Genomic DNA, 72,089 nt, shown 5'->3' with positions numbered 1-72,089 from the left:
GAAATGAGGTTCGTTAGTCCGAAAACGAAGTGAGGTTCGTAATTCCGAAGGTTCGTTAATCCGAAAACGAAATGAGGTTCGTTAGTCCGAAAACTAATGATTAACGAACCTTATTTCGTTTTCGGACTAACGAACCTTCGGAACAACGAACCTTATTTCGTTTTCGGATTGACGAACCTTCGGAACATCGAACCTTATTTCGTTTTCGGATTATCGAACCTTCGGAATAACGAACCTTCGGAATAACGCCACAAATGTTCGGATTAACGAGATTAACGAGCCCTTTTACGTCTCGGATTAACGAACATCGAGGTATATGCAATGTACGTGTTTCGGAATTACGAACCGTCGGAATAAAGAACCTTCGGAATTACGAACCTTCGGGATTACGAAGTGTAACCAACTTTGGTTGATCCATACAAGAAAAATGAGCATGTAACGGTGCAAGTACACACATGCATTTAAGTATATTTACTTACATCATTGCTGATAGATAGTGCAACCTTTCTGAGTATATTTTTTTACGAAAATCACATGTGCTGGCAACCAATAGGCCTTGATTGATTTTTTTTTTTCAAATCTATTTCTGCTAAATATTTAAGATTAGCGGCTATTGTTTTGAAGAGGCTGAGTAAATTAACCTTGAAGAGAAAAAGTGATATGTATTTTAGGTTCCATAAAGCAAGTTAACGTCAAAATACCATGATATTGTCCTTTATGTAAACATTTCGTGCATTATTAAATCACAAAGAATAAAATTTATATATTTTTATAAACTGCATGAATGCCTAAATAAAATCTAAGATTATGCAAAACGATGTAGGCTCATAAAATAATCATGTTTCGGACATTAATATTGTTGAAAATGATGATAATGATGATAATTATCATGGTGATGGTGATTATGATGATGGTGGTGGTGGATGTGTGGCGAAGGTCGTTCTGGTGGGTGGTGGTCGATGATGATGATGAAAAATGAAAGAGATGAATGAAAGAAACCAGAAGAAGAATGGTGATTGATATTTTCCGATATTATATATATTTCTGATATTATGATTTCGTCTTTACTGGAGTCGGCTGGTGGAGTAGTGATAATTCAAACCATTCAAAGTTGAAAAATGAAGGAAAGAAAAAAAGGTTAAAACGGGGATCGGGGAGAGAATACAGAGTGGAAAGATAGAGAGAGAGAGAGAGGGGGAGAGAGAAAGATAGTGATTGAAATAAAATGTTGAGTGGTATATAAAGAAGTCGTTTTTATATATTCATTTTTGTTTTCATTTCCAATCATAAATATTTTAACTATTTTTTTAATATGAACATTTTTTCCAGAATATTAACTATTTACACATTTTTGGTGAAAACTGAAGGAAACTGAAGTGACTCTACGTGGTCAATGACCATCAACTGACATTGCGAGAGAAAGAACGCTTATAATGCTAGGTGTAATCGAGCCTGCGTAATAGCATTGATTAACATAATATTTTCTACATATACATCAATTTATATGGAATAAAAGAATCTATATTTTCAAGAAAGATGAGGGAAAACAATGGAAAATCCAATCGAGAATGCACGCCATAATAAATTGCGTGCGGGTCCTAAGTCAGGGATACCATGCTCATACGGCGTAAACGTAGGGTTTCCATCACTTTTCGTCCTGCTCATAAAACCAATTGCATTTTGTCTGAAGATAGTGTCACGTATAACAATAAGACGGAGTGCGGTAGCTTCCGCTTTTCCACAGAAATGTTGAAGTGGACTTGCAGTGTTATCCGACTTACACTACAGTCATACGCCAGCTCCATTCTTACTGTTTTGAAGTGTTTCATTTTCAATGAATAATTTTTTTTGACAAAATGTACGCAAAAGGCAATTCCAATGTCCAGTAACTTGGCATGGATATAATTATAGCACCAATCTGTACAAAATGTCTATTTTCTTCAAAAAGCACATCGAATCTCGCTATCCATCATGACTACGGCAAAACCGAACAAAATCCACATGATCAGGAATGCTATGAAACCTGCAACGTACTATAGATATCATCACCTTCCTAAATATCGGCATGGTTCCTGCGTAGATAAAAGGGTTGATGCAGCTATGGACCATAAAGAGGAGGTGTCCCCATGGAACCACGGGATCGCTGGTAGGTACGATGACGCAGATCCCGAACGGTAGGAAACAAATGAAGAAACAAATCACCACCAAGGAAAGACGTTTTGTGACGTTGATGTGGTGGCGCGAAATCTTCGGCGAACTTCTCGAATCAACAGCAGGAGCAGGGGTTTTTGAAGACTTTTCAGGATTGGATGATGCCGAAATTTCTAGATTAATCTCGCTTAATTCGTTCACTGGTGCTCGATTCTCAACCCGAGATGTCGCCATTGACCCTTCTCTGTTACCAAGTAGATCTCCACTAAGCCTGATGGGAAGTTGCGATTCCTTTTGTCTTTTGGCAACATTTGTTTCTGCTAGCTCATGGTCCACTGAAATGTCCTGGTTAGTTGCTTCTCCTACATTGCTGATAGGCATATTCCGAAGTGTAGATCGAGTGGTGTATCCAGCAGTGATCGAGTTCTCTGAAGTTGATCTTGATCCAGACAGGTCTACGCTCTTCTGTTGACCCCGAGAGTCTGTCCAACTGCTGTCCACACCCATACAGGTACAAGTAAGGCAGGAAGTCCTAACGTCTCTCGAGTCGTCAGTCAACATTCTTCCCATTGCTTTACTGTGGCGCGAAACGAATTGGTAGACAAGTATGTAGATGATGACGATGGCAATAGCTGCTGGGATGATACAGCCTACCAAACCTATAATGCTGTAAAAAAGGGAGTTTGACAAGGTGGTGTCCTGAAGGCACGTCTTGTAGTTTTCTGAATATCCCCATTTCGCGAGCCCTGCCATTGATGGAATTATGACAAGCAACAATGGGTACATCCAAGAAACTATCGCCATGCCAATGAGGTTACGACTGGAATAGATACGGTAAAATGTATGTCTAGGCTTTGTGAGGAGAGTCCACCTGTTGTGAGCGATGAGTACAAGGGTGGTGATGCTAGCTCCAAGACAGGTCAACGTCACGACTCCAGTCATTGCGCAGATCCATTCTGCGATCGGCCATCCGTCTTTGCTCACCATCGCTACAACATTGAAAGGGAGGAATATGCAGATTAGGAGGTCAGCCATGCCGAGATTGACAATTAGCCAGTTAGTGGATGACCTCAGCTTTCGACAAAGCAGGACAGCGAGTAAAACGTGGATGTTCCCTACGATGCCGACGACTGTAATGAGACAGAGAACGAATGCGATGACGATCCGCTGTGGGTAACTTTCGAACATGAAATCATTGTTACCACTTGTCGTATTAGTGGCTCCCGATTTGAGTTCATCCATGATTTCGAGCTTGAAAAAAAGTTCTGACTTCTTATACATGTCATGTACGTGACAATTAAGGTTTCAGCGAGTCTCCGGCGAGTGGTACGTTCTTATAAAAACACAAAGCTTATCATAGGTTGAAATAACAATTTAGATACTTTTTCCTTCAACGCTTCTAATTTCATAATGTTCTTGAAACTGCACGGTTGCAAAAATATGCATTATTCGACAAGATTGATGGATGTCAGCAGGTAGCAATGATTCTATTTTATTCAATGATCTTCCGTGTGTAAAATCATCGGTTTTTAAGGCCAATGGCGCATTTGTAGCACCCCGTGAGCAGGCTGTTTGTCTGTCTGATCACCATGGATGGAATTATGACCAAGAGTACCCAGAAAAGAGGCTGGCGAAAATTCCTCGAATATACTTATAAGTATTAATGTACAATACTTTATACAAATGAATCAGGCCCAGGCCATTACCAAGGTTGTGAAGAGTCCAGCCTAGAGGTAGACCTCAACTCCAACCCCCTTATCCCAAATGACGTGAATGAAGAAAGCTGAATGGTTGAAGCTTTCTAAATTAATATATTACAATCAGAAGATTAATATAGACAGAAAGCGAAACTGACGAGCAAAGTTTGAATTATTGTCATAATTGAAATGTTTGTATGAGTAGGTGAATAACTCATTGTTTAAGGTAATTGTGATACTCGAAATAGATTAATTGGTAATCAAAAAGGCAATTTGATAATGTGGATAACACTTGAATTGACAACTATGGTGAAAATGTATATCTCAAGTCCTCTCTTTTACAATAATATAATTTAATCGTTACTGCTGCTAGATATGTGGATTCTGTCAGTAATAATTGGAATGATTTATCCTTTAATTCATTTCCTTGTTGGCTATACTGAAAACAATCAATACGTCGGATGAGTGTTGATTAGTTAAACATACTGGTAAAACATATAAATATAATCCTCAAAGTGCAATAACATAATCCATCATTACTGCTACTATCTCATGCCTATGTGGATTCTGTCAGTGACAATAAACGTCATCTTCATCGTCTTAATCGTCATCGTCTTTCGTCATCATCAGCATCGTCGTCGCCGTAACCATTATTTTCATCAACATTCGTCATCTTCAACCATATAAACGCCACTATCAGTTTCATAATCATCACCATTATCGTCCTCATTATAATCATAATCATCTTTATCTTTATCACCCACAGCATAATTACAATCATAAATAGGGCATCTTTGCAATCACTTTGCAGGCGCTTTCTATAACGCTGATAATCTTTTGTGAAAAACCCTTCATAACAAAGCAGTCTTTGTCAAAAAAAAATCGGTGAATCAAAACTGCAGTGTCGTCCTAGATTCTGGACAAACGGCATATTAGCAATTTTTCGTCCTGTCCGAAACTATGTGTTGTCCCTGTCCACCAACTTTCAACATTGACCTCTAATCTGCCCGTTGTGATTCGACGGACATTTTCAATAGGTTATCAACGTTCCAAAAAGCGTCTGCGGAGTGGATTCTAAAATAGGCTAGTACCATCTTTATCGTTATGATCGTCGTCATTCACCTTCTTATTATAGGAATGGCACACAAAATTGATATAGAAGCCTGAAAATCATCCGAAGTGAGTTATTTAGTACATAAAATATGTTTTATATAGCATGAAAATAAGTTGATTAAGCCAGATTAATTCTTAAGACTCATAAGTGGCATTTTCGTTATACCACCACCATTGTGTGCATAATAATGTATTATACACTGTTGGTCATAAAGGTGGAATATTTTTTTTCACCAAATTTTCACAGCGTAATTATTACAACATGATTTGAATATGGCATTTATGGTGCATGATAACCACTTTACTTTATTATTCTGCCTTTTACACACGTTTGACAGTGATATTTTACAAGTTTATGTCCTAAGCGATGGATGTCATGAGCATAGAACAACAATGACGACAATATACAGTAAATTAAAGGATCATGAGATATTTATTTTCAATCTCTCTCAGTTTTCCAGATGACTTCTTTTTTGTGATTTAATGGACAAATTTGCATCAAACTGGAGTCATTGTTCTTATTCAGTCACTAGTATCGGGTATGTCCACCCCTGGCACGAACCAGCGCATGCAGACGTCGTGGCATGCTGTCCACTAGCTTGTTGATGACGTCAACGGGCATAGCGTCCCATTCTTCCCTCAGAGCATCTGCCAACTCCTGCAGATTTTGAGAAATGACCTCTCTGTCGTTGATGGCTCGGCCTAGGGCATCCCATGCATGCTCTATGGGGTTCATATCCGGCGAACAAGCTGGCCATGGCAACTGTACGACGCCCTCTGCCTCCAGGAATTCCCTTACCTGACCACGTTCTTTTCTCTTCTCTACCAGGTATTATTATGCATTTTACATAGTTTGATTGAAGCTTCGATATGTCCTTTCCTCTATTTCTATTTCTTTCTTTTCCTTCTATTCTTCTCTTCGTGTTGTTATTGTTGTCGCCGTTTTTGCTGTTGTTCTTCTCCTTATTATTTTTCTTCCTCATCCTTTTCTTCCGTCTCCTCCTCCTCCTCCCCTTTCTTCTTCTATTCCTCCTCCTCCTCCTTCTCCTTATTTTCTTCTTCTTCTTCGTTATATTCTTGTATATATTATCTATATATCTTATTTATTGGTAATAGTAATTTCTGATTTTTTTCTTAATTTTTTAATATGTAAATAGTATGATTTTACCATTTTATTATCTTAATTCTGCATGTCGAGGACCCCACTGGAAATAAGCTTTCGAGCTTTCGTGGGTCATCCTGTGCAAGCCTGTTGTTTTAATGCTACTGTATATATGTTATGGTGACTTGCCAAATAAAATCAATCAATCAATCTATACTGCAGCGGCCCTGTGCGGTCTAGCGCTGTCATCCTGCAGTCGGAAATTGTGCCCATACGCTCGTCTTGCATATGGAAGACAGTGGAACTCCAAGATATCCCTGTAGGCGGCGGCGTTGATGTTTCCGTCCGCAACCACCAGTGGCGTTTTCCCTCCATAATGAATGCCGGCCCATATCATCACTGAGCAGCCTCCGCCTTGAGTCGTCTCGTTGATACATTCATCGCGAAGGTTTTCCCCGGCTAATCGACGAACTCGTTGTCTCCCATCTTTTCGGTCAAGGATGAACCGGCTCTCGTCGGTGAAGACCACATGTTGCCAATGTCCTGGATGAAGCCTTCTGTGCTCCCTAGCCCAAAAGAAGACGAGCTACTCTGTGGCGAACAGACAGGCGTGGACATTTGGTCAACCGTCGTGCTCGGTAACCATGTTGGAGCAATCTGCGATTAACGGTTGACCGGGAAACGTTGATCCCATGATATCTCCTCCACAAGCGACGAAGACGGCTCTTGGGCAATTTCCGGTTTCTGTGGCTGAAATTCAACAGTTGGCGATCATCTCTTCTTGTGATCAATCTGGGACGTCCTGGAGATTTCCGTGGCCGCACATTCCCCGCCTCACGTTGACGTTTCAGGATCTTAGATACTGCACTCTGTGATATCCCTAGGACTTCTGCGATATCAGTCTGCTTGTAGCCCTCCTGTCGCAGTGCTACCACTCTCTCGCGTGTTGCTGTTGCCGTTGGACCAGGCATAGTCAAGGGAACGTCTCTATGAGGCGCCGAATGTACCATTATTATATAGAACAATTATTTGTTATATAATCATTATTTATTAAATAATAACTATTATTTATATATAATTTACATTTTATTTGTAAATAACTACTATTATATAAAATATCATTTCTAATTATTTATATATAATTCCAAGTAATACTTCATTATTTGTAAATAATAATAGTTCGACATTCCATTATTTATAAATAATGATTATTTGTTTTTCATTATTTATAAATAATGATTATTTGTTTTTCATTATTTATAAATAATGATTATTTGTTTTTCATTATTTATAAATAATGATTATTTGTTTTTCATTATTTATAAATAATGATTATTTGTTTTTCATTATTTATAAATAATGATTATTTGTTTTTCATTATTTACAAATAATGATTATTTGTTTTTCATTATTTATAAATAATGATTATTTGTTTTTCATTATTTATAAATAATTTGTTGAGTTTTCCATTATTTATAAATAATGATTATTTGTTAAATAATGAAAACGTCTACTTCATTATTTATAAATAATTTTTTCGAGTGCACCATTATTCTCATTATTTATAAATAATCATTATTTAATGTTCGAGTTTTCCATTATTTATAAATAAAGATTATTTGTTAAATAATGAAATATCTACTTCATTATTTATAAATAATAATTTTGTTTCAATATCCCATTATTTATAAATAATCATTATTTATAAACAATTTTTACAGTTTGCCATTATATACAAATAATCATTATTTATATACAAATAACCATTATTTATTAAATAATGCCATTATTTATTAAATAATGCCATTATTTATTAAATAATGCCATTATTTATTAAATAATGGAAAACTCGCTATAACATGCAAATGTGGGACCGCCCATGATATGAATATTCATGATGCGATTTCCTTTTTCGTGATTTTTCTTCACAAATTTTTGTCCATTTCCTCTTCATAATGACATTTCTTGAAGCAATTTTCTAGGGATATGGTCTGATTGTAATATTCTTCATTTTCTATATAACTTCGTCTTCGTAGAAATATCAAAAAGTGTAATTTTATACGATTTTTCCTACAGTTCACAATCCCCATAGGCGCGCGTGTACGGTAGGGACAACCGGTGAATCGACGGAGTGCTCTTCATCGAAATACTACGTTGGTTGGTCCCCGGAAGTGGCGGGCGGAATTTAGCCCGAATCCTCGATGGAAGTCGATCAAGTGCATATGAGCTGAGAGAGTGAAATATCAGTGTACTTGTACAGGCCCTTCTACTTTTTATAAATATTTCTTGTTGCTTTTTTTGTTAAGTTAATTTTTCCTGGTGTAGAGATAAGTTTCAGTTCTAATAATGCACTTCAAATACATTTTGGAGTGTCTGTTTGAGGCGTTTGGGGCGATTTCACCCTGGCCCCAAAATGCTCGCAACGACAATACGGGGGCATGATGACCCCTAATTTTTTAAAAACTTATTTTTCTATTGAAAATTATCACAAAATTCACCAAAAGTGTGCACGAAAGCCTTCGTATTTCACTTTTAAAACTCCGAAAAGTGCCCAAATGACAAGCTTGGTCGCTTCGCTGTGTCGCTTTCAACTTGAGAACGTTTACGCGTCTGCTCCCCCCCCCCCCCTCCTCCGAAAGAAATTCTGTATACGGCCATGCTCTAAAGAGCCTGGCACATTGATTTATGTATACTTTCATTTTCATTATTTTTATCTCATTATCAACATGGCCTTACGCATAATTTTTTCCAGGGGGGCCGGGGCCGGAGCATGACGCGCGTAAACTTTCTCAAAAAAATCTTGAAAGCGAGACAGCCACGGGACCAAGCCCAAATGACAAGCTTTGTCGCTTCGCTGTCTCGCTTTCAACTTGAGAACGTTTACACGCGTCTGCCCCCACCCCCCGAAAGAAATTCTGTGAACAGCCATGCTCAAAAGAGCATATGGCACATTGATTTATATGTACTTTTCATTTTCATTATTTTTATCACATTATCATCATGGCCTTACACAGAATTTTTACCGGGGGGGGGGGGGGGGGGGGCAGCTAGGACGCGCGTAAAGTTTCTCAAAAAAATCTTGAAAGCGAGACAGCGACGCGACCAAGCTCAAATGACAAGCTTGGTCGCTTCGCTTTCTCAAGATTTTTATGAGAAAGTTTACGCGCGTCCTGCTCCCCCCACCCCCCCCCCCCCGGAAAAAATTCTGCGTAAGGCCATGATGATAATGAGATAAAAATAATGAAAATGAAGTATACATAAATCAATGTGCCAGGCTCTTTAGAGCATGGCCGTATACAGAATTTCTTTCGGAGGAGGGGGGGGGGGGGGGGAAGCAGACGCGTAAACGTTCTCAAGTTGAAAGCGACACAGCGAAGCGACCAAGCTTGTCATTTGGGCACTTTTTGGAGTTTTAAAAGTGAAATACGAAGGCTTTCGTGCACACTTTTGGTGAATTTTGTGATAATTTTCAATAGAAAAATAAGTTTTTAAAAAATTAGGGGTCATCATGCCCCCGTATTGTCGTTGCGAGCATTTTGGGGCCAGGGTGAAATCGCCCCAAACGTCTCAAACAGACACTCCAAAATGTATTTGAAGTGCATTATTAGAACTGAAACTTATCTCTACACCAGGAAAAATTAACTTAACAAAAAAAGCAACAAGAAATATTTATAAAAAGTAGAAGGGCCTGTACAAGTACACTGATATTTCACTCTCTCAGCTCATATGCACTTGATCGACTTCCATCGAGGATTCGGGCTAAATTCCGCCCGCCACTTCCGGGGACCAACCAACGTAGTATTTCGATGAAGAGCACTCCGTCGATTCACCGGTTGTCCCTACCGTACACGCGCGCCTATGGGGATTGTGAACTGTAGGAAAAATCGTATAAAATTACACTTTTTGATATTTCTACGAAGACGAAGTTATATAGAAAATGAAGAATATTACAATCAGACCATATCCCTAGAAAATTGCTTCAAGAAATGTCATTATGAAGAGGAAATGGACAAAAATTTGTGAAGAAAAATCACGAAAAAGGAAATCGCATCATGAATATTCATATCATGGGCGGTCCCACATTTGCATGTTATAGCGAGTTTTCCATTATTTAATAAATAATGGCATTATTTAATAAATAATGGCATTATTTAATAAATAATGGCATTATTTAATAAATAATGGCATTATTTAATAAATAATGGTTATTTGTATATAAATAATGATTATTTGTATATAATGGCAAACTGTAAAAATTGTTTATAAATAATGATTATTTATAAATAATGGGATATTGAAACAAAATTATTATTTATAAATAATGAAGTAGATATTTCATTATTTAACAAATAATCTTTATTTATAAATAATGGAAAACTCGAACATTAAATAATGATTATTTATAAATAATGAGAATAATGGTGCACTCGAAAAAATTATTTATAAATAATGAAGTAGACGTTTTCATTATTTAACAAATAATCATTATTTATAAATAATGGAAAACTCAACAAATTATTTATAAATAATGAAAAACAAATAATCATTATTTATAAATAATGAAAAACAAATAATCATTATTTGTAAATAATGAAAAACAAATAATCATTATTTATAAATAATGAAAAACAAATAATCATTATTTATAAATAATGAAAAACAAATAATCATTATTTATAAATAATGAAAAACAAATAATCATTATTTATAAATAATGAAAAACAAATAATCATTATTTATAAATAATGAAAAACAAATAATCATTATTTATAAATAATGGAATGTCGAACTATTATTATTTACAAATAATGAAGTATTACTTGGAATTATATATAAATAATTAGAAATGATATTTTATATAATAGTAGTTATTTACAAATAAAATGTAAATTATATATAAATAATAGTTATTATTTAATAAATAATGATTATATAACAAATAATTGTTCTATATAATATTGGTACATTCGGCGCCTCATACGTCTCTACCGATTTTTATTTCAAACGGTACAAGGAACTTGAAAAAATGCAACCTTCTTATACACAGTGCTAAATCAGGGAAAGGGACAGAATATCATATGCATATGCTTTTATAGTCTAGTACAACAAAATTTATTACGTAATCCAAATTTCTCATGTTATAATGTCACCTGTGTAATGGGGAAACATTATGTAATCACTCAATTACCATTTTGTCTACGCGTAGCCTTTCAAATACCAACAAAGCTGTTGATGTTTATTCAAAAATATTTTATTCCACCTTCATGACCAACAGTGTACATGTATGTAAATTGTTATTATTACCCAGGGGTCGCGGAAGCGGGGGGGGGGGGGGCTGGGGCGCTTCAGCCCCCCCCCCCCCCACTTTTTTCCCAAACCGTGTACAAAAACGTAAAAATGACCATATGATTGTGATTTTTTGCATGGTCAGCCCCCCCCCCCCCACTTTGAAAACCATTCCGCGGCCCCTGTATACCTGTCGATCAATGGGGACTTTTCGCAAGTGTAATGGGGCAGGCTAAGAACACTACAAATGCATTGAAGATACCCGTCAAAGAACAATAAAACAGCTGGGAGGTCTTTGTCGAAAATTGGTGAACAAGAGCAGCAGTTTCGTCGTGAGTTTCTGAGCTGACGAATAATTGCAAATATGTCGTTTGTCCAGAGTCACGGACGAAACTGATGCTCTAATTCACTAACTATCGACAAAGACTGCTTTGTTATAAAGGGCACTTGACAATAGATTCTCTGTGTTCCCGAAGGTGTCGTGCATTGTGACAGCTAAAACTCCCCAATATCACTATCATCATCTACCATATCGTCATCATCGTTGTCGTCGACGTCACCGTCGCGCCATCACCACCATGCAGTCGTATATCCATGGGGCCAAGGGTCCTTGCCAACGCCCCCCCCCCCCCGGCACACACAAAGGGAGAGGGGTGGACAGAGAAAAGAGAGAGAGAAAGATAAGAAAGAAAATGAAGGTGGAAAAGAGAAAGAAAAAGAGGATGAAAAGAAGGTAAAGGAAAAGGGGAGAAAAAAAAAGAAAAGATAAAGGGAAAGAGAGAGCAAAAGGGCAGAATAGAAAGTGAGAGAAGAAAAAGAAATAAAGGAAAGAGAAAGAGAAAGAGGGGGAGAGGCAATGGGAAAGGGAAAATAAATAAATGAAATAGAGAAAGATTTATAGACACACAAAAGAAGTGAAACTGAAAGGGGGAAGAAATAAAATGGGGGGGGGGAAAGAGATAGCCTCTGATCATGAGCATAGGTCAATGTAAAGGAAAGAGCTCTCTGAGATTGCCGGGGTAGGGCAAGAGAGCCTTCCCATCCCCCACGCAAACACAAGTCATGCATGAAAAGGAAAGAAAGAAGGAAATGGTTTGAAAGGGAAAGGAAAAGGAAAGGGAGAGATGAAAATGGGGAAGGAAAGGGGGTTTAAGGGAAAATTGAAATTGAGATAAATAGGCCGTGCAAAAACGGCCCTGCATCCATTTCTATCGAAAAAAAAAGTAAAGAAGTCCGGGACTGAAACAGCCTCGTCATCACGATGCCACCAAAAGTAATTAAGAACTCAACACAGATTATAAAGGAAAGTGTAATAAAACAAAGAAAATGGACAAGGAAAAGGATGAAAAGAAGAAAATAATATACGATAGAAAGAGAAAACAGGCGTGTAAAAGGAAAAGGAAAAATTAATTAATTTTATCAACAAGATCGTAAATATAGCAAGCAAATGAGTCTTCAAAACGTCACGTCTTTCATGTCAGTATTTCAAAAATTTCGGCTCACGCTTCGCTCCGCATACACACCCTGGTCGTGATTACACAAATGCCTAAAACGTCCCATTTTTTAATGTCTGAATACTAAAACTTTTACCTCGATCTGCTCGCTCGCATTCTGATTATCATGGGTGTCGATCGGTCTTTTTGGCTGGAGAGGGGAATGATCGACACAATTATTGATCTCTGTGAGGGATATTTTCGTTCGGAGGGGTCGGTAGCTTTACGAGTCAAACAAATTTTTGGGGGTCCAGCAAGCGCGGATCCAGAGTTAAAACTTTACATTTTTAAAACGATATGTTTTACATGATATTTTTTGAAAAATTTCTCCACTTATTTTACATCATGAACCTGAATAAAAGAAACTTACAGAAATGAAGTGATATACAGTGCGTATCAAAAAAAAGTTTACACTTTGAAAAAGCCCTGGGAATTAAAAAATATACAAGATGTGGGTATTTTTTTCACATATTATGTTTGGTTTGGGTCTCACCTATCCAATAAAAGTAAAAGTTTTGACAGAATGTTACACTTGAGTGAGCACTGTCCATTTTTTTTAAACTCGCAGAAATCTGTTTGCGCAGAAATGCTCGTTTTCACGCTGTGTCAAGGGGAAAGGGCGAAATCAAACTTACCCTGCAAAACATTTCTCATACATTTCCCTTGCACTTTTAGTCAATAGAAATAAAATGGATACATTCAAGCATTTTGTAACAATTTTGCCACCCAAATTGAAATTTCAACACTTAGTAAGCACAACCTTTACCCTTTTTGTGCCAGCTGGATCTGAGGACATAACTAAATCTGAATAAAAGTTTATATCAGACATCTCCAGCATTGTTTCACTATAAGTTTTTATCATTTAAAGTGGGTTTACATTTTATTTTTCCTTTAATACTTGTTTCTCCACACTTTTTCCAAGCTTGACAATGATTAACAAAATGAAAATCAAGCCTAAGCAATTTCATGTAAATGACAGCTCAGTCTAAAGCAAATATCGTCGAGATGGCCTCGGTGTGTGGGGGAGTGAGGTGGGGCGCAATGCACTCTTCGAAGTGTTTTGGGCAAGGAAACAAGTCAAAAAGGGTAAAAGATATCTTCAAATCAATTTTATTAGCTAAATTCCACGTGTTCTTCATGATAGAGGTCTACTTTTATTCGCATAACTATTTCAAAGTTCTGCGCAAATCATTTTTCATGAACTTTTAAAAAGTAAGTGGTGCTCACTCAAGCGGAAATATTTTTTCGACAGTTATATCGTCATTCGCTTAATTGGATCTGTACCAATGTTAAAAATGTGGAAAAATCTTCAGGATATTACAAATGTATAATTTTACAGGATTTTTTCTAAGTGTAAACTTTTTTTTTGATACGCACTGTATAGGACCTATTCAGAAGCCTTTTGATTATCACTTCATTTCTGTTAGGGTGGTGAATTAAATGGGGCACACGAATAGCGATTTGCTGCGGGGAGGGTTAAATTCAAAACGATAATGTAATGTATATAAACTATGGACGGAAATGGCAGGGGGAAAGGGGGTCAGCCGATGGGGGGGATGTGCCCCCCATGTCCCCCGTAGTTACGCCACTGTATGTCCATATGGCAAATACCCCTCCAATATTATTATCTTTTTTACCCCATGATGGTTTAAAGGAGAATGAAACCCTTGAAACCAGCTGAATCCATATCAAAGAGAAAAATCAAAGAAACATATTGTTGAAAGTGTGAGGAAGATTGAATGAATAATAAGAAAGTTATGAGCATTTGAATATTGAGATCACTAATGCCATGTAGATCCTCTTATTGGCAATGCGACCAAGATCTGTGATGTCACACACGTACAACTCCCTCATTACTTTAGTACTTATTTCACTTATATTCTCACTTTTATAGAGTCTATCACAAGGTGAGGTGTTCTCTTTATGAGAGGACAAGTACAGAGGTTTCACAACATTATATCATTGATGAACTATTTGTCATATGATTAGAATGAGCAAAAAGAGATGTTTTGGGGTATATTTTCAGTGTCGTAAAAGGGGAGAGTTGTTCATCTGTGACATCATAGATCATGGTCGCATTGCCAATGGGAGGATCTCCATAGCATTAGTGATCTCGACATTCAAATGCTCATAACTCTTATATTGCTAGTCCTATTTTACTCAAAATTTTGTTGATCTTATTCTTTGATTTTTCTGCTTTCACAAAAGCTAACTTGCTCCAAGAGTTTCATTCTCCTTTAATGGTTTATTAGAGATTACATTCAAAATTTTTTGACATTCCATCTTAATCCCTTCCCAAAGACCCCAACATTGATGAATTGGAAGTATTTCGTTTGGAAATGGTGAACTGGCTCTTTATTTGCATTTTATGATTCAATAATATTATTTTATTTGTTAAGCGGTATTTTTGGAAGAATTTTCACCAATAAAACAATTATCTCTTGTGATTTTTTTTTCATTTCTTTCGTAAAAAGTGGGGGGATGTTTGTACAGGCCACCCCCCCCCCCTCCTCAAAAAGTGGGGGGGGGGGATATATCCCCCCCCCCATCCCCCCCCCCCCCCGGATTTACGCCAGTGATTCAAAATCGTAATAAAGCATGTATTTTGGACGAGATGACCTTACTTTTTTGGAGATAAACTTTTTTTTATTTTGACAAGCAGCCTCTACCTTTTGGGAGAGATTTCCGCCCTTGATTATATATATAAACATGAACATGATTCTATTTCATCATGAATTTTGTTCTTTCTTCTTCCATCTGTTTTTAACAATTTCCGAAAGAATGTTTTCATTCAATATAGCAATAGACATACGAAAACTATTAATATATGAGAAAATCAATATCAATTAATGGTCAGCGCAAAGAGTCTCGCTCTAGTAGCTCTCTCGACGCCACGCCCACAATTTAATTCCTGATATTATCGATCCAGAGGCAGAGCGTGAGGAAGTTATGGATTCTGTGCAGAAAGAATTTACGTTTTCCTTCAAAACAAAGGAATATTTGACTAAATTAGCTGTACCAATTACTATACCTTTAAACATTTCAGCTGAAGAATTCGTTGGACGGTTGACGTGTGCACACAATCTTCCATGTTTCGTGGAAAAGGGTAAGCTACGTAAATAAACCTGTCTGTCAGAACTTGTTCACACTGCAGTCCCATTCACTTGTTCTTGCGTTTTCTGTGAATCTGAACCTGGCAGGCCTGCGTGTATTTAGTCGCTTCACTTTTTCTCTTTTTAAGATTTAGTTAAAGCTTGTAATTGTATATTTTCGTCATGTTGTTGGGCATGCCTGTTGCAGTCAGTAGATAGTATTTACCGAACTGTAGTGTAAACATTTTCATAAATTCAGTCATAGGTCGACATTCTGGAGCCGGGAGTTCGGCATGTTCGGTGACTTTTTTTTGTTTTTGAAATCTTGAATTTGAAGGAATCCCAACAAATTTGATATCATTGTGAAATAAGAAAAATAATGGTGCTTCAATCAACTCATTGTCTGATATATTGACGGAGATATTCCAATTTACAGGGGAAAATATGCAGATTTTGTTCTCAAAAAAGATATTAAAAGCCTGTTTGAGTGGGGGAGACAGTGCCAGTGGCTTCTTGAAATCTTGAAGGAATCTCAAAAAAATTTGGTACCAATGGAAAGCTTGTGAAATAAGGAAAAGAATGGTTCTTAAATCAACTCGTGATGTCGAATATTGACAGATATTCCTGCTTAAAGGTGAGAATGTGCAGATTTTTTTTACGGCAAAAGTAGATTTTCATAACTTACACAAAATGCAATGAATGGGACTGTGTAATCCTTTTTTATTTTTAGTGCAATGCGCTGCTATGTGAGGCAATTCATGCCCTTGAATAATTCATCATTTTATTCATAAAACTTCAAAGTTTCTCATGGTATAGGTTTTTATAGGGTTTTTCCTCCTCCTTTAATGGCTTCATACTTGTTTTATACATGGGTGCACAGACAGATACAAATTCTGAAAGTGCCATTTCACCGAACTCCCTAATCTAATATTGAAACTTTAAATAGATCTAACTAATTTTGTAACTTAGGCCAACATTAGAATAACAATAATACACAAATACCTCCAAAAATAAAAATGTACATCTTTTGCCAAGATCAGTTTTCTTTTTTAAGACATTAGTTTCTGTTCACTCTCATCACATGTTATATTATATATTTTGGTCGCTTAAAAGTGGTTTCGAATTACCAAAAGTGTGTTTTCTCTGCCGTGGGAAAAGTTGGAAGATACCCAAAATCACTGATTAAATAATGTTTCTGGGAATTTACATGTATTTAACAATTTCTTACATTTAACTCTCATCCCCATTCACCGACAGTAGCCCATTAGTGCGAGCGCCCATGGGTAATGACCGTCCACCAATTCGGTGTAATGTTTTGTCTAGATTTTTAGCATTTTACTAAGTCTATGTGAAATATTATTTTGAACGATGGCCCATGTTTTTCCTTAAATTATACGCTTTCTTGTGATATTCACATAATATAGACTGGCTTTAATTGAGGTGAACATCAAATATATTGCCCACAAAAGAATCATATTGGCCTGAGTCTTTTGACGAGGGCAATATTGTTGTTTTAAGGGCAATATAGTTTATGTTCCCTGAAAGAAGAGCCAGCCAATATTTTTATTATCATCCAAATCAGACATCTAGAGCAAAAATCATGAAAATGGTGATATTTCTTTCAAAGATATGGTTCTACTGTGTCATGCTTATACCAAGTGCCAGGCTCTGTACTTTACCATTACACCGTACTTGTAATTATAAGATCGCGTCCCTAGGGACGCATATCCAGCGCCTGGATCCAGTGTTGTCATTACTATGATGTAAATCGTTGCTGCGTGGATCATTATGAAGCGTATCTCTTTCTACTCATCCTCAAATGCCCGGATGTGAGACCAGGGAAAATACAAGGCATATTTTGTGTCGTCTCTGCATGCAAAGTCAATACGCGCATAGAGACCAAGCAAAATACAAACAATATACCTATCTCTTCTTGATATTCAGAAAATCTAGGGCAATACGGTTCTGTAAATTACCAGCTCAGATGTCTGATTTGGGTGATAATGCTGATTATCGGATCAAATACTGAAAAATTATGTTACCGATGTTTGTTCCTTGGTTTTGGAAATTGATTGTTAACTCCTGGCATTAACTATCCCCTAAAGACAAGTTGGCAACTATCTTTCAAATTTCAGAATTAACACAAGAACTGGACAAATTCATTGCCAAGGAAACAGAAGCATTCCACGATGCTAATGGTGGGGAAGCTATCAAAGTATTGCAGTCCAGCGGTGACGAGGAGATAGGAAATATTGCAGATAGATGGGCAAGAGCATTCACACAGGTAAATTTCTTTATGGAAATCTTTTTGTTAAGAAATTTTATATGCAAAGTGTGCACTAAGCTCAATGTGGTGACTTTGCAAGATAATGCATCCAAGACCAAACCCAAGGATGAAGCGGTCTTTGTGGGAGAGATTCCATACTCTGATAAACCTCCCTGTATTTAGAAACTATTATTATCAGAGCTACAAATAAAATACACTAACATGAACTTCAGTGTATTGTGTATTACACAACTGTTTCTTGTGTTTGTATTCTAACAGGAATGTGTAAGCCAAACACTAAACCCAATATACGGTTGAAGCAGTGTTTGGAGACGGAGAGAGGTTCCATGCACAATAATACTCTCTTCCTGTATTAAGCCTGGCGCACACAATGTGTGATTCATTACGATCAGAATTTCAAAGATATTGTAATAACATTTAATATGAACATTTTAACTAATAAAATCTTTGCGATTAGAGTTCAGAATAGTGGTAGGACTACTGAAATCGAAATTCGTTCTAGTTCGAGCCTCCCTATAGGAATAAAAGTAAATTCAAATCCTAATGACATCATCATCGGCTGCAAATTGAAGCCGATTTGGACTTTACCCCGACCACAGGGCTTGCCGCAAAGCAAAATTATGATTTTATTATGCCCAACATTATGCCAAACTTATAATGAAATAATCTTACTTCTTGGAACTTTCTTATTTACTGCAAAATGCCATTTATTAAAAAAATTGTGTCGCATCGGATCGAGTAGTGTGTGCTGGGCTTTACAAACTATCTTAATATTACACTGAAGTTCATGTCTATGAATTTCAGTGTATTGTGTATTAAACAGGGTTTTTTTTGTATTCTACTAGGAATGTGTAAGCCATGCACCAAACACCAAACCCAAGGATGAAGCGGTGTTTGGAGAGATGTTCCATACCCTGATACACTCTCCTGCATTAGAGACAATCTTCAAGTTAGAACACACCTATTCCATGGCTGTTGAAGATATTGTGAAACAAAGGGATGCTGCACTACGTAAACTTCAAGACAAGTAAGCCCACTTTCTTGCTGATTCTGACTTTGTCTATTTACATTGTAGCTTTCAATGTGATAGTGATTAGATTATGTAACTAGTAAATTTACAGTATTCGGTTAACAAAAGCACAGCATCCACAATTTCACAGCCACCTTACCATTTTCCCATCAATTTGAATTTGTCAAGGAATGGTATCATGAGCACTGAAAGAGCAGTGAAACTAAAATTGACTCAGATTTTGTTGCTAAGGTGCCTTTATATAGAGAAAATGGTAGGCCTATAATAGAAGAATTACTCTTAATGCCACATTATATACCGGTAGTTTCTATCAAATGATAGCCTTTTTTTTTTTTTAAGTTAAGGAACCTACATGTATGGAAAAGCCTTGTCTGGTGTAGAAGAATTAATCCAAATACACAACACAAGAGAGAAAATGAATTACATGTATCACAAATTGACAATAGCATAATACAGAAAAATTGCACAAAAATGTGTCCGTGGCACGTTAAGGGTTAAAAGTCATTTGTCAGGGAAGAAAAAAAAATTGATTAAATACATGGTATATGTGACTGCTGTTTTTTTTTTAATCCCTGATGATGTGGCTGCACAGTTTAGAGGGTGTTAGCCCAATGGAGCACACTCAAGGGTATTTTATCATGTGACAAGCAAGAGAATGAGGAACCAGCCCCGAGTGATTTTGCATGTTATCACAAATATCACAAACTTAAACCTGTTCATTATCTAATTTTTAAAATGAGCTGCCCATATGAATAATTTGAGAAAAATATATGAAAACCTAACAGTTTATGAGTGATGTCAAGAGAAGACTAAAGAGCAAAGAATGAAACTACTGGAAGTAGGAGAGAACATGTGGTCATGATCACATGGTGGCATACTATAATTTCATCCCCTCGTTCATTGTGATTGAAAAAGAAAAGAATGGTTTCATTATGGATTAGAACTGCATCATGATTGCCTTATACTCTGTAATATACATGATATGGTTATGATTATTATTATTTGTTTGGTGTCACCTGTGCCTGGGAGGCGAAAAGCGAACTGAATCACTATGACCCGCAGGTCTCTCCTCCCGATATAACTGATTAGGAATTGCAGGTGGACCACTACCGAGGTTTCCCCCTACTCTTACACGTATAGTGCTGTGGGTTCTTAACGTGCACAGGTGGCGACTCTCCTCTATATGGGGGCTCCATTTAACATCCTATCCGAGGGACAGACTGTTTTCCTCTGTAGCATAGCCTGCATCTATGGAACAGGGGAGAGATGTTTACACACAATGCAAGCTTCAGTCATCCGCCCGTGGTGGATATATAGATAAATTACAAGAAGAGTGAAAAATGGTGCTTGTACTAGAAAGATGATGAATATATTCCTATTTTTCCCAGTAATGTTGAAAGTCATCTTATTTATTACAGGCAAGCGAATGAGATGGAGAGAGCTGTTAAGAATCTTGATATAACCCATGATGATCTACATGTCAACCGTCTTGCTGCCATTCACTTTGAAAAGACTCAGGTAAATTTGCAATGTGTAATGACTCTCTAGTTTCCTTTCAAAGTTTATGTTTTTTATATTGACTGTGAAGCAATAGTTGTATAATACTGATTAGCTTTGAGCCTTGAGGGAGATACCATATATATTTCCCAAAGTAGTCTCATATTGCCCCGAGTGTTAACACAGGCATTGTGGGTCTACTGAGGGAAATATTATACAGATATTGCCTACCTAGAGTTTGAATATAACATTAATTTTCCTCTCCCCAACGGAGTTATATTTTTCCCAAGGGATTATATTTTGCCCGAAGCGTGCAGCTGAGGGAAAATATTCTCCCGAGGGAAAAAGATAGCTTCGGAGGGGAGTTGAAATGTTATTTATCAAAAAGATAGACCAGGCAATATCTGTTATATTATATAGTCTGTGTGGATTCACCATCAGAGATTGCATTCATCATCATTCTCGCTCTCTGATTAACCAGAAATTCTTGCTGCAGCTCTGATCCATCTACGTCATAATAGAAAAATTTTGGAAAATATCTCAAACATGTTCCTCATGCAATCGACGCATTAACACTAGCGCGCACATCAAATAAACTACCTGATTACGCAACTTGTAAGCAGCGAGTGACGTCACCTTAGTTAATATAATGCCGCAATTGACAATACAAAGCCGTCGTATTCACTGAGGTGACGTAAAAACCTAGAATATAACAAATGCGATCCTCGCAGCTATGGTCATGTGATGGCGTATTGACCTATCACTGATTCGGATCTACATAACCTGTAATATAATGTGGTATCTCCTGAAAATTAAGCCAGTCAGTATTATTTTTATTACCTATAGAAGCATATAGCTGTATGATGTGTTATTGAAGCTATTATTTGCAACAATTTATGTCTGTTTGCCTGTTGGTACTTCTCATTTCAGGTTTTTATTCTTGAACTTGATAAAGTAATCCTGGCTAAAGTAATTGTGACATAAAGTGTATACAGTGCTCATGTGTACACAAGACTTGCGCTTGGGTTTGATGAATGGGAATATTGATATAGACTTGTAGAGGTACCAATATAACATTTTTGTTATCCTTTGTGTCAATATGGCTCGTGAATCACCCCCAGGTCTCGTGCACGTTTCACTTTCTATTTATCGATTATCTATCAGTATTTAGAAATTCTTCAAGTTTCTGTTAACATTGATTATGATTAATTAGGCTGATGTGACTTAGGGAGAGTTGCATAATAGGGGAAGTCAGTTCAGGGTCTACAATAGAGTGCATTATCTTTCATTCATCAATTTGCCTATATTATAAAGTGATGGTAATTTGGTTACCTATTTTCTTTCGTTGATGTGCTGCAGAGAGAGGAGGCAAAATGGGACAATGAGTTGCGCAATCTTCAGGATTCTCAGCGTGAGGAGTTTCATGAATGGATCAAGAACCTCCATGAAGATATGGGGAATGGTATAGAAGGCCCTGTTAGGTAAGTTATTTAACCCATTGAAGACCGAGCCTGCATATATATTGCCTGGGGTCTATGGAAAGCTTAAAGCAATAAGAAACTTGAGATTTGCGACATATTTTTTTTACACAGTTATTTCGCAAAAGTACTGTTCTATTCTTGCCAAGAACAGCTTCTTCTTGTCCTGCCAACTACCGTAAGTTTGTCTTAGAAGCAGCGTCGTAAATCTAAAGCTGCCTAATAGGGATTGCAAACAGCCAAACACCATAAAAGATATTGGAAATATATGTCCCCCAATGTCTACATTAAGAGTAAGTTTTAGTTGATAACGGTTGTATGTGATTAGGGACATTGTTCTGTGACACTGTTTGAGCAATTTGGCTACATATATTTTGTGGCAGAAGGAACTAGGTGGCAATTCTGGTGTTGGAATATAATCCAAAGTTGTTAAATTTTGAGAAGTGATCTTTGCTATGGCAATACTGATATTTTTATCATTAAACTTGATTGGCTGTTTTTTGTTGTTGGTGTTTTTTTTTACAGTCGCAGAATCAGAGCGTTGTCAGAGTCTATGCCTGTTGAACCTGAAGAAATAATTCCTGATCAACCAAAAATGGAGGAAAGTTTTACTATTCATCTAGGTAAAGAAAACTAGTCATAATTTGTTGTGATTCTGTTTGAAATCCTTCCAAAAAATTATAAAAATGTCATATTTCATTCAATAAAATAAAGAAAAAAGAAAAAGAAATAGTGTGTAACATCAGCAGCTTGCCCATTGCATACTGACAAGGATGTGCATACTGTATTATGAAATAAGTAAAGTGCCACAACTTTCTTATGATTCAATCTTGATAGAAAAAAAAGTTATATTCTTGTCTTATTGTTCTATGATTGTTTATATCAACTTGTTATTGGGGTGGACTTTGCCTTTAAACCATTTTTTTTAGTGTGGCAAGTTCAAAATACATGACATATAGCAAAACCTTTCTGTTAAAGGGGTACTCCAGGCTGGAAATAATTTGAACAAATAAAAAAATCAGGCAAACAAAACACTGAAAATATAATCAAAATTGGGCAGTGAATAACAATTTTATGGCATTTTGAAGATTCACATTATTTTGGTGAAATATTTCTTAGGATGTTTTCATGCATATTCAATGATCAAACTGATGATGTTCTTTTGTATTTTATTACATGAAATGGTGTTTATTTAGATTTTTTCCCCCAAGAACTAATAAATTGGTTTGACAACTGATTTCATGCATGAGATATCAATTGCTGCAACTTATTTTATTATAAGGAAGACAAATGATTCACACATGCCTTAAAAAATGAAATTGTGATTTCATGTACATGTAATAACATAAGAAAAAAGGAAAGTGGGAATGTGACGTCATCAGCCCACCTAATGAATATTATTGACGACGTGCATATAACTGTTTTCACAAAATATTGCTAAATTTAGAAATTCAATAACTGGTTATTTGATTTCAGATCTTGATTAAATTTTCAGTGTTTTGCTCAGTGAATTTTACTCTTTAGATATATTCATTTTTTGCTATTTATTTGTTACTCTCTCTCAGGTGCTCAGATGAAGACTATGCATAACCTAAGGCTAATGAGTATAGATGTCTTAGATCTGTGCAGGCATAAACCTAATAGAGAAGGGTAAGATGCAAAACAGTTTCTTTCGTTAAATCTGAACCCATTTTTTAATGAGTGCCATTGCATATAGGAAACTAAGTGAAACCAGAAGAAGGTCTATCGATCTGATTTTATCAATGTTCCTGATTGCATGGACAACTTATTCAGGGATTTGGAAGGGCACAAGAAAACTTTGCTTGTTCTGTCATGCACACATTTTTAGAAATACTGCACCAATGTTATTGATACTTTCTTTTTAATCCATATGGATAATTTACTTGACAGCATGTGAACACGTCTTTACATTCTCTGAATAGGAATTTTCATGTAAAAGAAATTTCAACAAAGGTATGATATAAGCCCATACAGTGTACTTTATTTTGTTGGCATAGTTTACAGTGTGGAATAGTTAATTTATGCCCTCGCATCCTTATCAGCTTTTCTTATTTCAAGATGGATCATATTTTATGCTATGCTTAATAACAAACAATGAAAATGATAAAACAGTTATTTTTATGTTTTCTCAGGGGAATCTTAATACCTCAACCACAACGACTGCAGACTGCTCTTTCATTGTATTCAACCAATCTCTCTGGTGTGGTTTTAATGGTAGATGATAGGATCAGCTCTTATACAGGCATTAAAAGAGGTGAGATACACTGAGATAGATTGTAAAATGCGCCCTCAGTTTATCATGGACAGTAGGGTCTATACAATATCAGTTCAGATAGATAAATAGATAGATAGACAGACAGACTGACTGACAGACGGATGGACAGATGGAAATAATACTTGTAGGTAAATCAATAGATAAAGTGAGATAGAAATTCATGCAAAGGTAGAAACTATCAATTGAGCTTTATACTGTATTTAGAATATAAACCAACACTTATCAAGAGGTCCATACTGTAGAGAAAGGGCTTGATGAAGAGATAGATGAATTGATTATGGATCGATTCAATAAATGTAATAGATACAGTATATTGAAAAAAAAGAGTGTGTAAGAAGAGAGTGTACGAAAGAGATTAGAGACAATTGGAGAGAGGGTTTAGTACAACACTTATTTGGAATCGATGATAGTCCGAGACATACAGTACAATACATATACAGTAGAAACCAAACCTTGACTCAAAGGATTTGAAGAGTAGAAATATGTGCAGTTTTATACTGGGATTTTATTTTCTTCAGTGTTTCACTTCCGTGCAAGTGACCATTCAGATATTAGTACTTGCAAGTTATGACTAGAACAAAAGATGTCTGAAATTGTATTATACCAATTCTTTTGTTTTCTTTCATGCTCTAGATTTTGCTACAGTGTGTCAGCAATCAACAGATTTTCACTTCCCAGACCTAGAGACACAGTTGAGGGTGATTCATCAGGGCGCCCTCAGGGTCAACGCAAGACGAAAGGAACAGAAGAGATTGAGTGGAGGAGGTAATTAATATCCCTCCCTTTTTATCTATCTCTCTCTTTCTCTTTGTCTCTTTTTATCTCTGATGTCATGAATGTATATTAGAGTGACATTGGTCAGAGAAGAATTTGGGGTCATGAGGTCACAGAAGTTATTATGAAAATACCTTATTCTTGCTCTATTGAATTGAAATGCTGTTTTGGGGATCATATTCACACCTGGCACACGTATGCATACTGTAGTAGAAATGATCTGCTTAAATTTTGGTTCAAGCATAAATCTGTTATTTGAATGTATGTTGTTTTTATTTTCAACGTAGAGATTTTGATAATCAATTGAAATTATTTTTTAACTATTTTTTTCAGTCGTGTTGTACACGTAGTTTAGAGATAAATTGTTCAAGTGTGTGCAACCTTTACTCTGTATGTACAAATCTAGGAGAAGTTTTTTTTTTATTTGTTTTAATATTGTGTATACAGACAGTAGTTCTAGCAGTGGATCTGAGGGAAGCAGGCCAACATCATTGCATGAAGATGGTGAACTCACAACAAACCTTAAAACAGGTGAGAAATTGACCCTTCACGCCCAATACCAGAAATTACTTTATTTAATTGTCCATACGCCATTTTCACCTCCTTCGGCTGGTTCATAAAGCTTTTTTGTAATTTATGTTCAACTTTACACCCACCTATAACATATCCTGGGATACTTAAGTTTCTCATTCAATTTAGTTCCTTTTGCATGTAGTTAAAGTTGACATGAGATATTGGTAGAGTGAAGTTCTTGCTGTAGACAAACATCTGAATGTAAAGTGGCAAATGTAAAAAAGGAAATTTAGTCTCACTTTGCGTTAAAATACAAGGAAAAATTGGGAAAAAAATATCATTTAGCATGAGAACAAGTCATCGCGGTCATTGTTGATCGATTCTGACAAGTTTCAAAATTTCAAAATTTGTTTTGGGCGACTTATTGTTGTTGGGAGAGTGGTCACATATTTAGAAGAATATTCAAAGACATCTTCTGGATGACGATGTTGCTTGATTCCCTTTGCCAGAACATATGAATCAATGATATTCTTGGAGACTTATTAAAGAGACTATTCTCTCTCGCCATTCAGGTGACTTCTACGTAACGAGGCATTCCAATCTAGCCGAGTGTCATATCATCTTTCATCTGGTATCTGACGACAGCTTACGATCCAGCGACATCAACTCCAGACATCGGTGTATCCTGGCGCTGAGGAATATCTTGAAGTATGCTGTTCAGTTTGATATCGCTTCCATCGCCCTCCCGTTATTCCTCATGTATGAGATGTATGAGGTGAGTTGAGTCACAGCTCTGTCTTATAAAGTTTTGGGGTGAATTAAATACAAGCTGCTCTGGCGACCTTCTGTCCATAAAGAAATGCAGGTTTCGTTTCCCTTTGAATGGCATTCCCCATAAAAAGAGATTCCCGTATAGTAATAATGGCAAATTTGCACAGGGTAACCACTTCAGTTCAGAAAACTGTTCTCCCAGCGGCCCTGATATTATTATTTATATTATGATGGAAAATTATGAATTATGAAAAGTATGAAAGGTAAGGTTTTATAATGGATCTCATAATCTGTAATGTATTTATTTAATCTCTGATCCTTTGCAGGAAATGACAATACCATGGTGTATCAAGCGAGCTGAGTTAGTCTTAAAGTGTGTGAAAGGTTTTTATGATGGATCTCATAATCTCTAATGTATTTATTTAATCTCTGATCCTTTGCAGGAAATGACAATACCATGGTGTATCAAGCGAGCTGAGTTAGTCTTGAAGTGTGTGAAAGGTTTTTATGATGGATCTCATAATCTCTAATGTATTTATTTAATCTCTGATCTGTTGCAGGAAATGACAATACCATGGTGTATCAAGCGAGCCGAGTTAGTCTTGAAGTGTGTGAAAGGTTTTAATGATGGATCTCATAATCTCTAATATGTATTTATTTAATCTCTGATCTGTTGCAGGAAATGACAATACCATGGTGTATCAAGCGAGCTGAGTTAGTCTTGAAGTGTGTGAAAGGTTTTATGATGGAGATGGCCACCTGGGGAGGCAATGAATCCAGAACAATTCAGTTTGTTGTACCTAAGGTAAGTCATAGGGTTTATATTTCTCTTCATCTTCAAGCAATTGGTCTACATTTTAAATAGGCTGATATTATATGGTCTTAAACCTGTTAGGTATAACTGTCAATTTGGTCTAACAGCCAGTCGGTCTATACTGCACTACACTCGACCCAATACCAACTTAGTCTAATGTCCAATTTGTGTTATTTTAACTTTGTCTATCTATTATTTTTTTACTTTGTCAAATTACAAATTTTGTAATTTACAAACAGTCTGACTATGTAGACTAAGCGGTGTTAGACTAGGTGGGTTTAAGACACAATACATACATACATAACAGGTACTTACATGTACATTGCGCTTTACCAAAAATATGATCAAAGCGCTTTACAATAAATAACTACTACTAATAATAATAATGAAATTACATTAAACAGCACTTAAAAATATATCTACGGGGACTGGTGCCTGATCTTAATGCGCTGTTCACCTGCAGTTTAAGGAACTTGCCCAGAAGGCAATCCGGCAGGTTCATAACTCACAAGGGCTCTAAAAACACCAGGCCTAAGCTAAACCCTAACAAAAAACCAACTTACAAAAGAGAACTAAACATGAATATTTAAACCAATAGTTACACAAAAAAATCATATAAGGAGAAAAAAATTAAACGAGCAAATAAATGTGTTTTAAGCAGAGATGTAAAAGTTTTCAACTTGTCAGCAGATCTTAGTGTTACAGGCAGTTTATTCCATAATTTGGGCACAAAATTAGCAAATGCTTTATCACCATATGAACTAAAACTTCTTCAGTGTAGATAAATGTAGATAAAGCCTTACTAGAAATCAGACGTAAACAGTAAATGGGTAGTAAGAGCACGTAGTAAGTAGACATACTGGTTATAAACAAACTAGGATTAGACCATGTGAGATGAGATGGAACAGATAGTGTACAGAATGAATATAGACCTATCAGCAATTTACCAATCATAGGACATGATGCTCATCTTTGGCAAGCAATCCAGGAGGGCCAGGTAATATTATGAATAATTGTCTTAGAACCACTGTCAGTAATGGGGGAGTCTCAAGGGCAGCAAGGCAGTAGTGTTTGGTGTCTGAATGAGTAAGAAGTGTGTCTCCTGAGGACGACAAGAACACACTTGTCGAAACGTCGAGATTGGGTGGTCCTTTTCAGGACCAACACTTGCCCAAGAAAGATACGTGGTGTACCGTGAAACCTACTACACTATTTTTCTTCGCCATGGAAACCTTCAGAAGTTACAAGAAGTGTGTCTCCTTTACATTTAATTTCTGCAGGGTATATCGGATGATCTGTTCTCTCAGCTGAGTTCGATGCTTCCTCAGATCTTCAGAATGTCAAGAACAGTAGACCTTACTCATACTACAACAGCCAAGAGAAAGTGAATCAAAAGCCGTCCTTTAACTCTGTCATCAAAACTTTTTCTCGAGTATGTAAATGTATCTAGATCGTACTTCTACCATTTCAGCCAAGAGAAAGTTATTCAAACGCTTATATTGAAATTTATCATTGAAACTCATGTATGAAATTGCAGCAACCAAGAGAAAGTAATTCAGGGTTCCCAGCCCATCAGGGAAATCAGTGGAAATTATTTTTCTTATGTCCAGTCAGGGAAAAATCAGGGAAATTTGATCAGCCCAAAAGTCGAAAGCACGGTAGTCAGTCCAACATATATTATATTTTGTTGCATATCAACCTCTTTCTGTATAAAGTGAGGAAAGGATGGCTGTATGGGGAGAAGGGAGGCCATTACATGCAGTGTAATAGTACTAACTTAGTTTTACATTATTGTTTTATACTGAAAATACATGTAATTCACTGCATTATAAACTAAAAAACATGTGAAACTGGGGATGGGTTTAAATAATTATCAGGGAATTTCTAAACTTCATCAGGGAAAAATCAGGGAATTTTGTTTTCTCTAAAAGCTGGGAACCCTGTAATTCGATCCTTCAAATTTTCCTATTAGTATAATGTAGGCAAACATAGTAAAACAGTCAAGAAAGTGATTCAAATCCTAGCTTGAACGTATTCACTGAATCTTCCCTGTATGCCAGTATACTTGTATCTAGATCTCAAACGTACCACTACAGCCAAGAGAAAGTAATTTGAATGCTTGGTTTCAACTCTGTGATTGAAAATTCAACCTTGAGTAAGTCAATCTGCCACAACCAAGAGAAAATGATACAAGTAAAACCATTGTGAGACACATGCTTGGTCGAGCATAGTTAAAAGCATTTTCAGTTTGATAAAGTCCTTGGGGGTGTTGCCAAAAATTCAATCACAAGTCTGTTTGAACCACTGAATTATCATTACTCTTGTAATTATTAATTTCAAATTTTCAAGTGATTGATGGTCCGAATCTTGCATTCAGAATTTACCTATCATAAAATTTGCAATCCATTGCAAAGCTTCATGTCACAAGGGCTCGGTTTTTAAGTGAGAAAGATGACATGACAGATTAGAAGATGCATTTGATTTCATTTTAATTCTTGCCAAATTCAAAAACAAGAAGCAATTACATGTATGTACTTATGTAAGTAGTATTTTGTTTTTATGTACTCTTTATATTATTTCAAAGCAGCCTCAGATTCATGATACATATTTTTTTTAAAGTGCTTTCAAGAAAATGAGTGATGTCAGGTTTTTGATAACAAAATTTCTACTGACATTTATTAAGTTATTTTGGAAGATTTAAGGAAATTTGATCATGACCAAATAATCGTATTATCTCTTAGATACATATATTTTATCCAATGACATTTTATCGGTATTCAAATTCAAAAGCCAACCATTTATTAATCAATGGTTCTTTAAATCAAAGAAATTCATGTTAATGGTGATAACAAAAAAAAATGAATGATCATGATTTTTTTTTCAACTCAAGCTTTATTATTTATTAAAAAGACAATACGAGAGGGCAATTAAAACTAGTATCTTTGAGGTTAAAGTGTGTGAATTCATGTACAAGCACTTGCTATACTGTAGATAAAGAGAATATATGATTGCAAATGTAAATAAATGTAGAATATTAAGTATCCAATTGTGAAAATGTTTTTTTTTATAGATTTATATACACTGTAGTGTCTGGACCAGGGGTTCACAAATAGTTTTGTTGAAGTGCCACATTTTGTCAAAAGAAATCTGTGCTGTGCCACTATCCAAAATAAAGAAAGTTTCATGGCCTTGCCTGGGGTTCAGTTGCTCACTGAGGGCATCTGATTGGGGTCGGCAGGTGGATAGCTCCCTAATCTTTGAAATGTAAGGCATTTTAGACGGCCTCATAACTTCTAAGCACGGACACAAATTCAACACGATTTATGAAGCATTGGCAAAATTAGGGGGGGGGGGTGAATGTGCCATTTTGTGAGGCTATTGTAAATGCACCGTGCTAAATGAGAACCCTTGGTCTACTCATACAATGCAAGCTTTTGAAATATAGACATTAAAAGCCGTTTGAACTCTTTTATCCAAAAACTACTAGTATTCAGATCTTCATCCCCTATATTTGTCATGCCTGTGCTTAGTTTAATTTGACATACACGTACATGTAACATGAAAAACTTGCGCTGCATTAATTCCATGACATTTTCCTGTGAAGTCTTGCAAACATTTGAGACAAATTGGTATTCACACAAGTATGCAGTTTCGAAGTTACACAACATTTTGTGAGAGCATTTCAGACCCTAAATTGCCCAAAATTTTGATTTCCAGTCCAAGTCCAATGCAAATTTTATTTCTAGTCAATGTCATAAATCATTATGTCTACCTTAACTGAAACACATTAACAATTTGAATTTTGTCTATGCTCAGAATAGATTCACCAAAATTTTCCAAAAATATTAGATACATGTATGCATAAAATTATCAAGAAAGCTACATGTATCTGAAATTCAAATGATGTGTCAATTACATGTATTATTATTTTTTTTTTTGGGTGGGGTACAATTTACATGTTTACTCTTTCCCCTCCCCCTCTCTCTCTCTCTCTCTTTATTTTATTTTCTTTCTCTCTTGCCTCGTGTGCATGTTTATCTTTAGTTCACATTTGCATTCCTCACAACCTACATGTAATAGTTATCAATATTTTCTAAAATTAAACATGAATTTGTTGTAATGTATACTATTACCTCTAGTCATCACAACTTCAAACACTGAAAAAAATAACATTCAAACACTGAAAAAAATACATCTTAGTCCAGAAGTTTTTTTATTATAAATATTGGAGCACAAAATTGCCAACAATAGCACAGCTATATATTTTTCCATTTCTAACTATAAATTCTACCATATAGAGTTATGTTATACATATATCATAAACAAGTTTTCTTCTTTGAATAGAATATAATGTTGTACACCAAAGATACATAATGTAATATGGCAACATTTAGAAGGATGTCTAGTGTTTGTACAGCTTTTCAAGGCACATAAAATGATTATGAACATCCACATTTAGTATACCATAATACTATATGGTACACAACTAATGCATGATAGGTACTATACATACTGATACTTTCAAAACTAGTTGAACTTTGTGGAATATATTAAGTAATTTTCAATAAATAGAACGATCTGTCTTCAACAAGTGAAATACCATCTACATGTGTCAATAAAGGCCAGGACATTTACAGAAATGCATGGTAACATACATGTGCAAGTAGCAATATACATTTGACTACTTATCCGTGGAATGTAATCAGTATACATGTCCAATTGTTTGTTATTAGAACATGAAAATAACTTTATACATATTTGGCAAGTCATATGAATTAATATCAGCCTACACAGATGTGAAGTGCTAGGTGAATTTTTGAATAATTATCCATGGAAATGTGGAGAATGTAGAGTATAAAAGGAAAAAAAAAACTAGTCTATGATATGGCCTTGGACAGCATGAAGTCTGAGCATTAATGTTTATCTGCCACAAATGTATTCTGATAAGATCAATTTGTCTACAGCTGAGAATTGAAATTACATACAGCATTTACCTCCATAACAATCTAGTTTCTACTCCTATCAACATCCTACTTCAATTTTCAATAAATTATTCTATCCATCATAGTTTTTCTGAAAATGGAATGCCTATGTGCATGATAAAATCCTGCAAAAGCCTGACCGGAAGGACAGCTTTCACGCCTTTTTCTGCCAACACAGAACAAAAACAAAACATGATCTGGATGAATCACTTCTGTTTTCAGCCATGATAAAGTATTGGAATAATTGAATAATGAATAATTCAATTCCCATAAGGTTGGTACACAGACCACACAGATCCCATAGGTAACAGGTCATGCTTCACTTTGGAGAAGTGATAATAATGTCAGTGCTTATTTGCAGATGGCACTAGGTCATAATGCGTGTTTTCTTGATTCCTGTTGATGCAGTGATGTCTGAAAGCATGACTAATCTACGTTTTACCACTCTCCACCCAGATGTTGAATGAATATTCATTCTGAATCAACTTGCCAAATTAATTCATTCACCACAGTGGCGTAATGAGCCAACAATTTTGAGGGGGCTCGATCTGGTGTATCGCGTAATATTTTAAAAAGATGGAAGCAAGTGAAGTGAGCGAGCCAAAATTTTGACATTTTTATTACACAAATCCAATGTTTGTGATAGATTTTGACACAATATTCAGAAAAATATATATATCATGTGTATCCCTTTCCTTTTCTCCTTTTTTCTTGGTCGTGAAAAATTTGAGGGGGCAAGAGCCCCCCCCCCCCCCCCCGACCCATCATCTGTACGCCAGTGATGCACTATGGAAAAATTCAATATTTACATGTGTATGTATATTTTTACATTGTGATCTGTATTTAAGAATAAAATGCTTTGGCAATTCATGTATCCTATGACCTCATACTTATGAATTTAAGATATATATTTACAATATGTACATTTCATTAAAAGGTCAAATTAACCAGATTTATAACAATTAACAAAGCCATTCATCTTCTACAGCAAAATTACATCTACAGTTGTAATTGCACATTTCATTAAAGACGTCTATGTTTTACCTTAACAAAAAACTTTGACATTCTACATATACATCTACTGTCTATAACTCTTTGTGATTTGGTTACAAACTTTAACATAAATAAAAATTCAGAAAATGCCTTCGGGGTTGCCAACAGCTTTATGTGCATACTGGTTGACATACTACATTCACATTATTATATATTCCAGGGTAAAGGTTTTAGCACTGTATTTTTTATTGTTTTAGCTTAAAATACTACTTGTACTGCTACTCAATGAAGGTTATTAGTAAGTTATGGGTCTTGATCTTTCTTAGTTTTGTTTATCTAATTTTGTATTTATGACAGCTTAGTATTAATAAAGTACATGTAATATAAAATTATCAAAATTATCAACATAAAAAAAAGACATTTCACAAATTGGAAGATGAAAATCTACATGATGGTAAATTCCCTATTTCATATTAGCCATTAACACAAGAAGATTATTTCTGTTTCTATTTTCATTTCTATTCTACATATACACCTACAGGTTGGTAAATTGCCAATTCGTCTAACTGCCCACTCGTCCACTCACCACATGGTCTACTTTCATTTAGTCTTATGCCATTCCGTCCATCAACATTTCGTCTAACAACCATTTGGTCCATTAACAACTTGGTCCAATTATCACTACGTCCAATCACCATTTCGTCTATTACCATTTTGTCTAATAACCAGTTGGTCTGATATCCATTTCATTTTCATTCATTTTGCACAATTTAACACAATTAGACCAAGTGGAAAATGGACTAACATGGCTATTGGACCAACTGGTTATTAGACGGAATGGCATTAGACTAGATGAAAGTAGACCAGGTGGTGAGTGAACGAACTGACGATAGACCAAATGATAGTAGATGAGTTGGCAATTGGACGAATTGGAAATTAACCCACATGTTCTGGGGGATGAAAAAAAATTGTTTTATAGGCTCAAACATTTATAGTAGAATTTTCTAATCTACTCTACATGAAAACATTGTCAAATAGACACTCCATTGTCATCTTTTCCCCTTTTTTCTGTGAAGTGTGACCACCCTTTCTAAGCCATGTGATCTTCAAATTAATACATTCCATTGTTGATTAAAGTATTAAAAGAAGATACCGTATAAAGTTATCTACATATCTATACCTATTACACATATACATGTAGCAGAAGAAACCTCAAAAGGTTGCAAAGGCTTCTCCAACAGATTAAAAACAATACAATCACTTCGCTGCTTCTGCCCCTATTTCAGAAAAAGAAATATTTTATACACAAATCAAATTATTCAAAAATAAATTTGACCCACATTGATTGCAGATGCAATTGTAAGCCTTGCCTAACAAACCAATTATTCTATTTAATTCCATCTGATAAGGTACCCTATCTATAAGCCAGAAATATATCTTTTCATCGTCTATCCTTGCATTACTCAGGCAAACAGTGGGGAATTCTGAATAATTTTTTTTTTTAATGTGAAAATTTTATCACAGGATTCCTTTTTGAAGACAGCTGTGAATTTTTATATTAAGGTGCCATATGGATCATGTACCAGTAGTACAGTATCGTTAAAAAAAAAAAGGGACAAGTAATTCAAAAATTCTAGTTGAAAACCGCTTCAATCTATCCCACATCAATTCACTGAAAAAATAACCTTCTGTCCAATCCAATCCCTTCCATAAACATTGCCTTATCACAATTTGATGAAGACATTAAAAAATATTTCTTCACAAAGATTTTCTAAATATTGATAAATGAATCACTATTTGACTTTATATTAGAACTCAATTGCAATAAATGTACATCAACACATGGACATTTTCTTAAATATTTTTAAAAAGCCAACACTTCACTATGAGGTAAAAGAACACTGCAATAGAAAACCTAAAGCGTTTTGAATAAAATATTATTGAAATACAATTTGTTTAAATGTTGGGAATATAATCAAAACATTCACTATCTTAAAAAATCTAATATGAAGGAATGGCAAGCGATGATTTTGTGAAAATCAAAATGTAGAATTATTTTTAAAAAATGCAAAGTGAATGAGGATGCTGCAAATGGTCTATTTCAGGAAAACTGCATATTGAAAAGTCATGTGCCTTGAATCATGCCCCTTACAACTTCTGGCTCTTGCACAAGTGTTGATATTTTGCACTTTCAGGAGATTAAAGTTCAAAAGTTTATCGATTCCATCTCTATTTTGCAACCTCTCCCATTGGTGCCTGGGGCACATGCCACATGAGCCCATTACATATGCCTGGATGTGTTGCCATCAACATCAACAGCCTTTGTGCACCCAACTAGCAACTTACTTCTATCACTCATACCTTACTAGTAACTTAACCAACTTGAAAAAAAAATCTAAATACAGAATAGAATGAGACTTTAAAAAATCAATCAAAATGTAGAATTACTCTTGTCAAATAAACTTATAAATTGAAGTAGTCCAATTATCCAATATCCAGTTGGCAAAATTAATTTTGATTTTAATTGTCTATATTCCTGTGTGAATGAAGATTTATATCAGTTTAGACTCAAATAAAATAATCTCGATAAATACCACATATATCCACAGAGAAAAAAACATATTGCATAAAGTTTCTACAAAATACTTTACCAAGAAAAAACAAAATGCATGCTTTGAAAAGTCTTTGGGAACAGATTTTCATCTGAATAATAAGAATGTACATTTTGTTTGGAAATAAGAATGTTCACTTTTGCTTGTTTGTGCATGATCCTATCTACACATCAGTAACATTGACTATCATTTCACCTGTAATATACTACATCAAAATTTTACCTCAAACTACATCTACATACTTCAATACAAACATACATTTATCTAGTAAATAATTCAGATATCTTATTCCTCTCCGAAAATCTCATCAGAAAGAGTGTGCCATCTCTCGTATTTCTTGTCGATTCCTTTAAGAGTCTCAAACCAATGTCGTAGACGCTCGCCCTTACTGTTGATTCCAAGCTGTACGCCACCTGCAAGGGGGGGGGAAGAAATCCTCACTTTTTATCGGTTTTCTTTGGCAATCACATTATTTCCCATTTCAGTTTCACGGTTAGTCAATGTTAAGGCGTTAAAAAAATGAATTTATTAACTTGAAGGTTCGGGACAAAATATTTTATTAAATACATATACCTTTTATGGCCAAAAGTCAGTTCATTGATTTCATGCAACACCAAGTTTCACCCATGTTCTCATGATATATTCATAAAAATGAGGCAAAAAATATTTATGGAAAACACTGTCATTGTAAGCAATCTTGACAGTGTTTTGTGTTTGGGTTCCATTTTGGCTTTTTATTTATAATGATAGTAAAATATTTTATCTGTTTGTTTTCTGAATTTTTTGTCTAACATTTAGAAAACATTCAGAAAACAATGAGATAACAGAAAAAAACAATAACATTTGATTATTTTTTGCCCATATAAAATGTATTTAATGCACTTTAAATGGGCAAATAAATATCAGTCTATTTTTTGTGAGGAGTTCATGTATTTCAATACATGCATTTCTGTGTGAAAGTTGAAAACTGTTTGCAAACTTGTTTATTTTCAGGGACAATAAAATAACAAATCATGTAATATATAGTAAAGTATGTTGATGATCTTACCTATGTAATCATTAGCCTTGGCAATGTCTTTATCCCAAACAGTGATCTCTAGTGTCTTCTTAGCTAATTCATTGTGCTTCACTTCATAGTAGAATTCCTTCCAAATTAGAAATAAAAAAGCAGATACAATCAATTAAAAATATATACATAAAACTTTGATTGGTTAATAATAAGTGATTGCCATGAATAAATATATGCGTTTATCTACATTAGACACATGATAAATCGTCTTCAATGATACCATTTCAAAATATCAATTTCATGCATTTTTTTTCTATGACTGCTGTGTATGGCATTTGTTTTCTTTGAACAAAACATACTTTATCCTTTTGTTTTTGCTATTTCATTGGAAAAGAGGTAATGGGGAAAAGTAAATCATGTGAACTAAAAATGGGAACAAAATTACAATTAAATGAATAATCCCTGTTCTTCATCTTTCTTCAAAATATCATCTAGGTTGCAGATAATGCCATAATTTCGAAGGCCAGTAATACAAAATAAGGCAGCTCATCACATAGCTGATTTGAGTGATGTCACACAATCACTGCAATCAATTGTGAAACTATGCCCTACAATTAATCAATTTGCATTACAAATCCTAGAAGCAACAGATCCTGTTCATATTTTGATAGGGTGAAAAACTCTGTTTCTACGCTTTTGTTAAATTGCGTGTTTGTTTGGGGTTAATTTTTACCTCGTTGAATTCAGGATTGAGTGTCCTCTTCTTGACTGCCGTCTTGTGTTTTGTTCTTTTCCCTGCATCTGGTTTCAGGTATCTGTGGCATGCAAAAAACAAGAAATGTGGGTAGTAATCAAATATACTAAGTCAGTCGATAGTATATGAACAATAACAAACAAATTGTTAAAAAAACACAAATTCTCTAAAAATCAGCAAATTCATAGTCATTACTATTAAAGAACCAAAAAAATTTGTTGGTTGGAAAAAAAAATACACACTTGCAAAATAACTAAAGGTAGGAACTAGAAAGTTATAGTAAATAATGAGACATCATAAAACACATAATACTCAAAATAGATAACTTTAGTATAACGTATAACATGTTCAAAGATTTTTTTTTTAATTATGAAAATGAACATATATCAGGAATACATGTAAATAAATAACCTTTCGTTAAATTATTAAGGTCAATCACAATTAAAACATTTAGGTCATTCAGAAATCAACTTTTTCTATTTGATTTTAACTTAAAGTAAAACTCACACTTTGACATAAGGATCTGAGTAACCATTTGAGTCCATGGCAGCTAGCCCCGCCCCTCTGATAATGCTGACTACAAGAGTCTGTCTAGTGCTGACGTATTTCAGACCAACCATCAGCTTACCACGCTCTCCAGCTAATTCATCATCCTTCTCCAACTATGTAGGATAAAATGGTGATTATCATCATAATCGTCGTCATTACCATCATCATCATCACTATAACCATCACAATAACCTTCATCACCAACAATATCACCTTCATCATCATCATCACCATCATCGTCATAATCATCCCCACCATCACCCCACCATTGTTATCATCATCATCATCACCATCACCATCACCACCACCACCACCATCACTACCATAATCATCCTTACCATCATCATCACAACCACCATTATCATTACATCACCATCATCTTCATCATCATCCTCATAATCATCATCACAGCCAGTATTATCTTATAAGTTTCAAGTGCTGAATATTTTAAGGAAATCTCATATTTTCATTTGGTGGTAAAAAAAGTTTTTACACTATACATGTAATACATGCATTGAGATTTTCAGTGTTGTCAAGGAAATGTTTACTTACTGGAAGAGGTTTTTCAAGATAAACGCTGAGTGACTTGGTTTGGTATGGTGTGAGCTTTCTAAGCGGTAGCCTGTATTCTCCGATAAAATCATTGTGGCCAAATCTATCTTCGTCCAATACTGATAACCTGGCAATGATATATATATTTTTCATTTAAATAACCTTCATTTCAATCAAATTTTTTTATCAAAAACTCTTAATTTACAATAAATATATTTCTATGGTTAGTATATTTATCATATCATTATTTCATTTTGAATGATCATGGGGGTGTTTCACGAAGATTTAAGTATGACCTAAGGTCGCACTTAAATGTCTAGTTGCGTGGGGTATAAGAGGCATGACCGCATTGGTCAGATCATGCAAAGAGGACGCACGCTACTGCGTATTAATCAATAAGATTGCTCGTTGCATATCATGTATGCGTCGGCATTTAAGTGCGACTATAAGCCAAACTTAAACCTTTGTGAAACATCCCCCAGATCAATTACTTCCTATTTGCTCGTCAATATTCATCTCTTTAACTTGCTATAAAAATGTTTGTAAATAAGTCCCTTGCTACAATACAGCATTCATGGTCATAAAATGTATAATATATCCCACTTTTGATGCAAAGAAATTTCCCATCTGCTCCAAAAGCAATATGTCCCAGACATACAATGTAATCCTTATCATACATGTATATCATGTACTGTAAGTTAGGAATATGTGATACAAAAATTTGTATTACATGAATAGATCTATTGGAAATTATGATTACCTAAGGATTTTTCTTGAGAGGTCATCCTCGGTGACCCCGTAGTAGGTTAGTGTCTCGTTGAAGTCTGGATTCAGGGTTTTGGCAACAGTCTTTGTACGTAACTTTGTAGACTAGAGAAGGACAGATGATATAGTAAATAACTATCATGGAATATGTTATCTCATGCTGGACACTTGTCCCTACATGTACTTACCAAATTAAAGCTGTGCATGGTAATAATAATAATAGAAATTAATGCATCTCAGAACAGATCATCTCTAGACAGATCATGCTATATACAAATGCCTATTATTATCATTTCACTGTCATTATTATTATTATATTATCATTACTATTATCATCATCATCATTATCATTAGTAGTATTATTATCATCAATATTGTTATTGTTAAATCGAACAAATCTGCATTCTGAATGCGGACTGGTGATATAGTTCTCAGAACATGTCTAAACGTTACTTTATCAAAACATCCAATGAGCCTGCAAACAAAGCTTACTTCAGAAAATATATTGCATTTTTAAGGTTTTAAAGGCACTTTCATTTTACAATAAGTTAATAAATTTACAAATGCTATAAATTCTTAGATTCTGGAAGAATGTAGGACTATTAGTATGAAATAACAGTAGGATAGGTGCATATCACACCAGTGATTGTGTTAATTACATACATGTACATGAAGTCAGTGGGATTGCAACAAAGCATTTTCATCATACTGCAATTTATCTTTCGTTTGCATTTTCCTAGACGGATTTCTTCCAATTTATTACCTTGGTTGCTCCAGGCAACAAATGTAACTTGACGTAAGGATCTGATAGGCCATTAGAATCCATGGCTTTGAGACCACGAGCCTTGGTGACGGTGCAATGGAGTGCATTGTTAATACCATCATAAAGAACAGAGAACTCAAGGGTTCCAAGAGAACCTGGGTTAGACAAGAAAATGATGATGCAGAGAGCAAGAGATAGAGAGAGAGAGAGAGTTAAAGAGACAGACAGACACGGACACAAAAAGAGATTCAGATGAGGCAAAGAGGGGCAGACATAAAGGAGTGTAGAAACAGACAGGAATAGACAAGGAAAGAGAGGGCAAGAGTTAGATGGAGACAAGAGAGAGTCAGACAGATGGGCAAAGACAATGAAACAGAAAGACACAAAGAGAAAGGTGAGAAATAAGTAGGCATAAAAAATAAAAGGGAGAGAGACAGACGGACAAGGCAAAGAAATACAGACATACATTATATAAAGGAGGAGAGAACAGACATGAAAATGAATGGGAGGGAGAGAGTGAAAGACAGGAATGAGTCAGACAAAGAGAATGAGAGTTACAGAAAGACACAGATAGGAAGAGACAGGTAGAAATGTATACAAATGAAGAGAGATTGAGTGAGAGAGAGAAACAGAAATGGAGATCCAGATAGACAGATGTGCAATGGAAAATAAAGAAAAGAAGGGATGAAGTATTAATGATGAAATTAGTAATTATTTGATACAGCAGAACTATGCCTTCTCCCAACAAGCACACAAATGATATGCCTCTATGACTTCCTATTATAATGCATGTATACATTTATATTTTCATTTAAACAATAGAGATATCACAAATATAACAGATAACATTTTGCTGAATTCAGAAAGGCTTAACGGATTCCACTATGGTTTGCATTCATTTTAGTTAACAGTTTTGTCTGAAAATCCATAATTTAGAGCAAATGGTAGAATAAGAACCACATTCTCAGCAGGATGATCCCAAAACTAAGCAAAGCTAATTAACATACAGTATGCACACAAAAAAAAAACTTCAGGAAATGCTTCATCATGATTGCAAATTTGCTGGTATACATGCTTTGATGGACTTTACTAGGATAAGGGATTATTTTTTTTAATTAAGAGAAACACTTTAATGTTAGTATGATTGGTTGAGAGTGGATATGCAATGGTAGGGTAAATTCAATGGAGTAAAAGGTGTTATAATCTTGAGGTTAAATGTATCACCCAACCACCACAAGCATTGGTGCCTATTGTACTCGACCATGTCTTAACCAAAGCCATCGGGCTAAAACAAAAATCTACATGAAGTGTATGCCATTTCACTGCATCAAGGGCTTTTTAAAAGATAAATCCTCAAATTGGCAACATGATGGATATGTTAAAAATCTTTGTCTTTTCATGCAACTTCTATCTCGGAAATACATGTATATTCAACCTTACTTTCAAATTATTCCATGTAAATAAACCTTTTTATAAAAATGCAGAAAAGAAAGAAAATCTTTTTGTTCTAAATTTGATGAGTAAAACTTTATAAAGTAAGGCTTCATATCAATCATCTCAAAATCTACATAATTTTTCATTAAAACTTTGTCATTTTCTGGAAGGGAATCCAATACATACTTCCTTCATCAGGTGAGCTATCCATAGCATCCCCGACATACTCCTGAGGGTCGTAACCGTTCCCCTCGCTGCCGCTACCACCACCACCACCACCGCTCATCATAATGCCACCAGCCACCTGCAAGCCCCCCTTACCACCGTTACCGTACCCTCCACCGCCAGAGCCCCCATAGTGACCGGCATACTGTCCCCCTGCACCTCCACCACCGGCATAACCATTGTCCCCATCACCGGCTGCCACCCCTCCATACTGGCTAAAGGCGCGGTCCATGTAATCATCGGCGTCACCAAGGGATTGCCTTGGGTTGCTGTCGTACCTGGAGCCTCGGGAGGTGGAGGTCTGGTAGGGGGTGGAGGAGCCTCCACCGGTGGAGCGGGTGGAGCTGGTACGAGAAAGCTCTGGTGAAGGATACCCAATGAACCATGAAAGAAAGAGAAAAGAGATGGAATGGAATGAGATGAAAACAGTGTTAATGGGGTTGGTAATTAGTGATTCTCGATAGACATGACATGATGATGGATGATGCAATATCCATGTACAACAACATATCTGCAAAGAATTTCAATGAATAAACAGTACAACAAAATTTGAATCACAATTACTGTATTACCTACATGTAAATTAATCTAAATTGTTCCGTACATACACTTATTATGTTGTATGATGATTTTGGTAGGCAATGTTTTAAATAAAATCTACTTTTAACTATCTTAAACATAATGAAAAGCATTTCAAGATTAAATTCATTTTAATCAAATGTGTGGTAAAATGCAAACATGTACATGTATTATACATTGGACACATATGTTCACCTTGCAACACTTTGGGCTTACCACACAAAGGTGTCTGTGTAAAACTGAAATACTGGCAAAATTTTGCTTCCAAGAATGAATATTTTGAATATTTTTAATTGAATAAAACTAGCTGTATATTGTTTTGCTTACATAATTATATACTATTATTTTGATTAGTGTGTTTTGGATCCTTACAAGATGGACTGTCATATTAATAATATTTTGGTTAGGGTAAAATATGATAAAATATTGGTGAAAAGATGATAAAATATTTGCATGTTTCCTATGTTTGGCAGCAACACACACTTTGAATTATATATCTAGTAGGGTTCCAATTTTGAATTCAAAATATTGATGCATGTACATGTATAAATCAAACCAAAAGTTCTTAGCAAACTCCTTGTATACCGAAAAATAAAATGGCATGTATTCCTTTTAATGTAACATATAGCTATTCGAGCTCTGACCAACAAGTTAATATCTAACATAGATCAATTAAGTATTAAAATTGGATGACAACTGTAAATAAGGAGGTAACTAGTGTATTTACTCTTGAAATTGTAACAGATGATTCACATATGTATCAATTATCTTTGTAACATTCTTCAAAAGACTATTTCATTGTCATTTAAAAGTGAATCATCAAAGCATCCATATTCAGCGGTTGAGGGTTTTCCATTGTTCATAAGCCCTTGACCAACTTTCAGTTGTTTTGTCAATTATGTATACATACTTTTAGTAAACACAATTCTCTTAAATTTCATTAAAATTAGAAAATAAAAAAAAGAGTATGAAGCATTAGGTGAAAGGAACTCAGTAATTTCTTGGTATATTATTCATCATTATTTGATATTTTCCTTCCTTTGTAAGAATCTCTGAGAATTCTTATAAAACAGAGGAACTCTCAAACACAAGAACAAATGAAAGAGTTAAAGAAAGGACAAAACTTAAAGGACCCTCTTCACATAGACACATCAAAATATGAAGAGTGAAATATACATGTACAGAAAAACAATTGAGGCCTGTTTCCATGGTCATATAATTTGGTTGTAGTTGAAAGCAATGATGTGCACAACCCATCACCGATGCTTTTTTAGTGGCAATGCATAAACATGGTGTATGTGGTGGTATGATTTGGTCATCAATAAATGGCCACAAAGTACATGGCACAGGTGTGGAATTTGCTGTTTCAATGCTCTTTCAGATGTGACATAACAAAGCTTAGCAATGTTTTAGTTTGAGGTGTCAAAAGTTTTGCAAAGGCTGTAGAAATTTTGTCGCAATGCAACAAAAAAATTGCACATTAATCAGATTCTTTAATAAGCTAGCACAAATAATGGATCAGGTTGTGTGGACAAACCAATGGTATCATTTAAAATGATGCAATAAAGAAATCATGATGACATCATAAATCACAGCATCACAATGAAATCATAGTGTCATGAATTCGTTCGTTCATTATCATAAATCCTTCAAGTCTTGAAGCATATAATGGGCATTTATCAATTCGCGAAAGGCCATTGGTCTCTCTACAATTGATCTGAAAATTATGAAAAGTGTTACTCAGCCTTGTCTTAACACATCTGAACGGGCCTTACTGTGCAAGCTGATATTAGTTGGCAAGAACATGGCGTAAATGACAGGAAATAGTTCAGTTTGGTGCTAGAAATTACATAATGGCAATGGTACATTTAGAACAGCTGCGGTGAGAATATAAAGTGTATCAGCCGAACTGGTGACAAAAAAGGGTGAAAAAGAACAGAAATACACCAAAGTGCGCCAGTGAAAATAAACTGGTCTAAACTTACTGTCCTTTCCAAGAGTAGCTGTTGATAAGAAAGATTGTATTTATATAGTTGATGATCATGAAACTCGAAAAAAAAAAGTATATGACTTTGAAAATATTTCTCATTCAACGTTGAAATAAACCCAAGAAAAATTTATCATACTGTACATGTCTTGGGTGATCATAGGAAATTATTTTGAAATATAAATTGTTGTGATCATTACTCTTTATTGTTTATTTCTTCTTTTAGTACAATTATCACTCTCATTACTGTAATATACTTGTTGATATTATAATTACTATTAATCATTATTTTCATTAGATTTGCCTCATATGCTCAAAATTATTATTACCACTTAAATAATCATTTAACATTTCAAGCATAATACCGTTATTATTTGCCTATAGAATATTGGTTTTATCAGATTATATAATTTTATTCACCATTACTATTTTGTCCTGTATAAATATAATTATCATGTTCATATACTTTACGTTTTTTTACATGATTATGTTTTATAATTTCTCATTAATTGTAAATATGTGAGCACAACAATTTGCCAAACAAATATATTATACATGCATATCATTATGTTGACACATATGACATATGATTATTATGATCTTGCTGTTACAACCTTTCAAAAGTTTCATTGATTTTCAATATGTAATTACTTCTACGATAAAAAATGTATGATACACCGAATGTAGACATATATGACATATATATATATCATTAACATTATTATGCTATCTTTCATTATTTTTTTCCCATTTATTATCTTCATGTAGATGAATCTGTAATTTTAATTTTATACTACTTTTTTGTCATATTTGACACATTAACATGATAACAATGTAATACTAGAAGACCTACTAACCTCCGGGGGTACTTCTCTCACTGTCCGAATCATCATGTCCGCCGTCACCCACGCTGCTATCGTTTGCACTTCCGTACCATCCCCCGCTGCCGATACTCGTCCGGCTACCAGCCATGTGATTGGATGAATAGATGGTACCGGGGTAATCGCCCTTCGATCCCCCTCCTAGAAGGTTCGCGCTGCTCAGTCCGCTACTGGATATGCTTGTGTCGTCTTGATCTGAAAACAGGATTAAGATGCATACAATATGATCAAAATCAAAGGTATGTGTATATATTCCACTTCCATAGAATTTTCACTGCAGCCTATTTTACAATGCATTTTTAATTCATCAGATATGATTTTTATTTGAACAGAACAATACATCTGTAAATAGATTTATAAATTTTGCAGCATGAATACTAAGTATATGAGGAACCTTTCTTTACGAGAAAATATTGCACATGTAAAGGACACTGTGTCAATGAAATTGAATATGATCATTATTAATGCTAAAATGATCAAAATTTCTATCAAGTGGAAAACTTGAAATAGACTTTATCTGGGTTTCATGATGATTGCTTATGAAATAAGACAATGGAAAAATATTGGGGAAAATACGAAGAACTTGGATAGATAATAACCATATATATCCTCACAATAAAAGAAAATGTAATAAGAATTTAATTATATGATGAAATGTTTAAAATTATGTCATCCTAAATTTACATTTTTATTAGCCTCCTATAGAGTCAAAGTAATGTCCATGCAATCAATTACACTTGTTTTCAAATATTCTCTCCTGCATTACAAAAAACCTACATACATCATAATGATGAGGGAAAAAGAGAGAGTAACACCAGGCATTCTCTTCAGGTCCTGAGAGATTAATTGGATAACTTACCTCCATCTCGTTTGGTTCTCCTCTTACGACCTAGACTGACGTCATCATCAGAACTAGAAGCGTCTGAGCTCTCGCTGTCAGCTGAAGAAAGCCAAACAAACAGGCCATTTATAGAGCATATTGGACATGTGATACAGACTACACAGTGACTCATCACCCACTTGGAAGTTACATGAAGTTTCACCACCCCCATCCCCCCCCCCCCCCTCTTTCAAAAACGGGTAAGAGAACAAGCTCATTCGCTTTTAGTCAGCACCTATCTTTGAAGTACATCACAACTTTATATGCTGATATTGTCGAATTGGCTTTGACTGCGCTTATTCTAATTTTGCAATACATACATGTAGGCTAAATAAGTATGGGTTCTTCTCCCTATGGCTATCATTTAAAGGGATGCTCTGGGCCAAAAATATTTACATCTATATAAATAGAGTGAAAATTCACAGAGCAAAATGCTGAAAATTTCATTAAAATCGGATAACAAATAGCGAAGTTATTGAATTTTAAAGTTTAGCAATATTGTGTGATAACAGTTATCCGCACGTCATCATGAATATTCATTCGGTGGGCTGATGATGTCACATCCCCATTTTCCTTTTTTCTTAAGTTATTACATGAATTCATAATCATTTCATTTTTTTCATACATGTGTAAATGATATGTCTCCAGTATGATGAAATAAGTTGCAGCAATGCATGTAGATAACTAATGCACTTTATCAATTGTCAATCCAACTGTTTTAGTTCTTGGTATAAACATTTAGTATAAAACTAATTTCATATAATAAAATACAAAAGAACAAGTGGGATATGAGATCATCAGCCCACTTAATGAATATTCATGAAGACTTGCCTAGAACTGTTTCACCAGAATAATGCAAATATTTAAAATTCAATAACTTAGTTATTTGTTATCCGATTTTGATCAAATTTTCAGCATTTTGCTCCATGTGAATTTTACTCTAGTTATTGAAATATAAATATCTTCAGCCTGGAGCATCCCTTTAAAATAAGGTATTTCAAAAAATGAATAAAGTAAATAAATTTATTAGCTACAAGTATGCAGAATGGTACATTTTGAAAGAGGTTCCTCAAGTAAAACAAGGATGTTACTTATATACACCTGTATATATATATATATATATATATATATATTTCAACATTCCATGTGGACCTTTGCTGACACATTGCAATACTAACCTTTTACTTTTATAATGATTATTCCTTTAAAGTTCTAACGACAACCTGAACCACCTTGCAAAACTCAAACACCTTCGCTCCCAACTGGCCCATCCTTTATCTAGTGATGGCCTTATTTCTTTTAAAGGCAAAAAATGGTACCCTTGATTTGAATGTCTCTGCTTAACTGGCTCATATCCCCCTCAGACTGACCCATACATACTCCACCTTGCCTCCTCTTGATGGGGATTGCCTTATTTGTTTTAAAGCAAACATTCCTCTACCGGACCCTGACATTCTGACCTACACACATCCAACTTATCTCGCCTTCTCCTAATGGACATGCATGGTCTCAATTCATCTAGAGCACACTTCCCCCTAACACAGTCATCTAACCTCACGTTCTCATGATGGAGAGGTCTCATTCTCATAGATCACACATCCTATATTGAATTCCTTGCCCCCCCCCCCTCCCCTCTCAAGTTGACCCACACACACTCAACTAACCTCGTCTTCTCCTGATGGGCGTGGCTTCGTTTCTTCTAAAGCTACCAGGGTATCTATGATGCATGTCAGATTTCTTCTCAGGGACTGTGTACTTTGGTAGAGCTTTGAAGAACCAAGCTCCCGATCGCTTCCATAACTAGAAAAGGGATGATGAAGAGAAACGTCAAATGCAAGGTTTCATAAGACGTGGTGCATCAAGTCCCCTATGATACAGATTCCCCCAAATTCCTAAAATGACAAAATGATAATTGTGGCATGCCAGCAGTCTCCGACCAATCTGACAGATATTAGCAGTTTACAAATTAACATGATCTAAATATAAACTTTACTCTTCTAGCACATAAACCATTGTGTCATTTATCACAATAATTTATGTTCTTTTCTCAGAGCTAACCTTTAATAGGGCAATAAAAAGCAGATACCACTGTACAGATAAGTTCAAACAGTTATTCAGGAAAGCACTTCATGAACACAAAATCAGTGATTTCCACCAACTAAAGAATTGTTATAAACTACTGAAATTCTCGCATTTGTAAGTGAAAATCTCTGACAAGATGCCAGCTACATGTACCTTTGAATAATTGATTCCTTACCTCTCTCGTCTCACTACATATTTTGCAAAGCATGATGGGCTGTTTAATGCTGTTGGTTGTGTCTACACCACATTTGGAACATACAGCCTAAGAATGACAAATAATTGAGAAACACCATACAAAAAAATATTCGGAATACAACTACTGTAAGAAAACAAGTGGAACGCCTCTGGCAGTCTCGCCTGCATTACGCAATTTAATATAGCAGCAGTGCTAACTTTGAAAACTACTATAAAATAATCATTCACAAAAACATCATTCATATAATGTCATAATACCACGTTCATTGACCATAAATGACATTTGAACAGAGACTTAAGACTGTCAACTACATGTACACCCATGTCCACATTTCATTCACTCTATCCATAAACTTTCAAAGTTATGATGGCACTTCAACAATTACCCCAACATGGCCTAAGTTTATTGACCTTAACTGACATTTGACTTGGTTTTGTGACCTGAAACTCACAGGGGATGTTCAGTGATGCTTGATTACTCTTATATCCCAAGTTTTATGAACTAGATCCATAAACTTTCAGAGTTAGGATGGTAATTCAACAAATACCCCCAACCTGGCCAAAGTTCATTGACCTTTAATGACCTTTGACCATGGTCATGTGACCTGAAACTCGTACAGGATGTTCAGTGATACTTGATTACTCTTTTGTCCAAGTTTTATGAACTAGATCCGTAACCTTTCAGAGTTAGGATGGTAATTTAACAAATACCCCCAACACGGCCAAAGTTCATTGACCTTAAATGACCATTGACCATGGTCATGTGACCTGAAACTCGCACAGGATATTCAGTGGTACTTGATTAACCTAATGTCCAAGTTTCATAAACTAGATCCATAAATTTTCAAAGTTATGATGGTAATTCAACAAATACCCCCAACTTGGCCAAAGTTCATTGACCCTAAATGACCTTTGACCTTGGTCATGTGACCTGAAACTCAAGCAGGATGTTCACTAATACTTGATTAACCTTATGTCCAAGTTTCATGGACTAGATCCATATATTTTCAAAGTTATGATAGTAATTCAACAAATACCCCCAACTTGACCAAAGTTCATTGACCCTAAATGACCTTTGACCTTGGTCACGTGACCTGAAACTCGAGCAGGATGTTCACTAATACTTGATTAATCTTATGCCCAAGTTTCATGAACTAGGTTCATATACTTTCTAAGTTATGATGTCATTTCAAAAACTTAACCTTCGGTTAAGATTTTGAAAATAATTTTCCCAACATGGTCTAAGTTCATTGACCCTAAATGACCTTTGACCTTGGTCATGTGACCTGAAACTCAGGCAGGATGTTCAGTAATACTTGATTAACCTTATGTCCAAGTTTCATGAACTAGGTCCATATACTTTCAGTTATGATGTCATTTCAAAAACTTAACCTTAGGTTAAGATTTGATGTTGACGCCGCCGCCGCCGTCGCCGTCGGAAAAGCGGCGCCTACAAAAAATGAACAGAGTAATAAATTAGAAAATGTTGAATATAAATGAATAGATGATATTTTACGTCATGAAGCATTCTTTCAAAGATTTGAAACCAAGAGTTTAAGTTACCAGGGGGCCGTTTCATAAAGCTGTTCGTAAGTTAAGAGCGACTTTAAGAGCGACTGGTGAACCCTTCTTACGCGCTTAACCATCGCCGATTCAATATACCATTTACTACAAGAAAGGTTCACCAGTCGTTCTTAAAGTTGCTCTTAACTTACGAACAGCTTTATGAAACACCCACCAGGTCAGATTCTGAAGGTCATATGTAACCTCAAGGTATTAATTTAATGTCAAAGGTCATTTTCATGACAAAGTTACGGAAATCTTATTGCACATACAGTAAACAGTACATTTCTTCGACTTTACTATACCCTGTATAACATACACCAATAAGATTTCATAAAATCATTGCTAACTTCATCAGACTTAAGAGAGGTCAAAGGTTAAGGTTACCTTGTAGCAATCGTAGCAGGTCATAGGTGAAGCTCCTAAGAGACCGAACTCATCCCCACAGAGGATACACTGAGTCGTCCCATTACCAAGGGAGTTTTTCTTCATATTGTCTAGCTTATCCACCAGTCGCCTGCAAAAAAATTAAAAAAATAAAAATCAGAATCAATTTGAAAATACAATGATTGAGAGCCTTGATCTGGATATTGATTTGAAAATATATTACCAATCTCAATCCAACAGATTTAAACCTGAAATATATCCACAAGCCACTTGCAATAAACACATAAAGCAAGCTTAAAATGACAACATAAATATATCAAAAGATTTCGCTGTATTCTGATTAGACAATGAAAATCAATCGATTCAAAATATGCGATTCTGAAGTTTAAAAAAGTGGATTCTACAGTATTATGACTACATCTAGAAAACTAGTGGCAATCATCTATTGGGTTTATTTTTTTTCAATAATAAACAGTTTTATATTATTGCTGTGTAAATTTAAAAGGGCACATGAAAACTTTCATGTGGTAATATTCTATCTCGTTTTATATTACAGGAAATAATCATTTTAATGCTCCCTGCACATCATCATAATAATTCCATAACATTCAATACAGACAAATGCAATTGCACATGCACACAGACACAACACAAACACACCACACGCACACACCCTCCCACTTGAGTAAGTACCCCCATGAAGGCAAAATAACACATTATTCTCACAGGAGAGTATTTTTTGGATGGTGACAAAGTCAATCATATTGCAGACAAGAGTTATAGTAAATTGACTGTCTAGACACTTCCACTTTCATTCTGAATTCAATTTCATTTTAGAAAGAGAAAAATTAAAATCTTACTCTCATACAGAAAAAATGAATGAATTAGCTTTCTGTCTTAGAGAGGAAGTTAGTTTCCATACACTAACAGTTCCACACTGAATTTAATTTCATTTTGGAAAGAGACTAATCTAAATCTTACTGATGTACTGTTAAGAGACTGAATGGATTGTTTTGGGGGTTTTAAATGAGGAATTAGTTTCTATAAAAGAGGAATAAAAAATTGTACTAACGTTGGTTTAAAAGTGAGTTATAGTATTCTCATTTTCTTTCAAATTTGTGATGTCACATGTGAGTGACTGGCTCCCATATCATAATATGTTATAAAATTCAATTCCTTGCCATTTCTTAACAAATCATGTGACTGGACTGATTTGTGTGTGTGTGTGAGCATTTATAAAATATTGTGCGTTTTATCCATGAATTGAACTGAATTGAATTAATTAAACATGGTTTATAGCATTTATTTTTTCCATAATGATTTCATTATTTTTACTTCTGTTCCTTCTAAATTATCTTTTGTATACATCTTTACCCAATGGTATTCTAGGGATACTACTTATTACATTTCAGGAGCTCCCTCTAACGATATTTTTCACTATAATAGTCATGTGTGAACATAATTGTGTTCTCGCCAGCAAAGTTTTTAGGATGATGAATTTGATTTAATCTTGTACCACTCTGTCGATGAAGAGTTGCAATTATTCACCAGTGAAAGCTTTTTCATATGCAGGGACACGAGGGTCACCAAGACGACAAATGCAATTCATCTTAATTCATACCATTCAAATGTAAAATTTGTATGTTCATGAGTGAAAGACACACCATTAAATCAAGGACAGCACAAACGAAAACATTGTCTGCATGAAGGCTTTTTTTCCAATGTCAGTACATCCAACATTTCTAAAGGAACCAAAAAGCAATTTACAAGCGGCTCTTCTCCAGTTTATGAAGAACATTTTGGACATTTTTTGGGGGGAGGGGGTGGTCCCTAGTCTCATATATTTGGCTGCCTATAAAAATAACATAAAATATTCAATCAGTATTCAAGTTTAATTCTCTACATGCTTCCATCATATATTTCACAAGGAAAATCATTATTCATAATATTTTTACATTGCAACATTAATGGTCTCTCAAAACCTTGAACACGATAATCCTTTGTATATCAAAATTGAAAATGAAAGTGGAAATAATAGTCAAGGAAACAGAGACTGTACGAAAAGGTATGGCATTTAAAAGTTGAAGGAATGAATAATACAACAATATCTCGACACAGACATCAGCCTAGGTATCAAGGAAGTCATTCCTGTCATGTGCATCGTTCACACTGCCACCCCTCGAGCGGTGTCGGGAGGAATGTCATCAATTATGATAAATTTGATAAATTAGATCTAGCCACCGAGGTGAAAACGTGTCCCCTAGGTGTACTGGTTATACTACCTCATATCAGTGAGGATCGAAGGGCCTAAAGAGAGAGAGGAGGCACTAGTTTGTGTACAAGGGTATAATGAGCATTTATGATCTAGGTCTATGAATATTGTACAGGAGTTTCATCTGTCAGGGTATGATGATACGGCACATTGATTGTAAACTAGCATGCTAACATGCTTGAATGTTCTAATGTAGTCGAGGAAGAGAGACAAAAAGAGGGTGAGAAGATAAAGAGAAAGATATTACAAAGACAAAAAGCAGGGAGAGAAAGAGAGAGAGAGACAAAAGATACATTAACCCATTGGAAACTGAGCCCACATATATGCATTCTGGGGTCTATGGGAAACATGTGTTATAGCAAAATCATTCAGTGTTAAATGGAAATAGAGAGAAAGAACATTTGTAGCAAAATTACGAAAAAGAAAATAAACAAATTAATAAAAAAAATTTAAAAAAAAAAAAAAATATCAAAAAAATATATTTATTTGTTATATAACATTAATTATGATGCAAAGCATCTACAATTTAAAAATTAGCAAAATACATCTAGTTCAGAAACAAATATTAAATGACATTGAAAAGATTTTTTCATACGGTATTTTCAACTAATCAAGTCTATTTCTAATCAATCTTTTTTTTTTCATTCTGTCGAATACATTTATTTGGCTGCATAGGAGACTGTCAATTAAAAATGTCCACAAATTTTTCAGTCCCATTACAGGGATGCCAATCGTTACGGAATATCAATCAGATAAGAAATCACAATGTTAATAACCAAACAGCTGAACCAAATTTTTTCTTACGAGACAGAACAAAAGTTTTTTTGCTCAGTCACTCAATCAAGAAGTAAACACTGAATTTACATTAGAACACATCTCATTAATTTTCCGTAAGGGTTGGCAACTCTGCCATTGCTGCACAATAATACTAGAAGCTTGGAAAGAGACTAGGCCATTCCCCTCTAGATATTATTGAATTATGGTAGAATGCAACAGGAACTTCATTGAATTAGGTCACATATTGTTGGTATCAATTTAGAACTATTTGAATCAGGTGTGTAGACCGATACAGCATTATGCAAGTTGATGTCCCTTGCATGGCTTATGTTCAATTGGTCTAATGCCAATTTGTCCAATTGGCAACTCGTCCACTATCATGCGGTCTACCATCAGTTTGTCCACTATCCACATGGTCTAATTGCCATTTCGTCCACTCACCATTTTGTCCAATAACCAGTTGGTCCAATAGCTATTTAGTCTATATACCATTTGGTCTAATTGGATTAAGTGTTAATTGGGCAAAATGAATGAAAATGTAACCAAATGACGATAATCTTATTTGAAAATGATGAAGCTGCTAAAATATAGTGCATTTGAATCTTGACAATTAAAACTATTCTCAAACACGATCCACAGTAGATATGAAAATGTTATTCTCTGCAATTTATATCAACATAAGGTCCTACTGACATAGCATTTGATGAGCCTATAATTCAAAGCTGTTAAGGCTTTTGGATATGCAATTAGCAAAATGTCTTGAGAAAAAACATATTCCCTTGATCTAAAGTAGATATAGAAATGTTATTCCTATCTAAGAAAAAAAAATGCATGCATAAGGCCCTTCCCACAAATATTTTTTAACCTGATGAAAAGCTGGAAAGATTTAAGAATTTGAATTGATTTTAGCTAAATATTTTGATAATCGGATGATTCTTTAAAGCAATCTACAGTAGATATGAACACATTATTGGTGGCAAACTGCCAATGTAGTTCTTTTTTACATATCACATGAATTGGTCTACAGCAATTTGTGCATCAAATGGCTGTTATCAAAATGACAGATAAGAACAATAAATGTATGGCATAATCTACAGCAGATAGAAAAGTTAAGGTAAAGTTTTTATTTAAGTTCCTTCTTACGTAATATGGAAAAGGCCTAAAATATGAAAAAGCTGCTCTTGCCAATAAAATAGATTATCCAAGGTGTGAACATTAGATATTGCATGAATTAGGTCCTTCTCACATAGCATTTGATCATAATCTAAGAAAATTAGCTGTGATTTCTGCTTTCTTTATTGTATGTGCTATGATCTAGAGTAGATCTGATTTTATTTTTATCATAAAAAGCTTGCATAAGGCCCTTCTCACATGGCAAACAGTTAGAATAGCCCAGTATGCACCTTTTTCCCTACACACTTCACCCTAGAAGAGCCGGGTTATTTGGACCCATCTCACAGCGGGGGGGGGGGGGTGATTCCGCCAATAATTTGCACGGTGGTGGTGTGTGATAAAATCTACAAGGCTGTATGGTTATTTTTTTTTAATAATAAGATATTTCATTTAATGAATAAATCATACTTATTTATTCATGAAATAAAACATTTGCTTTAATCAACTATCATATGGCACCAAAACTGCTAATTTTTTATTCACAGACGCTTTGTAGGATCCCGATCAAATGTACTTCAAAAAAATTTGGCAATTTTTTTCTTATGTACTTAATTTTTTAAAAATTTATTTGTATTTCTTTGTTTTTCATTGTTTTTCAATAGATTTTGTTGTAGACTTAATTCTGATCATAAACAAGACAAAAAATAGTTAAGTTTAATCAGTAAAAGTAGAATACAAATCCACATATATTGTGGTGAATAAAATATATCTGTATCGGGTGATTCACAAATAAATTTACACCTCTGAAATCATCAGTTTATAGGAATTGCTTGTCATGAATACATAACTACTAAGTTACATGTATGTCCTGAGAGTGTATCATCTTCAAAATGATTTGATACCATTATTATGTGGCATTTGTTAACGCTTGGGTAATCAGGAGGTATTCTCTGCAGTGATATAAAATTTCAATTGCACCAAAGAAAGGCATGGATGCAATGAACGAATCCATACAATATGAAGCCATAATACTACAGGGTTTCTTAGAAGTTGCAGTAAATATGGTAAAACTAATAGAAGAATAGATTTTATGAAGGTTAGCATCTTAATTACTTTAATAATAACTAATAAACACCTTTAAGTATGACCCAATTCTTTGACATTACATCACTTCCAGTGATAATCAAATGTGTCATATTATTCCTGAAGAAGACTGAAGTGTGCAGTTGAATATTTGGAGGTAAATGGTTTTTACTGAATTTCAATTTTGCATTTGGATCAAAACTTTAAAATGCTTGGACCTTTTGGTATCTATTCCAATAATTGAAAATGTATTTTGCAGTGACATTTATTGCAACTCATCTCGGATAGTGACTTCATGGACATCTGGATTCATTCAGAATAAAACCAAGTATATAGGCTATTTATTTTTTTTATATAGGATTTGTATAGCGCACGTATCCACCCTGCTAGGTGCTCAAGGCGCTCCTATATTACCCCGGCTAAGTTAGTCTACCAATTCTGGTGCGCACAGCTTTTTGAGAAATTACTTCCTGCCGGTACCCATTTACCTCACCTGGGTCGAGTGCAGCACAGTGTAGATAGATTTCTTGCTGAAGGAAAACATGCCATGGCTAGGATTTGAACTCACGACCCTCTGTTTGAAAGGTGAGAGTCAGAACCACTAGACCACGACGCCACCACAAATCAGAATACAGAATTCCAACAAGTAATATTGAACAGAACCTGGTAGTTTTGTATTACTGTGGGGGTGACACTGTCTGTATTTTTAGACTTTATTTACAGAAATTGGCTCATTTCCTTCAAGTGGAACTGACCTCGTTTTGGAAACAACACTTAGATTACTAGCTTCAGGGAAAAAAATCTATTTCAATGCAAATGAATTTTAACAGGATCCTTTCCAGCTACAAAATGATAATAATACAACCTGTGGTCCCAAAATAAGTGTCATCATACATTTCTGTATGAGATAACAGGCTATGGAGCGCAATTATGGATTTTTTTGTAGGTCATTAGTTATGAAAACATGCGTCTATCACCGTCTTATACAAAACATTCTCTCTTGCAATTATCTAAATGTTAAGTTTTATAGCCAAATAAATTATTTAATATTTGTTTGATCAGGGCTTGATTCTCAAGCACGGGAGAATGACTGTATGACGTAGGTATACACATGTCCATGTCTGAGCATCCGCATGCGTCATCATTGAAGGACAGTTTCAAGACGGCGCGTACATATACATGGTCATGCATACTCTTGAGCTGCAGGTCATGTGGACTCTAAGCAGGACCAAACATTGTGAACTCATGAAGAAGGGTGACGCCATGTCAGGTGGGTTTTTTTCTCTCTCTCTCTCTTTCTCTATTTTTTCCTTTATCTCTCTCATATCCAGACATGTTGATAACAGGCACATCAACCTCAGTTCACTAATATATGGACGTTAATGACTGTACACGATTAAGGCCTAATTCATTTACTAAACATGAATGCGGCTCTTAAATGGTATCAATAGGACCTCTTGAAACAGACTTGTTCATAATAATTACAGGAAGGGTCAGTTTGTGCAACCATAATTCAATTATTCTGTTTTATTGTCTTTTCCCATTTGATTAATACTCTGTCACTGCTAATACCAGTGGTTACTCATACCTGTACTATTAGCTGCAAAATCAAGAATAACGATTTACGTATTTCATGAAATTTTGATGAAATTTTCTAGACTTTTTATACTTGTTTCACATTTCTTTATAGCAGATTTCCCTTCAATCTTGGGTATACAGGTACTTCACATTCTGATAACTCAATGAAAATCGAGGTGTTATAAAGAAGTCAATGAACCATAGTCTATCGTACGTTTCATATGATAGACGTATATAGGAGTTAAAACTTGAATTGCCAGATATATAAAGAAAAGTCTACTGTTTTTTATATTTTAGCCAAAAAAATGCCCTAATGACATCAGCAAAGGGTATTTACATCACAGGCAAAGAAAAGGTTAAATCTATGTAAAGACGTGCAAAATCTATTATTAATGGTGGTTATAATCCGTGAACGGATCTAAACATGTTTTCATCCCCAATTCAGCCGAGTATTCCTTAATACCCCGACTGGCCGTCTTCATATCCTGATGATTTCCCTTGAGACATGATGAGGGAGACGGTAACCATGGAAACCGATAATGCAAGCTATCACCTCCTCATAAAAGTCGATGTTGGCCAGAATTAAGAGGGTAAACACGCTTAGACAATATCCCTATTGATCCAGGAATAGACCAACCAAACAGAGATGAGCCAGCAGCAGACGTTCTGAAGCTGACAGAAATATCACCAGGTATGATTTTAAAATTAAGATAAGCTTCACAATTGATTGCTGCTACATGCATGAATTAAATTTTGACACATAACAGGCAAGAGCAGAAATAAAATTGTAAAATAAATCCACAATTAAACTTTGAAAGAGTATCTATAAAATTATACCAAGACGCTTCTATAGCTGTTAAACAGAGGCATAATTTTAGATTAGACAATGAACCAATTCCATTTTTTATCTGAAAACAAGAATAAGATATCTTTAAGTGTTTTATGTACATGTATATGGAAAATGAATCTCTTTTTTTTATATGAATATGCCTGCAGAAGTGGGATACATATGTACAGTACATTCAGAGAATATTCAAATGAGGGAAATCACATCCAGAGGCATCAGAAGAAATTAATTTCCTTCAAACTTTATTTTCCTGAAAATTTCTAAGGATTGAAAGCAATATTATATTATTCTAAATATTCAGGTGAAAACAAAGAGAATCACCTTCCCACTCACACACACACAAAATGATGATGCAAAGTAAATTCATTTCTTTTTCTGTTCTTCAAGGGTGAATATTTTCTTAAAGATGGTTGCCACTTACAATTTATCTCCAGGGGATTTTCAATAAAATAATAACTAAAATGTTTATTCACTTTAAGGAAATATAAAGCATCCTCGGAACGGGGGCTGTATCGAGCATTTAATTGATTGCACGTCTCACAAAGAATAGAAAAACATCCCCAGGCTCAAGGCAATTATCCCATTATGGAAATGCATGTATGGCTGCATTCACATGCTCGTACTGTTCATCAAGGTCCATCCTAAAAGATTATGGAGAAATTTGAAAAAGAAAGACAGATCTTAACTCTATATCTAATGATTAGGTATAAAGTATAGCCAACTGAGAGCAGAAATAAGATTTCGAAAAAAATATCACATTTCCAGTTCACCTGGGATTAAAAACAACACTCTAACACTAACAATACAATAAGGCTATTCTTGCAATCAACAATGAAAAAATAATGATTTCATTTCAAGCAGTTTTAAACTTAAATAATTGCATTTCACACCTAATCACATCTTTCTCACAAACTAAAGTTAAATAATTTTCAACTTTTGAAGTGAATGGATCTTTGCTGTCCCTTAATAGTAAAAGACAACTAACATTATCCCAAGCAACATTATGTATTCAATTTCATAAAGAATTGTGTGAACATTGCTTCAATCTTCAAAAAGGGATGGTGTATACCGCATGTAAACAACTTAATGCTGGGGGGCTTTTCAAATATCTAATAATGAGGGCACTTGGCAGATGAATGTCAAACCGTGAAAACTCTGATAATGATAATATTTGACATTTTAATCTTGGAATCAAGTCCCAAGCAATCTTCTGAAGAATGGAAATTGTATGGGTAGTCACCAGTCAAAAACTGGCTTTGGATTTACATGCATATCTTACATATTATAATTTTGTTTTATGTTTTTACATTTGAATATGTAGGATTAAAATCCTAATCCCGGATTTACCTTATTCATTTCCAACACTGATAAAGTTATCAAAGAAGTCTGACTTATTCCATTCTATAAGGTGTTTTATTGTTGTTGTGTTTTTTGAGTCCATATAGGAATGCCATGAGCCTCAATATAACACAAGTCTGTGAGATATAAACAAAATGAAAGGTTACCATCCAGTTTAGATCTAAACATCATTAGAGGTTTTCACTTTACAATAAATCACATTCAAAATGGATAATATCAACTAGAAAATCCAATATGAAATACATAAATTATTCGAAACTAAAAAAACAGCAAAATTCATTGACTGGATGTGAGACCGGCATTCAACGGTTCTCGCTCCTATGGCAGACTGCCATAGAAGATAAAGTAACAGACATAGATCTAATAAGATTAAGTGTAAATGATTTCAGAAAACTGCTTTGAGTTAATACAAGATAAAACATGTGAAACAGAGAAGTGCAAATCAAAGATACATGTTGGTCTATTCCCCAAAATATTGTTACAAAGCATAATGGGGCAATTAAGCCACCTTTATTATTTTTTTTTTGGTTTCTATTCTCTTCTTTGGGCAATGGAAGTGGATTGTTTCCATCTAAAGTAGCCAACAGATGGGGGCACTTGCCCCCCCCCCAAAAAAAAAAAAAAAAAACACGACAAAAAAAAGACAAAAGGAAAGAGAGAAGGGTGAAATATGATATCATTTTTTTAATAGTATGTCAAAATCTATGACAAATTTGCATTTTTGTAATAAAAATGCTGAAATTTTTGCTCGCTCACTTCGTTCACTTGCAAATTTTCATAGATTTTGCCTGATACACCATATCAAGCCCACTGAATTTTTTTTTCTCATTTTTGTTTACAAGGAAACGTCAACTCTCCCTTTGATTTGTATCTCCTAATCCTGTCATCTCGTACTGAAGAATCCATCTCTGATTGCATTAAGCCATTAAAAGCTCCTAGCCATCGGTCAAGGGGATTAGAAATAATGGTAACCCAATGAACACCACAAAATGTAGGGCATACTAAAACTTTATGGCATACTGTACAAGAGACCTATAAAGTATGATATGTATACAATATAGATTTTTTGGGAAATGATTTTAAAAATTACAGTGAAGAATGGCATGCAAGAGATATTGCAGCTCTCATGTAAATGATATGTTGTGTCAATCAGCATCTTTAGAGACAATATCTTTTCTTTGGAAAACATCTTCTGAGAGAAGGATAACACCTTCAGAGTTAAAAATACACCATACACTTTACATATCAAATACTGTTAAAATAACAAATACTGCCATTATAATTGAGGGTTGAACTATTGAACAGTGGTGTAAAATGCTTGATGTGGTCTTTTGTCAGGACTACTAGTGTAGTTTTATCAACACTTTTTTTTCCAGTGATAAGTATTAATCCACTGGGTATATGAGTGTGAATGGTTTCTACATGTAGAATAGGGAATTCAGTCATCAATAGAATCAAGACTCTTCATGAACCCATTCACTCAATATTCTGTCTGTTACATTAGTGCTGGAACTTTCTAGACAAATAGATCTTTGGGACGGTGAAGTATTGTACGTTAATAGGGTTTTAACCCCCCCCCCCCCAAAAAAAAATAGATACATAAATAAATAAAATAATAATCATTATTATAATGATAATAAATAAATAAATAAGTAAATAAATAAATAAATAAATTATTATAAAATAAATAAACAAATTTCAAAAAAATAATAAAAGATAAAAATAAAAAATTAAGAAAATGCCCAAAATGTTCTGGTGCCACTGCATGGTTCTTGCCTACCTGCATATAAAGAGCAGGAAGTAGTGATGAATAAATCACTAAAAATAAAGACCTAATTTCAAAAGCTAAAAAGGAGGATGCTGGCAAAGTGACTACCAGCATCGAAATCAAGGTCCAAAGGGTTAAAAATTCACGCTGTCTCACAGAGGCAAGGGTATTATCTAATACATCAAGAATCCATTAAAAGCTCTCTCCCTGAAAGCCCTTAAAACAGATTTAAATCACCTGATTATTTGATGGTACACACCCAGCCAGCTTTATTGAATCATATTCTATGTAAGTGAAGCTCACACTCTTTCAATTCCTTTTAGACAAGCCAGATGGGTTCAGTCATGAAAGAAATTTCAGTCATGATGGAGATGGCACTTGTTTACCCCAAAGACCCAACAATAAGATACAGCATTCAAAATTATCCACAAAAAGGGGCATGGTGGCATATCGATTCAGGGGACAATTCCTTTGATTGACAAACATGGGACTTTAAATCAGGAAAACATATTACTGGGTATGGTTTTTTTTTTTTTTTAAATCAAATTTGACCTCCCAACTCTTCATCTTTTTTCTACATCTAGAAGAGAATACGCATCCTCTCGCAACGCTCAACTCACCAAGGCATACTGCTTTATTGCTATATTTCATTGAAGACTGGGGCATCTTTTTTATCACCTAAGCAGGTGGAATCAGGCCGTTTAATCTAGAGATGGGATCGATTCCACTCAGACCCAGGGTCAGGCTACAATGATGGGAGGAAATGGCTTGCTTGCTCCTCTGCTAGTGAAATTTGAAATAACCAGATTGGTATTTTGGTATTTAACACTTCGGAACTCGTATAATAATACATGCGTTTCCTGTAAGACAGGTGGAGGCTGTACCTAAGTATTCTACATTCATTCTGAGTAAGGGGCATATAATGTTGTGGTGTTGTCGTGACTTGGAAGCCAGTGCTGCATGCTCAAGTTACATACTAATTCTGAGCTTCATGGTTCAAACCATACCCTAGGTCAAGTCTTTCTGATGGCGATGGTCACACCAAAGACCTAATTAATAATAACTGATTGAGAAACTATATATCATCTGATCCCCCAAAATGCACACATACACAAAGGCCTCAAATCATCTATCAGGAGAGAAACGGGGATTAATCAAATCAGGTCGAGTGGTCCAGTGGTTAGAGCATTGGACTCATAATCGCAAGGTTGTGAGTTTGAATCCTCACTCTGCCATTGTCTCCACTTTGATAAAAAGGCCTGACAGTAATATCTGTCGTCTTTTTGGTTTGGTTTGGTTTTATTTACCGTAAAAAAATCACAATAAAATACATTTCACAAGATATTAGATTAAATATAAACATATAAACATGCACATAAAAATATACGGATGGATCACTCTATTCAGAGCTATTGATATAATGGCTCTGTTCTTCCTAGAGGTTCAGTCTATAAGGTCAGCCACTATGACTGATTAACCTAGACGTAAAAATGTTTCCTAGGTAATTGGTTATATACCAGCTTGGCGTTTACCAGCAAAATGCTGTCCTGCCAAGTTCCTACGGGAGTTACCATAAGCACAAACAGAAACAAAAAAATATTCTGGAACTTAATAATCAATTCTACATCAATAATCAAACTTTTCAAAATGAGCATAAAAATTACCTATCATCTATGTATAATGATAGAAAGTTTAACATGTGCAGCACTCTAAAAATCCATTTACTTCATCTCTCCATATAACAAGTAGAAGATAAAACAAAAACAAAATGACACACGATATGAAAACTTTCCTTTACGTAAAACAAGGTTTAATATACACTGTAGGATTAAACTTTGCAATAAAGAAATGTTATTGTTGACGTACAGTGTGTCTTTTGCATACTCTATAATCCTTTTGATATTTTGCTACCAAAAGGCTACGTCAATTGTGATATCTTCACTAAGACTTGCAGACGACTTGCAAAAAATAATATAGTGATTAATAAGCCCCCTCATTTAGTGTTAGCCTCTCTGTGCTTTGCAACCATCAGGTTTCTGTTATCCATCAGTACTTATTATTGTGTAATACTTCATATGACATTTGGCTTCCTTTCCATCTATGTTCCATTCTCTAAAAGCCAACCCCCTTTCTGTCCTCCCCTTCTCTCTCTCTCTCTCTCCCCCTCTGTTTCTCTTCATACCTCTCTTGCTTTCTCTCTCAGACTCCCACTCTCCCTCTATTTCTCTGTGTGTATTCATCTGTTTCTGCCTCTTTCCCCTTCTATCTATTCAACTATATATATATCAGTTAATGATCGATCAACCTCTAACAATCCCCTCCCTTTCTGTTTTGTATTCTCTTTTTCATCTCTTTTATCTTTCCTCATTCTTCCTAATCTCATCTATCCTTAACATTTGGAACAAGACAAATTGACTAAAATGAAAAGTTTATATAAAAGGAGTAATCTCATTAAGAGAATCAATGTGTACCAATGCGATCTTTGGATTGGTAACGATGATACGCTTGCTCAATGCAAACACAGCAATCAATATGTCTGATGGAACATTAAATCTGGAAAACCAGCTAAAGTTTGTTTTCCGCATAGCGTGATCCTATTAAAAATCAATTCAACTGAAAGCAATGATGTCCTTCGGTGTCTCTTTGACACGATATAAGTATGCACTTTCACTTGTAGTCCATGCAGGGGCTGAAAAGTTAAAGATTTACTTTATGAAAGACTGAGAGCTATATTTCACAAAGATCTAAGTAAGGAAATTGTTTTCAAATGTGTGGTATAAATAATATCATCACATTATAGTCAGTCACCATCCAAGGATGCCCATTACTGCATACATTTCAATGAGTTGCATGTTAAACAGTCATATAATTTGACTTTGACTTACACAACTCTTTATGAATACCTCCCAGAAATCTAGGCAACTAAATGGGCTTCTCCAAAAGAATATATCAAAATGAGTTAACATTAAAATATACAGATGTTGATTGTACATTAATATTATTCAGACATATTTTTGGCACTGAGTAGTGTTCTATTTATTTATGATACAAATTAAATTATAATTATACTTTGATAAAATCTCAATAAAAACTTCAAAAACACATTTTTGCACTCATTTCAATTCATGCCCAAAATCATGCTTAACTTCATGAACGAAAACTCTATGAAACATACCTTGGGAACATTCAATGATGCCGTTTGTACGTTGTGCATAATTTTATGCATTTTGCATGGTATAATGACATGCACCAAATATATTCCAATTTCAATATGATCAGGAGTCAATTTCAAAACATTTTTATTTCTACCTGATGAAAACATTTCATCCATTCCAATGTACCATAACTATTTGGTGTGATGTGTGAGACATCTACATTAGATATTAACACACTTCCTTTCAATATTTCAAAAATTGGTTTATAGGAAAATGATGAAACGATATGAAAAAAGGAGGAAAAGATACTTCCGTTCGCCGCAAATTAATATCTGTATTTAATGCAGTAGTAATTCATAGGGGCTCTTTAGCAATTTATGAGGGCCTTAAAGCCCCTCAAAGTGGCCTTATATATATGCGCAATTTACCATTATCCCATTATTCCCATGCCAAAGTACTCCATAGAAAATTGAATTTCTGCCATAAAATGGGGGCCTGTGATAAAAAAGGTAATTATGCTATGTACATATGTGTACATTAATACCTCACACACAATACACTTTACACCCCAGGCGTGATGCGATGCATTAATTCAGTTTCAGATTCAGACAAACATTACCGATTAGTGTAAATGCATGGATAACCTAGTGGCCCAATCAACGTACTGTTAAAGGCTTGAAGAAATAATAGCATGCAGTGATATCATGAAGGTGTTTCTAGTAAACTTGAAACCTAAATCCTTCACTACACCGATACACCCTATCTATGGCCTCCACTTCCTAATCCAATTTGTTTAATGCCAGTGCATTAATTCTGGATTTGACGTTTACGTGAGCAAGGTTGGGTGGATAGTGTGTTGAATGTAGTACGGTTGCATCCCCATGGAGTAGATACCCTGCCATGGGGAATTGGAGATCGTTTGATTTTTTTCAGCATCCAATGGCTGCTGTCAGCTACACATTGTCCAAAATGTGGTTCTGCTAGAGCTTTGAATCTTAAAATTGCTTTAATTTTAGTTTTACACATTTACATTTTGTTTTAATTGGCTAATTTTCACAAGAAAAAAACCATGAATTTTCAGTGGCAAAATTTAATCGCAACTCAAGCAACTCTTGAGACAGTCTGACATACATACACATGTACATGTATGTAAGGTCTTTCAATCCAGTTGTACTTATTATCTGGATGAGCTGAATCACAAAACCTCTCCTTAATACAACATGGATATTCCTATTTCATAGAAAATATTTCTGAAAAATTCAATCCTTTGCTGGAAGGAATTGAACCACATCATCGTCAAAGATTAAATCCTCAAACATCAACAATCAATAATGGAAACTGGCCAGGATTCTCAGAATCCACAAATTAAATACTGAGACAAATTCAATGAAACCAGCATAAGGAAATGTATCAAAGTGATAGCATAATGTACAGTATCCTTTCTGTAGAAAATTGAATTAATTCCAATGGCATGACAATTAACAAACTGATATTCACTTTAAAAAAAGTGATCCCTGAAATATTAGTTTGATTTTTTAGAGAGTTTAAAAATACAATCTATCCCTTTTCCATTATTAAAGAGAAATAAAATGCTTAGAGTTTTACATAGATATTAAATAAAAAGCAACCATAAAGCATATTCAAATTCTTTTAATAAAGGGTGAACTTGTATGGCTGTTTCCGAGATAATTAAATCTAAAGCCTTCACGATACAGACTGCAATCACTCATCACGACCAAGTTCCTCTATTACGGAACTGCTGAACCTGACCGGACCAACTCATTGCCTGCCATATTTAATTAGTCGAGTCAGTAAGTATGGATGTGGAAATTACAGGAATGTATTTTTCTTGTCGTGGGAACACTTCTCTTAATCTTGACATTTTTCATTTAACATTCCTATCATTCTAATCCAACAGTGAATGCAGCAGTACATGTAACATATAGACAAAAAGTATTGACAGTCATACAATTCATATATTCAGAAATGACATTTATGTGACTTAATTTCATATTCTAGAAATCTTTTAGAGTGTATTATCAATTATTCATGAACTACATTGTAAGCATATATTATCAACTGCCCACCTAGCTAGGAAGGCCCAAAGTGCGAATGTGTGTTTCAAGCAAATGATGTGACATTTTCAGAGTTAGTAAGGTCAGAGTTTATCAATGAAATTAGCATACTAACTTCAGTGATTATTAAAATTTTCAACAGAAATCGAAAGATAAAAGGAATTTACCATCAAAAACATTTGTGTCCGACATCACGCCTAATTGAACCATGTGCAATATAAAATTTTGAGTTCAATATTTTGATCAAAATACCAGTAGTATTCCTTGAGTGCTTGGAAGACCTTGCTTTATTCTTAAAGTTTAACACTTGCACAGTGCACTTCAAGGCCAACCCAATATCAAACACAACAAGAAAATTCTGTAATTTGTCCTGCTCCAAAAGGTGAAATATTGATGATCAGGTTATGAGGTGGTTTAATTTTTTGCACTTTTTCAGGTGCACAAGACACTAGGTAAACCTACTGTATGCCTTGCAACTGAATCGCTTCTTTCTTTAATAAAAAAAAAATACTTGAGCTGAGGGGGCTTCCTTGCAATGGAGGCAAAGGCAAGAGAGTTTCCTGATTTGTTCTGTTGTTCTGCTTCTAAGAGTGGAATATCGATCGTCAGGTGAGGTGGTTTAATTCGATGCACTATTCTAGGGTGCCATCAGAGACAGCAAGGGAAATAGATGATTAAAGGGTAAACTAGGGCTTGTATAGTGTTTTCTTTCAAACACAGAAATAAGAAGAGTGTAGAACTATTGAAAAAAAACTTAGAACTTCATGTCCCGTCACTATCATTAAAAAAAAAATTAACAAATTAAAAGATATGGTGGGAGCTTGACACCCATTGGTATAACCCATCTATATTGTAATTCAATCATGTAAACCCCATAATTTTGCTTTATTTCAAACTCTGCTCGGTGTATTTTGGAGACCCAAAGGTGCAATTATTTTTATAAAATTAACTTGTTGTATACTCTCACTTTTTTTTAAAGTTTTCCCATAGTATGAATTTATTATGTCCTAGCTGTTCTGGCTTTCAACGGGCAATATGACACGTCCAAGATGTACATCTTTAAGAGTTAGGATTGAAAACATGTCCTAACCTGTCAGACTGTCACCCTTTCTATAATCTAACTTTTACTACCCCCCCCCCCCCCCATATAACCAATGATATCAGAGAACACCAGCAAAGGAGTAAATTTGAATTCACAAGGCACTGCAAAAGGGCAGGTACTTAAAAGATGAAGACGAGCAAACATATATACGTGATGATAAAGTAAAATGTCTCACATTGGTGGAAACTAGGGGCATGAGGGGGGAAAATACCCCCTCCAGAATCTCACAAGCCCCTGGATCACAGTCAGTGGCAGCACCAAAGGGCATGAAGGCAATTCCCCCCCCCCCCTCTGATATACTTGCCCTCCATCAGCTGCCTCTTCCCTTACTTTAATATTCATAGTGCCACCACTGACGTCTTGCCCTGGTGATGCCAGCAAAATAGACCTCTCCTATCATAAAAGTAATAGGATATATCCGAGTTCGGTTTCATGGTGAATGTTATTAAATTGCAAGGACAAATATGACAATAATACACAATATAATAGCAATTTTGTTTCGAGCAAATCAAATTGTATGATTTTAGAAAAACAAAGTTTGGAACTAACTGATTACATCCTCTCCATATCAATTTATAGTCAATCAATCAATAACATTATTTTGAGTTCAGCTTTGTGGCATATTTTTTCGGAGTCCTAAATCTATATTCCAGGTATATTAATGTAAGATTCCAAAAACATAAAATTGGCTTTGATAATTTATTGTGATACTCTGGGGTTTCACAGATGAATTTTATTTTCAAAAGTTAAATCCCTAATGTCGGCTTGTGCCATCACATCGGGTTATCTGGCAATTGGGTAACCCGACTATTCCAGAAAAGGGTCACTTAAATTCCTGAAAGGTGCATCCAGTTTACCCAACACTTTGTGAAAATCATCAGTCAAATATGCAAATGTTCCAGTTCAATTTACCCTATGTTTTGTGAAAATTATTAAGCAAATATACAAAGGGTAGGGGACACTTTTTTAGACCCGATCTTTCAGGAATTATTGGGACTCTTTTTTTCAAATTGTTGGATTACACAATTGCCAGACCGAACGCAATTTCACGATTTTGAAGGCACAAGCCATATTTTCTATCAAATATATCTTTTAATCTCTCATCAATCAAAGAATTGCTTAACCAAGTACATTTCTCCCCTGACAAAATCATACTGGATCAATGATCATTACTTCTGCCTTTCTGGGCTCACAATCGTTATGCAAGCATTTTAATATTGAAAAAGTTGAGAAAGCCCTGACATTTAGATGAATACATGTCTAAGGTTGATCAATACTAATGGAAGGAGACTCTCCCAAGTATGTACACATGAACAAACAGCATATTTAATCAATGCACCTGTATACCAATATTCTCGGACAAAATAATTGTCACAAGTCGTTGCATCGGTGCAAGAACGCCCTTAAAACCACAATTTTGCGCATTGCATGCATGCAGAAACGCCCTAAGTAGCGTGCAAAAGTGCATTGCATAAGGGCGTTTCTGTACCGAGGTATTGCTAAAAAAGGTTTTGCTAAGGGCATTCTTGGACTAACATGAAGAATTGTAAGTGTACATGGCATATTGTACACTCTTGATTCGAGAAGTTCATCTGAATTGGCCATGAATAGTGATCAATTAAACGTTATATTCATATCCTAAATTTCTTTTTAAAATCACAAATAACATAAGGGCTATTCCACGGTTACTCACGTTACATTTGGAGACACCTTGACTCATACTTGGAGCTGTAACTCCATTATTATTGATAGGAACTAAACATCTCTTTATCACAACAGAGTACGCAGTCTGACTATCCTTTGTATAAAAACAAAACTTGGGAAATTTCATTATGCTCCTGGCAAATCTTTGAAATGTGTCGGTTATTCATGTTACATGATTTGGACATGCATAAAATGAAAAGTCAACATAAGTGAAAAGTGTCCTCGTGCAAGGCTTTTATGAAAGTTGATTATATCCATTTCAAAGAAGTATATTAGGGAGACAAATTTGTATATAATTAAAAAATAAAGAACACATGGTTTTTGCTAGGGGTGCAGATAAAGTGGTTACTCACGTTACGGTTCAGATGGGCTATATGTACAAAGACACATTGAGCTCATGTCCACCAACCTATGGAATTGCCCATAAATTCATATCTTTAAAACTTCAATCGTAATTCGAAGCTCGGCTGGTTACTAACGGCAACCTACAAAGATTTATTTCAAATCTCTGAAACTTAGACTGTACATTAAGCATAGTGTTTAAAAATTAATTTAAAAGGATTATAGAAAGTAATCAATACAAATACTTATTCAAATTTGTGTTAATTTAAGATAGATTCCAAGATTACAATTTGTAATGTATGTAGACTCATATTGTATTAGTTGGTAAGATAAATTCATAACTTTAATAGATTACTTTCGAATCACATAAATTAATTTGTGAACATTCACGAGTTGCACTTTCCACTTTCAGTGGGTACTGATGGATTTTCCTAAACAGATGTACAGATGCAACCTGTAAAATGAGCTGCAAGCCTGACCTAGATATGGTTACACATGATACAAATCAAACGAATCCTTCCCAGAATCTTTCCCCCACGTGACCAGCCAACCCATCGAAGGAAAACATACAGGGAACCTAATAACAACAACGATAGTAGACAAGATGTCCCTCATGAACATTTAATTCCCCTTAGAGTCCACCCCCATGACTGATTCTATAGGGAAGCGAAAGTGCAAAGAACCTTTTGTAAGGTAATGAGACTGGTGCAGAGATTGGGAAATTATATGGACATGATGGAATCATCCAAGCTTATTGTCATCAGAGTCCAATACAGGGATGTGACAGGCTTCAGTCAAATGCACTGTATGTAATATACTGCAAAACATTGGTGTTAAAACTACATCACCTGTATTTACAGAGGACAGCATCATGCATTTTATACCATTGATAAATTCATGGTGAAGTTCAACCAGGGGGTGCCAAGATATTTTGATAGGGCTAACGGCATGAATTTATTGTTTTATAAAGAAATTAATCCAACTGAAATATGATGCTTTAACACCAGTGACATATGCACATTACTTTTTCTAAATATCTGTTTTTCACATCAGAATTGCATGTACTTATTTACAATTTTTATAGTAAATAATGCTGAAAATAACATCTGCACTTCCACTGACCACTGAATTCCTTATTCCCATAGGTTTTGGCAGGGAGAAGATAGCAATAAATCATTAATTTGGAATAGTCTGTCTCAGTCATGGAATAATTTGATGAAAGAATTTAAAAATATGCACAAATGGTGAAACAATAGTAGCTGTGTGCTTTAAAATATTTATTTGGAAACATATATGTTTAACAAACATTTGTATACTATGAACGGCAAATGACCTCAATAATCCATCTTTAATAAAGCCCTGCCTATCCAGTTGAATTAGATTGATGCATTTCAGCGTAAAGAGTAAATCATCATAACTGATCGGGCAGAAGACTATATGGAAAGAGACATGACCTTTTCTTGAAATTTCCCAGGGAACAGTCCTGAGCGATATTGCTCCGAGCTTTTAATTAATCTTCATCAATCATGGGCATATTTTTCTCCTACTATGTCAATAATTTAAGCAAGATCAATCCTGTCATTACAGATCTTTAGGACAATTTCACTCTTGCAGAGGCACACTTGCGAGGACGTTCCAAAGAAACAGATTAGTAATTTGACTTTTTTAAATTTTTTTTGTGTGCTTCCGATGAAGATTCTGCTAGGATCGAAAGCTTAGGCCCCTTTTGACTCTCTAATTTTTTTAATTGAAGCGCCTCAAACCCGTCTCACTCTCTTATAATCACCTACTTTTTTTGTGATATGTCTTTTCCTGAAAATATTGTGAAATATAGCTTTTAACATGTGGTATCAAAATCAATTAATTTGAATGAATTAAGATTCCCTGTAGAATGGAGTGCTGTAGAAATTCAGTGAATTTGCATTTATATTTAAAAAAAGAAAAAAAAAGTGAAATGAACCTCAGGGTCATTATACTCTATGTATGACAAGAGGATATAATACACAAGTCCAATTTGTTCACTTAATATCTGGGTCAATATCATCCATGCCTCTTCTTTTTTTTCTCTCTCTCTCTTAATAATCATTTCCAATGTTATTCCAAAAAAACATTTATCATCACCTGCTTGCAGGATGACTTTCAGAGTCTAAAAGCAGTATTATGTAGCAATGTTGAGAGCATTTTGGCATCACCTTTCTACTCTTATCCTTAATGGGACAAAATACGACACTCTCTGGATGCAGAAGGGTTGAACTTTTTGTAAAATTATATGGTACGATGCCCTTGTGATTTCAAATAGAAGGTGGCCTTTACTGTCAGGCTTGAGAA

At 34.9% G+C, this 72,089-nt stretch overlaps 4 protein-coding genes across 7 annotated transcripts in view; 2 read left to right on the top strand and 2 right to left on the bottom strand.

The window, feature by feature from the left end:
* Window positions 1-830, top strand: part of LOC129272349 (equilibrative nucleobase transporter 1-like) — a 14,489-nt gene extending 13,659 nt beyond the window's left edge. For all 3 annotated transcript variants that reach the window (XM_064115644.1, XM_064115645.1, XM_064115646.1), the window contains exon 10: window positions 1-830. This exon is cut by the window's left edge and continues 1,017 nt beyond it. The gene's annotated coding sequence lies outside the window, so the exon portion shown is untranslated.
* A 1,132-nt stretch (window positions 831-1,962) lies between these two features.
* LOC129280641 (G-protein coupled receptor 84-like) lies at window positions 1,963-3,393 on the bottom strand. Its single transcript, XM_054916666.2, has one exon. The coding sequence runs from the start codon at window positions 3,391-3,393 to the stop codon at window positions 1,963-1,965; it is 1,431 nt and encodes a 476-aa protein (XP_054772641.2).
* Window positions 3,394-15,747: 12,354 nt separating this feature from the next.
* On the top strand, window positions 15,748-30,435 carry LOC129254334 (protein C12orf4 homolog). Its single transcript, XM_064115643.1, has 13 exons — window positions 15,748-15,948; window positions 18,070-18,218; window positions 19,067-19,248; window positions 20,670-20,769; window positions 22,108-22,229; window positions 22,752-22,849; window positions 23,792-23,876; window positions 24,380-24,501; window positions 25,156-25,287; window positions 25,744-25,827; window positions 26,382-26,584; window positions 27,260-27,385; window positions 28,675-30,435. Exons 1-13 carry the CDS (start codon window positions 15,792-15,794, stop codon window positions 28,780-28,782), a joined length of 1,668 nt encoding a protein of 555 aa, XP_063971713.1. The 5' UTR covers window positions 15,748-15,791; the 3' UTR covers window positions 28,783-30,435.
* Window positions 30,436-31,584: 1,149 nt separating this feature from the next.
* Window positions 31,585-50,711, bottom strand: LOC129254337 (double C2-like domain-containing protein beta). 2 transcript variants are annotated; one of them, XM_054892794.2, is made up of 14 exons: window positions 50,587-50,711; window positions 48,617-48,703; window positions 48,024-48,159; window positions 46,339-46,419; window positions 45,456-45,674; window positions 44,597-44,614; window positions 41,994-42,392; window positions 40,374-40,528; window positions 39,606-39,715; window positions 38,846-38,972; window positions 38,252-38,406; window positions 37,724-37,805; window positions 37,030-37,126; window positions 31,585-36,394 (listed from the first exon to the last, which is right to left on the bottom strand). In XM_054892794.2, the coding sequence occupies exons 1-14, from the start codon at window positions 50,689-50,691 to the stop codon at window positions 36,267-36,269; spliced, it is 1,899 nt and encodes a 632-aa protein (XP_054748769.1). In that variant the 5' UTR covers window positions 50,692-50,711; the 3' UTR covers window positions 31,585-36,266. The 2 variants fall into 2 exon arrangements, with proteins under 2 accessions (XP_054748769.1, XP_054748770.1); XM_054892795.2 differs by lacking the exon at window positions 44,597-44,614.
* Between the last annotated feature and the right edge of the window lie 21,378 nt (window positions 50,712-72,089).

The sequence above is a fragment of the Lytechinus pictus genome, chromosome 2 (genome assembly GCF_037042905.1).
Source record: "Lytechinus pictus isolate F3 Inbred chromosome 2, Lp3.0, whole genome shotgun sequence".
Classification (NCBI taxonomy): Eukaryota; Metazoa; Echinodermata; class Echinoidea; order Temnopleuroida; family Toxopneustidae; genus Lytechinus; species Lytechinus pictus.
This window is presented reverse-complemented; position numbering and strand designations above follow the sequence as displayed.

What these genes read in the sequence shown, in the direction of transcription:
- LOC129280641 (XM_054916666.2), bottom strand. Translation starts at nt 3,393, where the DNA reads ATGGATGAACTCAAATCGGGAGCCACTAATACGACAAGTGGTAACAAT.
- LOC129254334 (XM_064115643.1), top strand. Translation starts at nt 15,792, where the DNA reads ATGGATTCTGTGCAGAAAGAATTTACGTTTTCCTTCAAAACAAAGGAA. An exon ending in AAGTTTTACTATTCATCTAG is followed by an intron (nt 22,850 to 23,791) that starts GTAAAGAAAACT and finishes ACTCTCTCTCAG; the next exon opens with GTGCTCAGATGAAGACTATG. An exon ending in CATAAACCTAATAGAGAAGG is followed by an intron (nt 23,877 to 24,379) that starts GTAAGATGCAAA and finishes ATGTTTTCTCAG; the next exon opens with GGGAATCTTAATACCTCAAC.
- LOC129254337 (XM_054892794.2), bottom strand. Translation starts at nt 50,691, where the DNA reads ATGAAGAAAAACTCCCTTGGTAATGGGACGACTCAGTGTATCCTCTGT. An exon ending in TGTTGCCTGGAGCAACCAAG is followed by an intron (nt 39,716 to 40,373) that starts GTAATAAATTGG and finishes GTCCTTCTCTAG; the next exon opens with TCTACAAAGTTACGTACAAA. An exon ending in ATCTTGAAAAACCTCTTCCA is followed by an intron (nt 38,407 to 38,845) that starts GTAAGTAAACAT and finishes TATCCTACATAG; the next exon opens with TTGGAGAAGGATGATGAATT.